This window comes from Episyrphus balteatus, chromosome 4 (assembly GCF_945859705.1).
Source record: "Episyrphus balteatus chromosome 4, idEpiBalt1.1, whole genome shotgun sequence".
NCBI classification, from domain to species: Eukaryota; Metazoa; Arthropoda; class Insecta; order Diptera; family Syrphidae; genus Episyrphus; species Episyrphus balteatus.
The window spans coordinates 68,780,224-68,852,312 of NC_079137.1; the positions used below are offsets into that span (position 1 = coordinate 68,780,224).

Sequence of the window (72,089 nt, forward strand, 5' to 3'; positions counted from 1 at the left end):
TATTTTACCGACACAAGGAAAATATAGTTCTGTTCATCTACTAGAAAATTCGAACGAATTTATACCACAAATATGACTGTGTCCCCTAGAGTCAACAACAAATGTATTCGACTTTTTCTTGTATTGAGATATTAAAAGCTGAAACACAATCACGCTTTGCCGTCGATTTTGACAACTGCGAAAAGTTCAACTATAGGAAATCTGTGTATCCTCACACAATGACGCTTTTCTTACGTACGCTTTTTTTGACAAACGTAAGGAAACGTATGAAAGCGAGCAAAAGTTCAACCAGACTGAACTTTTGCTCGCTTTCTGACATTTAACAGACATAGTTACAGTCACCCACATTATTATTGCGCCAAATGTGAATAAAAAAAATAAATTATTGCAATACTATGTGTGTTTTTTAATTTCTCTATATAGTTTTTGCACAAAAAAACCACATCGAGATATTTTAAATCAAAACAATTTACGTATTAAAAACAAAACAAAAAATTAATGATGTCTTAGACTGAGTTTTATTGTTAAAAACAATATATTTTGATTGGTTTTGTTTTTATAACTATAGGATTAAAGAATAAACAAATTTCTATGCATTTTTTAAACATATTAATACCCTTTTTCATTTTTCCACAATTAAATCAAGATAAAGACTTGGCCCAATAATTTTGTGAGTGACTGTGCGCCAGTTGTACAAACGTGGTTCAGCCTCGGATCAGGAATTTAACTCGCCGATTTCGGCGGATTAGCAGTGGATCAACTTTGGTTCAAGGATGGATTTAGCTACTTCAACCTATATGGACCTAGAACCAGTGCTAGAATACCACAGTATTTAGAAGATAAAAGTTGCTGAACCACGGATTAAATATTTGTACAACTGGCCCTGTGTTTTTTTTTTATTTGACAGCAGATTTTATGTTGCAATCAGCTGTTCAAAGTCAAAGTGACAGAAACGCGCTTTGAGGATTTCTCAACGTAACGCAACGAAGCGACGCCCTAAAGCGTGATTGTGTTTCAGCTTTAAAACAAAAACTTTCCTAAGCACTTTGTTCCGTTTTAATTAAAAAAAAAAATCTTCTGGTTTTTAAACTGTCTGTATTTTTCTTTGCTACCCAACGCCGTTCCGGAAATATTTAACAATTCATTTTGGAATAGAGTTCTTTTGAAAGTTATGTCATGAAACGTAACGTAAAGTTTTCCAAATTGCATGAATGTATAACTCTGAAACAAGTTGACTTTGAATTAATTCAACCGCACTCAACGAAAGAGGTTGACAAATTGAGATAAACTGCGTTTTTAAATTCTAAAGCCTGGTACGCTACTGATGCGAAACGAAATTTTCCATATAAAATTTCGTTAACGAAATCCTGAACGGAAAATTTCGTTTTGCTTTTCGTTTTTCAGTACGCCGCTCTAGCGAAAAATTGGAGAGTTTTCACTCATGTCACTTATTTTTTACTGTCCTGTGCATTTTTCTTGACTCCAAAGAGCAGTGTTGACGGTTTTTTCACTTTTAATTAATTTATTTTCTTGATTTTAAATTAATTTTGATTTTTTTTATTTTGACTTTGACAGAATACTCTATGATAATTTTTCGTTAGCATTTTCGTTGTCATTGCATCAGCAGCATACTAGGCTTAACGAAAAAATATCATCGAGTATTCTGTCAAAATTAACGCAGCTGAAGCGAAACGAAATTTTCCATACAAAAATAGCATAAGGAAATCTTGAACGAAAAATTTCGTTTTGCTTTCGTTTTTTAATACTCAGCTCTAAAAATTGGAGAATTTTCACTCATTTGTCACTAACTTTTTATTGCCTGTGCATTTTTCTTGACTCCAAAAGAGCAGTGTGACGGTTTTTTCACTTTTAATTCATTTATTTCTTGTTTTTAAAATTATTTTCTTTAGAACAGCAAAACGAAATTTTTCGTTCAAGATTTTGTTATGCTATTTTTGTATGGGCCTGGCTACACAGCGTTGTGCGTTTTTCGTCAGTAATTTAAAACAATTAAGAACTACGGTAGCTGACATTGGTCGCCAAATTGTCATGTTTTGACAATATTACCTTTTTATGTATACTGTGACCTTAGAGGATATAATTTAAGGAGTGCTTGTTCCTATACCTAATACATTGTAACGCCATATGCATGGATAGGGGTCGCTGCCTTCGTTTTTCAGTGCGAGTCCGGTTCCGCAGCTGTAAATAAACACGCTTGTTGATGACAGCCATCAAATAAAAATTAAATGGAGGCATGCACGCATCGAAAAACTTAAAGAAACTAGAGCCCTCTATAAAAGCTTCACGGAACTAACAGCACAAGCACTCCATATATTAGGGGTATTCACGATCCGGTGTAGCAAAAAGGTGTAAAAATGCAAAATTTTGTTTTCTACTACTACAACTACAATAGACAAATTTTGCACCATTGTATTTTATTTTTGCAATAGGGTTGGGGTATAGCAGAAGTGTAAAAGTGTAAAAAAATTTTAGTCTGTATATTTGGTTGTTTTATTTTAAGAAAATGTTACACTTTTGCACTTTTACAACGATACAAGACCATTTACATTGAATCGAATACCCCTTATATATCCTCTAAGACTGACGCCCAATCAAGTTTCATTTTACATTTTCTAAAGCCTTAACTACATTGGCTCAAAAAGTGAAAAAGTACAAAAGTGAAAATTTTCAAACGCATTTTTGTATGGTTTTTCGGGCTAGAAAATTAAAATAAATGATGCGAATGCTTATTTTTCTGTCCAAAAATCAATTTGTAAACTCTTTTTTACAAAAAAATCCCGCTAGCGAGAAAAAAAATTTTTTTCACTTTTGTACTTTTTCAAAAAGTGGTGAATGTAGTTAAGCCTTAAGAACAAACGTCAAAAAGAAGAAAATCCTCACCCCTCTTGCCTACAACCTGACTGGTAAGAGGCGATTGAAAAATCACCGTGTAGCCCGGCACTATGGGACTTTTCGTTCCACATCAGCAGCGTACTAACAAGGCTTTAAGTAAAAGAAATCCAGAAAAATGGGAGGCTTAAAATGATTTTTGAGGTAAATCTTGGAATTTTTCCGAAATCTGCGTTTTTTTTAGCGGAACTAGACAAAATGCAAAATTTTCCTGTCTCCCAAAAAAATCGCTAGCGAAAAATAAAATACTTTCAACTCTACTCACCTGAACTAAAACTACCCTACCGACAAAATTTCAATTCCATTACATTCCATTCGCTTGTCACGTTTGACACATCATTTCAAAGGCCGGGTTTGTTTGATTCGGATTTTTTGGTAGCGAAGAAAATTTTTTCCATACATTTTTCATTCGAAATTTTCTCAATAAAATAATCAATTAATTTATTAAAATAAATATGCTGCTCCTGCGGACGGTATTCATTTTCACTCTGGTCGTAATTGCTTGTTTAGTAATTACAGATGCTCAGAGTAAACAAAAGGTAAGTTGACCAATAATCGTAACTAGAGTGTGCTCTCCAGTCTGAGGGCCACGTCACTTGTAAAAATGTGTGTGTGTTGTCCAGGTTGGAAAAAAAATGATAATACTGATAAGATTTTTATTAAATTCTAATTATATTGTATGACAAAATGTAGTAACTTTTAAACTAAAGAAATAATGCTAATCCTATCTGTAAGACCTTTATTCAAGATAAACCTTTACCTAGACTATTTTAAAAACTTTTTCTTAATTATCGATTTCTTAAATAAAAAGTATCTACTCCCACATTCCCACATTGATATGGAGAGGGCTATTTCTTTGATTTTGCTAGATTTCTCCAAGGCTTTCTACTCTGAGAGTATCTTATAGAACGAACTGAAAATGTATAGGGGAACTCCCAATTATACAATTTTCTTCCCACTCTTTTTTTCCATTTTCATAAACGACCTCCCGTCTACACTTGAATATTTGCAAAATGGTAATGTACGGTGATGATGGTCAAATATATCCCAGCTATACTATCGGTATAGTCGATGATGCTGAGAGTTCATCGATGGGCTGAGACAAATAATCAAAGCTTAATCCAATAAAATATCAAGCAATAGTTATCAGCAGGGAGATGATTTTCCTGACTTTGCATCTTTGTATTGCGTTATCGTAAGAAAGTAGTAGAAAGTAGACTTTATAGACAGAATATCAACGAAAATGAATTATTGAATATTCACTACTGTTTTCAACTTCAATCAGGGACTTAAAATGGTTGGACAAAAAAATTCTATAATTAATGGGGAAAGCGGCTATGATACGCCAACAAATGTTACTAGCAACTATGATATGAGCAACTATGATACGAGTATAACGATGTTACGAATTCAAATGCCCCGAATTCAAATGCGACGAATTGTATGGAGGCTTTTTTTTCGTGTTGTATTCGATCTGGCAACAATAAGAGGAACGTTGTGAAATAATGATAATAATGGAACATAAGAGATGTTAGCTGATTGGTCAAACATTAGTATATAAGCCAAACAGAAGGTGGGGTTGGTTGAAATTTTTTTGTAAGGTCTCAAAGAATTATGAAGTCGTTGTCGGTGCAAAGGAAAAATGAAAAAATGATAGAGAAGCAAAAGAAATAAAATTGGAGGGGTGATTGCCATTGCATGTACATATGCTTGAAAGTAAGAAAGCTGGAACATTATAAACGTAAAGGCAAAAACAATGTAAGTAGGTTTGAGCATCTTGCAGACCTTTTAGAACAAGTTTTGGTCTTGTAAGGAGTTTTGTTTTTTAGATTTTAATGAAGGGAGGTCTTTACTAGAGCCTGTCGTAGAAGTGTCCGTGCATCTGTTCAGTTAAGAGTCCATTTGTTAGCTACTGTTTTGAAGTTTGATGATTTTTATGTGACTACATTTTTTATGTTTTAGGTTTAGGTTTTAGGTTTAGACTCAAATAATTTTGTTAATATATAAATACCTACATATCGTCGTCGGTGGAAAGCAAAATTGTTCTTAATCCACTTTTTACCGTTAATGAGATAATGATGCAGTTTTACTAATTTGAGGGTGCTCTTTCCGAATTTGAAAAGCGTTTTTGTCTAAAAAAATTTCTTTAGCAGATAATATAATTTAATTGGACATAGCACAATAAAAAATCAGGTACATATGTAAGTAGCTTTCTGAAAGTTAGACCCGAGTATTCTTAATTGTTCTAGGTTCCATCATATTTTGTTCTAAGTCCACTTTTTATTTAAGGAAAGTGCGTAGATAGGTACTTGTATAGGAATTTTTCTATGTTCAATTTTGGTTTTTAGTAAGAAAAATAGAAGTAGGTTTGTAGGGTTTCTTCAAAAGGAAAAAACAAACTTTATAAAAAATATAGGTAACTTGAAATACCGACGAGCAAAAAAATATCACTTTCAATCAAATTGAAACTTAAAAATCGCTTTTTAGTGGGGTGGCTTAGCATTAAAAAAGACCTCCATTATGCACTACTTTGTGATAAAAGCGTGAAACTTATATCTTTGGTAGTACTTAATAGAAGAGTTATTTTGAGATATTGGACCAATTTGTATTCCATCCGGTATGGTAGATCCAAAAGTTTTTGTCTGTTGCACCCGCATTGTTGCATTTTATAGTAAAGCTCAGGGCCGTCTTTAACTATCCTGGTGCCCTTGGGCACACAAGAATTTTGGGGCCCTTTTGGAAAGTAAAATATGTACAATGGTTGGCTTAAAGGGAAGGGTTATGGTTAAAAAGGGGTGCCAATATATCGTTTCATATAAAGTAAAGGGGGTGCCAATAATACGTGCATCGAGACATCAATCGTTGCCACTGCCAATAATTGTACCCTGTATCCGTTATAAGTTTCAGTTTGAAGAATTGGAAAAAAGAGCTCAAACGGATTGATAGATTTGCTAAAAACTCGGTACAGACGATTTCTACGTAATTTTCAAGAGCCGTTTTTTTTATTTTTTGCCTTTTTATTTTAATGTCTCTTTTTCAACGGATATCTCCAATATAAAGTTTTCGAGATATTGCAATTTTCTCAAAAACGGATAACGATTTTGCTTTAAAAAAAAAATATGTTTTGCCGCAAATAAGGCCGCACTTTTGAAAGAAGAAAAATATTTTTTGGACCGTTATTAACGGTACCTACTTGCCATAGAACCGATTTCTTAATGAAAACGACACAACCGATTTTAATGAAAATTTTTACATAGAAAGGTTTATACTGATATTAAAACTAAGAAAACTTAAAAAAAAATTATTTTGGATTAAACAAAAAAATTAATTTTTTTTTTTTTTTGAAAACAATTTTTTTTAAAGTTATTTAATGAATTTTATGTGTCAATCTTTAAATACGAGAGCAATTCGCAATTCAAATTAAAACCATTGTACCATGGCGTTTTCCATTGAACCAAAACATTGATGTACCGTCGACGAGCCGGCAATAGTTTTTTCTCAAACGTTTTCCAACGGAAAAAGTATTGATGTTTTTTGCCGACGAATTGATTCTTTTTCGTCTTTTAATACGAATCTACTCATATTTTTACACTGATTTTAACACGCACTACAAATTTGACAGTTTTGCAAACTTCAAACAAAATTATTATTTAAGGAAAAAGATAATGGAAAAGAATTCGTTGTTTTTATTAATAAATAATAAATAATCTTACCTACAGTGGAAAAAAAGGTATTTTTCTTAAATAAATTACAAAAATGAAACTGCCCCCACCAAATTGAAACGACTGAAAGTGAAATGCAAATTTGTGTTTTTTTTTTAGTGGGTCTCTGACCTCCTAAGCAGAGGGTGGTGTAGTTTGTATTACTCTTCTTCTATATTTTTAGCAGATATATATAATATAGATGAAAGATATCTTCATTTATGTGGTCGTATTAGTCTAGGTGGTAAGGTGATTGCCTCCCACTCTCACTGTTTTGGGTTCGCATCCCAAAAGTTACATATGTTTTTTTTTTAATTTTTAATTTTTTTTTTTATTTTAAATTTCAAAAAATATTGCAATATAGCATATATGCCATATGAATTTAAAATGATTTTTTTTTTTTAAGAAAACCTTGAAAAATTTAAACGCGCAGTCCAATTTTTAAATGCTCAGAATGATCTTCAAAAATTTTTCAGCTTCCAACGTCTAGGTATTCAAAAGAATTTTTGGGTACACTCAGGTGTATGCGTACTTATTTTTATTACTTCAAAAGAAATGATAATATTTGAAAGCTTTTAGCATTTTTATTTTTGAACTCATTTTTATGTGGAATTAGAAGATTTACACTTTTAGTCCACGGGCTCTTTGGTTATGCGAAAGGCATGAATGTGGTACTTATTGGAAGACCTCTTTTTGTTTTTTTGTTTGGACTTGGGGCACATGTGGGGTTCAGGTTGCTCATGGGGTTTAGGTTTTTCGCGTATGTTTTTTTTCTTTTTTTTTTGTTCGTTTGTTATATAAGTTGTAGGATAGTTTAATATCTTTTTTTCAGGGGCTTAAGAACACAACTGCACACACATTTACTGACGCTTATGGTCTTCGCATTGCGTTTTAACACTTTTTGCATGTGTTTAATGTCGTTTTTTTGCGAGATTTTATGTAGTATAATGCGAATAAACACGTTTTAAATCTTTAAGATTTTTACGAAGCGATTAGCATGTATAGTTTTACGTTTTACTTAGTTTTAAGCCGCATGCATAGTTTTACGTTTTACTTAGTTTTAAGCCGCATGTGTTTTAAGCTTAATTTTTAGTATTTAAGTTTTAACTATTTATTTCTTTTTGTTTTACTTATTTTATTGTTATTTGAAACTAGTTAACAATTTTACTTAAAAAAAATCAAATTTCACAAATTTGAAAAAAACGCGAAATATATATGTATTTATATATATATATTTTTTTAAAAGCAAACCGAATGAAGCCGTCCAATATTACCCGCACAAGATAGAAAACCAAAAGAGAACGATTCGCGGCAACCACGGCCTTTTATAGCCACACGGCAACCCTTTCCAATTTCGAAATGGTGCGGCCATTTTCGAATTCAGCAGAAATGGATTCCGGAAGGTTCCTTCCTAGCCTTAATTTTGACTAGAAATTTACAATTTTTATCTTAAAAATCTTTAAAAATTATTTCAAAAATAGGTGTGCAAAAACTATAATTTTCTAGTCAAAAACGGCTCAGAGAAACAACCCGGAAACACTTCCATGACACCGAATTGCATTGGTATGCGTGAGCTTGGATTTCATATTTTCGAAAATCAAAAATCAGCTGCGTATTTTTAGTACTTTGCCGCTTACAAGTTTCTCTTTAGTCAGCAAATCTTTTTGTACTAAAAAATAAGCCTACCACAGCGTCTACGATATCCACCATCATCCACATCCACACATTATTCTCTTATCTTGACACCATTTGAATCAAATTGAAACAAAGCTAGGTTCCAGTTTAAGCTAAGGCAAAAACCAAAGATAATAGAAGACTCTATTATTATCATTACCTAAACTACCTTATCGACTGTTGCTAAATTTGAATTTGAATTTGATTTGAAATTAACAAAAATAAAATGAGTTTGCCTATACAAGATGGGCGTTTCCTACAAGATCTCTATGAGCGCATTTGTTCTTTGTATGGACAAAAGTCTATACTTCGTGCAGAAAAAGTGCATTGGTGCATTTTATGTTCAAAGATAAATGTAACACATTGAAAATTACATACATCAAATGAAAGTTACTGATATTTCTTTGAATAGACAATAAACTCTATCTCGTGGAAGGTGCAGTGGTGCATTTTATGTTCAAAAATGTATTCAAGGTTATTTTAAATGTTTGTGTTTTTAGAACAAAAAAAGGTGGAGAAACGACTAAATCCATGTCGTATGGTTTGTGGTTTAAATTCATAATACCTACCAACATTTTTTGAGTAATATATGTAACTTGTAGTTTGAGTTGCATTTTTGAAAAATTAGTCACAACCTTCGTATATTTAAATTATTTTAAAACCAACAAGGTAGTTTCGCACACGACTTCAAAGTACAGAAGATCATATACTTACTCAAACATTTTTTGTTATTGCATTTCAATCTATAAAAAACTATAAATGCATTTTTTTTTTTAATTAAAGCAGTTGATGGATTAGTCCAACAGAACACCGTTATTATTATGTTTTTGAATCTAGTCAATAGAGCATCTAAACAAATGAGCCACGTCCCATACAAAAGTGTTCTAAAAAACGAAAAATGCATTGCGTCATGGGTGAAAACTGGTGATGGAATAGCCCAACTGAACTTCCAACACAGTTTTGTAATGTTTTTGAAACAATTTTATCGAACGTCTAGTCAAAATGTATACTTTTATGAATTTTATTACATACATTTTTGAAAATAAAATGCACCAATGCACTTTCCCTGCACGAGATACAGACTTGTGCCCATACAAAAAAATAATACACTCATCGAGACCTTTCATTTGATGTATGTCTCAATGTGTTACACCGATGGGCCAAAATGCCCACTCTCCTTTATATATGAGTGTAAAATTAAGTGACACTTAATTTTTTAAAAACTTTTTACCTTAAATCTTATGAAAAGTAGGTATGGACTTTGAAAATTTAACAATTATCAATTGATATTCAATTAAAAAATCCAGTTTACGGACGATGATTTTACGTGATAACGTCGTCAGAAAACAGATTGTGTTCTTTTTTTTTAAATGAGTCAATTGAAGTGTTTACTTATTTCAAACAATCATAATTTACAAGAAAAAGCTTAAAAAAAATACCTTTTTATTTTCTCAATCTATTAATTTTTTTATTTTAAAAGCTTAAAAAAAAATTATGCAACTTAAAACCCTTTTTCTTAAGAATAAAACCATTTTTAACTTTTTACAATGCGCAAAAAGTATAAAATATATCATTGAAAACAATCATTTACATCAAAAAAAAAACAAAAAAACACCTATTAAATGCAATTTTTTCTGAAACAGTGTATAAACAAACTTATACTATCTGAAAGCCTATTGTTTGAGCTTAAAATATTCGTATCGATCATCCTTATATGACATCTACAAAAAGAGCTAGAATTTTTTGAACTCAATCAAATTTCATCAAAAAAAGCAAAAAAAAAACATTTATTTTTATGTCCTCACGCTATTCTATCAATTTTTTTCGATGACAACCTATAACTAAACTAATTAATTATAATTTTTATGTAATTTCGTGGACTAAAAGTGTAAATCTTCTAATTCCACATAAAAATGAGTTCAAAAATAAAAATGCTAAAAGCTTTCAAATATTATCATTTCTTTTGAAGTAATAAAAATAAGTACGCATACACCTGAGTGTACCCAAAAATTCTTTTGAATACCTAGACGTTGGAAGCTGAAAAATTTTTGAAGATCATTCTGAGCATTTGAAAATTAGACTGCGCGTTTAAATTTTTCAAGGTTTTCTTAAAAAAAAAAAAATCATTTTAAATTCATATGGCATATATGCTATATTGCAATATTTTTTGAAATTTAAAATAAAAAAAAAAATTAAAAATTAAAAAAAAAACATATGTAACTTTTGGGATGCGAACCCAAAACAGTGAGAGTGGGAGGCAATCACCTTACCACCTAGACTAATACGACCACATAAATGAAGATATCTTTCATCTATATTATATATATCTGCTAAAAATATAGAAGAAGAGTAATACAAACTACACCACCCTCTGCTTAGGAGGTCAGAGACCCACTAAAAAAAAACACAAATTTGCATTTCACTTTCAGTCGTTTCAATTTGGTGGGGGCAGTTTCATTTTTGTAATTTATTTAAGAAAAATACCTTTTTTTCCACTGTAGGTAAGATTATTTATTATTTATTAATAAAAACAACGAATTCTTTTCCATTATCTTTTTCCTTAAATAATAATTTTGTTTGAAGTTTGCAAAACTGTCAAATTTGTAGTGCGTGTTAAAATCAGTGTAAAAATATGAGTAGATTCGTATTAAAAGACGAAAAAGAATCAATTCGTCGGCAAAAAACATCAATACTTTTTCCGTTGGAAAACGTTTGAGAAAAAACTATTGCCGGCTCGTCGACGGTACATCAATGTTTTGGTTCAATGGAAAACGCCATGGTACAATGGTTTTAATTTGAATTGCGAATTGCTCTCGTATTTAAAGATTGACACATAAAATTCATTAAATAACTTTAAAAAAAATTGTTTTCAAAAAAAAAAAAAAATTAATTTTTTTGTTTAATCCAAAATAATTTTTTTTTAAGTTTTCTTAGTTTTAATATCAGTATAAACCTTTTTATGTAAAAATTTTCATTAAAATCGGTTGTGTCGTTTTCATTAAGAAATCGGTTCTATGGCAAGTAGGTACCGTTAATAACGGTCCAAAAAATATTTTTCTTCTTTCAAAAGTGCGGCCTTATTTGCGGCAAAACATATTTTTTTTTTAAAGCAAAATCGTTATCCGTTTTTGAGAAAATTGCAATATCTCGAAAACTTTATATTGGAGATATCCGTTGAAAAAGAGACATTAAAATAAAAAGGCAAAAAATAAAAAAAACGGCTCTTGAAAATTACGTAGAAATCGTCTGTACCGAGTTTTTAGCAAATCTATCAATCCGTTTGAGCTCTTTTTTCCAATTCTTCAAACTGAAACTTATAACGGATACAGGGTACAATTATTGGCAGTGGCAACGATTGATGTCTCGATGCACGTATTATTGGCACCCCCTTTACTTTATATGAAACGATATATTGGCACCCCTTTTTAACCATAACCCTTCCCTTTAAGCCAACCATTGTACATATTTTACTTTCCAAAAGGGCCCCAAAATTCTTGTGTGCCCAAGGGCACCAGGATAGTTAAAGACGGCCCTGAGCTTTACTATAAAATGCAACAATGCGGGTGCAACAGACAAAAACTTTTGGATCTACCATACCGGATGGAATACAAATTGGTCCAATATCTCAAAATAACTCTTCTATTAAGTACTACCAAAGATATAAGTTTCACGCTTTTATCACAAAGTAGTGCATAATGGAGGTCTTTTTTAATGCTAAGCCACCCCACTAAAAAGCGATTTTTAAGTTTCAATTTGATTGAAAGTGATATTTTTTTGCTCGTCGGTATTTCAAGTTACCTATATTTTTTATAAAGTTTGTTTTTTCCTTTTGAAGAAACCCTACAAACCTACTTCTATTTTTCTTACTAAAAACCAAAATTGAACATAGAAAAATTCCTATACAAGTACCTATCTACGCACTTTCCTTAAATAAAAAGTGGACTTAGAACAAAATATGATGGAACCTAGAACAATTAAGAATACTCGGGTCTAACTTTCAGAAAGCTACTTACATATGTACCTGATTTTTTATTGTGCTATGTCCAATTAAATTATATTATCTGCTAAAGAAATTTTTTTAGACAAAAACGCTTTTCAAATTCGGAAAGAGCACCCTCAAATTAGTAAAACTGCATCATTATCTCATTAACGGTAAAAAGTGGATTAAGAACAATTTTGCTTTCCACCGACGACGATATGTAGGTATTTATATATTAACAAAATTATTTGAGTCTAAACCTAAAACCTAAACCTAAAACATAAAAAATGTAGTCACATAAAAATCATCAAACTTCAAAACAGTAGCTAACAAATGGACTCTTAACTAAACAGATGCACGGACACTTCTACGACAGGCTCTAGTAAAGACCTCCCTTCATTAAAATCTAAAAAACAAAACTCCTTACAAGACCAAAACTTGTTCTAAAAGGTCTGCAAGATGCTCAAACCTACTTACATTGTTTTTGCCTTTACGTTTATAATGTTCCAGCTTTCTTACTTTCAAGCATATGTACATGCAATGGCAATCACCCCTCCAATTTTATTTCTTTTGCTTCTCTATCATTTTTTCATTTTTCCTTTGCACCGACAACGACTTCATAATTCTTTGAGACCTTACAAAAAAATTTCAACCAACCCCACCTTCTGTTTGGCTTATATACTAATGTTTGACCAATCAGCTAACATCTCTTATGTTCCATTATTATCATTATTTCACAACGTTCCTCTTATTGTTGCCAGATCGAATACAACACGAAAAAAAAGCCTCCATACAATTCGTCGCATTTGAATTCGGGGCATTTGAATTCGTAACATCGTTATACTCGTATCATAGTTGCTCATATCATAGTTGCTAGTAACATTTGTTTGCGTTTCATCATTACTAATTCAATTAATGGAGTTCATACTCCAGACTTCCCGAAAACATTGAAGTGAATAACTTCAATAACTTCGACAGTTTTAAATCCGACTACTCGTTTCTGCTCAAGTATAGGTCGTTTCAAATCAAAAGTCCCATGGAAAACTGAGCAAAAATAAAAAAAACTCATTCGCTTACTGGAAGGAAGCATGTATGAGGGAGCTGAATTTTTCTAAAATAACGATAAAATATTGAAGAAAAGTTCTTGATATCCCTATTTTAATTAATTTATCCGTCTGTGAGATTCAATGGGGTTAGCCTCAGAAAGCGGAGGCAAGTCTCCCGGGCTTGCATCAATCCATATCAGCGGGCAATACACAAAAACATACAATATTATTTAATTATTTATCATTTGAAGGCAGTTGCGATAATTTGCCGAAGATATTGTTTATATGATAGCAATTCATAACTTAAAATTCTATTCACATCTTTTCATTTGTATAATTGGGCAGTAAATATCTTATTTTTATTTTTCAATTATTTTGGAGTCGTCACCATAGAAATCATTAATAAACAAATTCAGATTTTTTGTTTGTTTATTTTTTTCTCTAGCATTTCTTTCATTCAAACAAGCATGATTTGTTGTTATTTTTGAGTTGATTTGTAGCAATGAGCCAATAAAATTGAGTTTTTTGTTTATTTGTTCTCAATTTTATTGGAAGAGAGAAAATAAACTCAGAGTCAGGACTTTTTATTTGAAACGACCTATAGATAGGTCTTTCAGCTTATTTTTAAGACGCTTCTTAGAGACAATCGCAGGAGGATGTTTCCTGAAAACTTTAAAAAGTTTTTGGTAGTTCAATACTTTCATAATTAAATATCAAGCTTTATTTTCTTTTTATCTAATAAATGTTTTTTTTTTTTTCCTTTAATTTGATTTTATTTTGCCTTTTTTTAATTTTTTAGGTCATAAAAATCCTTTCCCTGGTTATTAGCAAAGTTAATAAATCTCAATTTCCCAACTCGGTTTATAAATTAAATTATTAAATTATTTCAAGCTTAAAAGACCGTTCATTGAGAATAAAAATAATTTCAAGATGTTCAAGGGAAGTAGATGTTGGAGCTGGAGTTCCATAAGGTTCGATCCTTAGCCCTTGCCCTTTCCTTTCCAATTTATATTTGCTTGATTTTTCCAGGGTTGGGGTCAAAATTCTGCCGGGGTCAAAATTCTGCTTTCAAAATTCTGCTTTCAAAATTCTGCTTTCAAAATTCTGTTTTTCAAAATTCTGTTTTTCAAAATTCTGCTTTTCATAACTCTGCTGTTCAAAATTCTGTAAAAAATTAAAAAAGGGTTTGGAAAATGTTAAAAAGCGCGCGCTTTTGATTTGAAACGACCTATAGATAGGTCTTTCAGCTTATTTTTAAGACGCTTCTTAGAGACAATCGCAGGAGGATGTTTCCTGAAAACTTTAAAAAGTTTTTGGTAGTTCAATACTTTCATAATTAAATATCAAGCTTTATTTTCTTTTTATCTAATAAATGTTTTTTTTTTTTCCTTTAATTTGATTTTATTTTGCCTTTTTTTAATTTTTTAGGTCATAAAAATCCTTTCCCTGGTTATTAGCAAAGTTAATAAATCTCAATTTCCCAACTCGGTTTATAAATTAAATTAAATTATTAAATTATTTCAAGCTTCTTAAAAGACCGTTCATTGAGAATAAAAATAAATTCAAGATATTCAAGGGAAGTAGATGTTGGAGTTGGAGTTCCATAAGGTTCGATCCTTGGCCCTTGCCCCTTCATTTTTAATTTATATTTGCTTGATTTTTCCACATTAACGAACAACTCCAAATCCGATGCCGACAATTCTATCCAATCATAAAAGACAATTAGAAGCTTTACCTTTTCTTGGAACTATGGCATACTTAACTCATAAAATTCAAAATTTGCACTTACGTCGTTGTTCCACCGGCGGGGGTGCGATATATGGTTTCCTAGCTTGGTTTCATATAACTCCTTCGGTGGCAAAAGAGCTTCAATGTTTTGAAAGGGTAATAATCAGAAAATGTATCTCTAAATCTACGTCCGAGAGAGAATCAAGAATAGTACCCTTATTATAATATCTTTTAAACCTTGACAAAAAAAAATTATCTGGGCTTGAATTCCATGACAACCCACTTTTAAAAAAAGTACCTGACTATTAGGGTGGTCCTTATTTGTATGGGAGAAAAAATTTATTTTTTTTTACTGATTTTATTGTTCCTATGCAATTAAAATGTGTACAAAAAAAAATTCAAGAAAATCGGACCATATTAATACAGTTGTGTTCAAAATAATAGTAGTGGCTGCATCAAAAAAACATTTTTTATAATTACGGTGCTTCTACGGTTAAAAATTTAGTTTCTTTGATGTCAAAGTTTGTAACGGTCAATTACTGATAAATGTATCATAGTTTCAAAATGAAAAAGAAGGTTCCAAATAATTTTTCATTGACTTTTGGTTGTTCTTTCTAATTTGACCTGTTCAAAATAATAGTAGTTAAAGTTATTTTTGAAGAATTTAAAAGCGGTTTATAATATAGAATATTTATTTTTGGTTTAAAAGTAAGTACTCATATAATATGAACAATTTTTCAACAAAAAACGATTTGTTTCGGTTTTAATCTATTTAAAGTTCGAAGAGCAAAACACTGCAGTTCGGATAACGGAAACTTTTACGAAAGCTGCTTGAAGAAGGGAAAACCTACTTGGAAATTCAAGGTTATATAAGGATGCTCCCCTACAATGGTAGCCAATGCAATAAACTCAACGAAAAACCCGAAACGTGCGGTAGAAAAAGAAAAAAGACCGTCGTAGATGACAGGCGTATTGTCCAGATGAGCAAAGTTGAGCCTTCTGCATCGTCGTTTCAAATCCAGAAGGCTTTAAGCCTGGATTGCAGTGCAGTGAACATTCGGAGGCGACTGTTAGAGACTAATTTGTACGCTTGAAGTTCACATAAAGTACCGCTGTTAACAAAGAAATATGTTAAAATACTAAAATTTTCGACCCTCCATGTTTAACTTTTTCCGTCGTATACTTTGGAACATATTCCGTATTGGGTGGACGTCGGACGTATTCTGGAGATCCAGTACCACCAAAGAGGACAAATTTGCTCGCATCAGTAAACAATATGTTACGCTATTACTTCGCTGGCCAGTTTATGTAATCTTTTACAAACTGGATACGCTTTTTAACATGTTTCACAGAACTTTTCGTGGACTTCAAGCGTACAAATTAGTCTCTAACAGTCGCCTCCGAATGTTCACTGCACTGCAATCCAGGCTTAAAGCCTTCTGGATTCGAAACGACGATGCTGAAGGCTCAGCTTTGCTCATCTGGACAGTACGCCTGTCATCTACGACGGTCTTTTTTCTTTTTCTACCGCGCGTTTGGGGTTTTTCGTTGAGTTTATTGCATTGGCTACCATTGCAGGGGAGCATTCTCATAAAACCTTGAATTTCCAAGTAGGTTTTCCCTTCTTCAAGCAGCTTTCGTAAAAGTTTCCGCTATCCGAACTGCAGTGTTTTGCACTTCGAACTTTAAATAGATTAAAACCGAAACAAATCGTTTTTTGTTGAAAAATTGTTCCTATTATATGAGTACTTACTTTTAAACCAAAAATAAATATTCTATGTTATAAACCGCTTTTAAATTCTTCAAAAATAACTTTAACTACTATTATTTTGAGCAGGTCAAATTAGAAAGAACAACCAAAAGTCAATGAAAAATTATTTGGAACCTTCTTTTTCATTTTAAAACTATGATACATTTATTAGTAATTGACCGTTACAAACTTTGACATCAAAGAAACTAAATTTTTAACCGTAGAAGCACCGTAATTATAAAAAATGTTATTTTGATGCAGGCACTACTATTATTTTGAACACAGCTGTACATGCCACTTTGAGTTTGAAGTTTTAAGAATTCTCTTCTATAAGGGTTAGTAAAAAAGAATTCAAGCAATGTCAAATTTTTCATTATTGAAGTCATATTTTTATAAATAGTGTTAGAAAAACAAATATTATTTTAAATAAATAAATTTTTGGATTATATTTTCATAAATTAATGACATTAAATTAACCTTCGTAACGAGTTTCGAGACTTTCAAGACTACATCCTGGGTATTTTTGGCGATAATTTCTCACAGTCCGAAAATGTTGAATACAAATTACACTGTGCAGGTTTTTTTTCAAAAAAATATTTAAGACATCTGCACCATTGACTGTTTCCCCCTATTTCGGACCTGAGAAACCGATAGGAATCATCAGTTTTTCGATTTATCGGAACGACTTCAAACACATTTTTTTTCCGAAGTTCTTTCAATAATTTTAAGCATTTTGCCCTGTTTAAATTCATATTTCTTCCAAAAATAATGTTTATATTATTGCTTTTAATTCTGCTCAAACGTTATTTACTACCAGAATAATGACAATATAAAAATTATTTGAAGAACAAAATTATTTGAAGAGCAAAGGACAAGATTTTTGAAAAAAAAAAAAATAATAATAAAAAAAATTTAATTTGTGTTTTTTCAATTATTTGTGTAGTAAAATATAAGTTTTAAGTAATTGTTGGCCACATTTATTGTAAGAAAATCAATCTTATCAATTGTTTTTCACTGTGTTTTAAATCTTTTAAACAAAGCAATGTCAGGTCGAGAAAATGGGTCAAATTTGGATGCGTTGAATACCACTTGAAGAACAATTTCGAAAACTTGATGTCTAAAAGCTCCGTTTAAACGCCAAGTGTTAGATGAAGTTGTGTCGAAAACATAAACTTGAACTTTGTCAATCAAGGACCAATTTTCTAATACATACATCGTTAACTGTAGACAATACTTCAATCCCAGTTCAAGCTGAAAGTTCTGAAATTCCAAGTGGAAGTCTGTCTACTTTAGCTTGGCCAGTTATATCGGGAAGAAGTTTTGAGCCCCAGTGTATAACGGCAAAACTTAAATTAAATTAAAAAAATTTAGTTCTACTTACTAAAGCTGATTGCCCACGAATATAATATTGACGACAGATTCTAGAGTCGTATAGAGGAGCGGTTAGTTACAAATTTTGAAGGATCAATACAGGCTGTCAAAAGGTGAACGGCATTCCTGTCACTTACTTTACATTTACTAAGCACTGCCGATAGCCTAGGGTTAAAAATATCTACTCCTGCTCTTTTCGAGCCAAAAGGTTCTGGCACTGGAGATTCAGAGCTTTGATTTTCAACTTCAACCTCTTCTTCTACTACGAAAACAAATTTTTTCATTTAAATATCGTTCAATTACTTGAACACTTTCATAACTCAAAAAAACTGGTTTTTCAGAAAACGAGTATCAATCTATTTCTCTATGTAAAAAGTAAGTTTCTTAAATAAAACTAGTGATCCTTCACCGTCAATTTTCAAAGAAATGACTTCTGCATTAATAACTCAAAACTCGTGATTTTTGAGTTATGACAGTATTCAAATAAAAGAAGGATATGTATTTATTTTTACTTTGATCTTCAATTCCTTGCTAAAAAAAAAGCTTAATGCATCTCGTTTTGACGACAATTTCGAGACAAGAATTTTTTTTCATTAAAACCGACTAAAAATAAATTTTCACGAGGCATCTTCATTTAACTTAATTATATTATTACAACTAAACAAAAGCTATTGCAATATTTTATAGCAAGAAACAATGAACTGCACTTTAAATGACACCTACACTTGCTTAGGGACAACAAAAAAACATTTTCATTAAATTCATAAAAAATTTCATACTGTGAAAGTACTCTCCCAAGAGCGCTAACTTTAAGGTCAGAGCGGCACGTGTTAACATGGTCGTAAAAAAAAAAAAAAAAATAGGATAGTGTTTTAAGATGTAAAGGAACAAAAAAATAGGGTGCTCAGTAAAATTGCTCAACTTTTAAAAATAACGACCACCCTACTGACTATAATATAAATGTTTCTATTCAAGACAGATATTACATATCGCCGCCGCTGGTAAGCATTTTAAATCAAAGATCTAAAGAAATTCTTGAAACAGAAAATGATAACCCCTCTCACCTCCCTCAGTTCTATTTTTAAGAGCAAGCTCTGAAAATCATAGAGGTTATAACTATCATAACTTCTATTCTTGACAATTTTATTTAACTGCATTTTATAATTTTTTTATTTTTATTGTTCAACGTATAAACAAATCTTTAACTAAAACTGCATACTTATTATTATATTATACTACAATATTAGGTCAGTTGGGGTAAATGTAAAAAATGGGGTAAATGTAATCCAGACAAAAAGAAAATCAAAATATAAAATGCATGCATGAAATATCTTTCAGTTATTATTTAGATTTCGTTGAGAATTTTAGTAGTGAACAATTGAAATGAAATTCAGGTCTGTTTACTTAAACATCCTAGGTGATCGCCTAGAAATTAAGGAGCAGAAGTTAGGTGTCCACATTTACCCCAGATTTTTCAGAATTATAGGGGGGGGGGGGGGGTAATTTTATTAACTTTAAGAATTTTTGTAAAAAAAAAAAAAACAAAACACTTTGTTTTTTGTTATTTAAACTCAATAAAATTTATTCATTCATTAAAATAAAAAGTATCTACTCCCACATTTCATTAGGGCGGACTTACCATCTCGGAGAAGGTACAAAATCTCCTTGACATGAACATGAAAAAGTCCCTGCTTCGATTCAATGGACAAAAATTCCGTGACTATGTTAAGCAATCGCCCCGCAACTATTCTGTGATAGTGATGCTCACAGCATTGGCACCCTCCCGACAGTGTCAGATCTGTCGACATGCTCACGATGAATTCAACATTGTAGCCAATTCCTATCGCTACTCACCAATCTACTCGAACAAACTCTTCTTCGCGATGGTGGACTTTGACGATGGTTCCGATGTATTCCAAATGCTTCGTCTCAACACTGCCCCAGTGTTTATGCATTTCCCGGCAAAGGGTAAGGTTAAGGGTGCCGATACCATGGACATCCATCGAGTTGGATTCGCAGCTGAATCAATTGCCAAATTTGTACATGAACGGACAGACATTCAGATTCGTGTATTCCGACCACCAAATTATTCTGGAACTGTTGCTGTGATTACTTTGGCTGCTTTGTTGGGTGCTTTCTTATATTTGCGTCGTAATAATTTGGAATTCTTGTATAATAAGCAGCTGTGGGGATCGATTGCTGTATTGTTTTGCTTTGCTATGATCTCGGGACAAATGTGGAATCATATTCGTAGTCCACCTTTGGTTCATAAGAGTCAAAATGGTGGAGTTGCATATATTCATGGATCGTCACAAGGGCAGTTGGTCATTGAGACTTATATTGTAATGTTCCTTAGTAAGTTTGAAATTCTTTTTGGTGGGTTTTTTGGTTATTATTTATTTTTTCTTCTTTGTTTTGTTTAGATGCTATGATTGTCCTTGGAATGATTCTTCTTACTGAATCTGGTTGGCAGAGTGACATGCGTAAAGGACGTATTATGGCAATTGCTGGGTTAATTCTTGTAGCAGTATTCTTTTCATTTTTGCTCTCAGTTTTCAGATCAAAAGCACAAGGTTATCCTTATAGGTAAGATTTTAAGACTTTTTGGAATTATCGTAGAAATTTATATGGAATTGTTTGTTTTGTTTCTTTTAAGCTTCCTTTTCAAATAAAGTGAGATCTCTGATGTGTATATGATTTCCTATAATTCTAACATATAAGGAAATTTTGTGTTGTTTATAGTTTTTTTTTTATTTTTTTTTTCTTCTTTCGGATCACAAATTCACAAGTTTTTTCTTCTTTTATAAAGATGAGTTTTTTTTTTCAATTAATAAAAAAAAATGGAATGAACTTACAAAGAGTTTAACACCGTAATATAATGAAATCATAAATGTTTTTTTATAGAAAAAAAAAAAAATAAATAACAAAAAACGGTAATGCGTTGATTGAATCAGTCAATTTACGTTTCTCAATCTTCAATTTATTTGTACAAGAAGATAAGATAAGATTTCATACTTGCCCATTTTTCCCGTTACCGCATAGTATATTCTATTTCTGGTATTTTTGTTGGACGTAGAACAAAACTTACATTAAAAATGGCGTTTAGTTAACGCCATCAAAAACTCTTTACAAATTTATTTTCGTTGGTCTGGTACAAGTATTATATTATTATCATAAGTTTTTTTTAACAATATAACAAGTAACATAGAACAAGTAAATATAGAATTTTTCAACATACTTTTACTTATGTCACAACTTGTTCCTGTTCATTTAACGGCTTTCCTGGGTTTAAATCATTTTATAGCGTTTTCGTTTGGTCGTCCGGGACTGTCCGGAATTCTTCCGAACGATTCTGAAACTGATCGTTTGGCACTCAATGACAGTTCTAATTCTGAAAAGAAGAGAAAATCGATTCCAAATTTTGAGGCAGAATCAAAACCAGAATCACGCCCACATGTTCACACTTAAGACGTCAAAGTCATGAAATGTCATTTTTTGTTGTTCATTTTTCAATTTTAAGATTTTTAACTATGCACAAACTTTAAATTATATTAAAATAAAGTGAAGAAAACAAAAAAAAAATAGATAATTTAATAATAATAATAAAAAAAATAACAAAACGAAACTTTCATCAGACGTTCGCATTTGACATTTCACAAATACAAAGAAACCCAAAGTTCAGAATCAAAAAAAAAGTATCCAACTCTGATCGTTTGGCATTCTGGGTCGGACAATCCCGGACAGTTCTAAGAATTCCCAAACGAAAACGCTATTAGTGTTTTTTCTTATATCGAACCCTTCCCGCCAAATAATCGTAAGCGCCAAATTTTGAATTATTAACAACATTTAATTGTACTTTTCCAACACTGAGAACGAATATGATATAACTTTTTTTGTCTTAATATAATCAACAATTGTTCAAGAAATAATTCACATCAAAATTGTCTTGAATAAGTCTAAAAACAAAAGAAAATAAAGATTTTTCTGTAAACAAAAACATCGTAAGACTAAAAACAAAAGAAAATAAAGATTTTTCTGTAAAACATAATTTAGCGTGAAGGTCTCGATATTATTTAATTCAGAAAAATGCGTTATTGAATAACATTATTATGAGAGACTCTCTTAAAATTGTTTAACTTTTTTTTTACAAAATAGGAAAAACTACTGTAACCAATTTCAAATATAATTAAAACTACAATTATTATCCAAAAAGCTTTAAATTAATTTATTATTAATAAATAAAGAACTCACGAGTTGACCAAAACATGCACCGACACCTTTGACATTTCGAATAAACTTAAATTTGGGAATAAAAAGGGGAAGGGATAAAAATAGTACGAAATGGAACAAGGAATGAAAAGAAATTTAGTATGTTCCGAGAATGAAATTTGGGATATTGGGGGAATGGAATAAGGTATGTTTAGGAAGTATAAGATGTTGCAGATTTGTATCCAAGATTTTTGTTGCTAATTATTCTTAGCAACTTTTGTTGAATCTTTATGTGGGAGGGATATGCAACTTGGGAATGATGATACCTTATAAGGTATTTTGCCACATAAATACCGATAATAGAGTTGAACAAAAGAAGGTTGTTCAACAAAGAAAGTAGATCTTAAGTTATGTATTTAAATAACGAACAAAGAAGGTTCTATGCTTTACAGGAAATTTAGGATAGATAAAGATTCACTTGATATACCAAGTTCAAAGTGTCGAGACGACTAAACTCCACTCGAAAATAACGATCATTTTACATTTTTTAATTTACATAAGTTAATTTTATAAGTGTTAACTTTTATAATACTTTACTTATAAATTTCATAAGTGCTAACGAAAGCAAAGCAGAGTTAGATTAAGAATAAAAGAAATAGTTAATTGATATAAACTGAATATCAATTTATTTGAGGTAAGCTCGAATATAGTGTAGTGAAAATACTAGAAAAATTATTAACAAGGGTATTTTTTCTAGGCGGTTTTGTTTAATTATATAGACCGCCTCAATTCCATATCTAGAAAAATTGGCTTGATAAAGAAACCTACAAGAAGAAAACTATACGAAGTTACAAGGAAAATTAAGTTAACCCAGAAGGAACCCACTATAGTTCAGGTGGCTAATACGCCCTACTAGCAGTCTATAGTACCAGAGAACTCAAGTTCAATTCCAGTGTGGAACCAACCAATAATTTTTTTTATTGCCTTTTTTATTTAAAGTAATTTTTTTAATCAAAGTAATTAAGCTTTTGTTGATACTTAAATTTTAAAGTTTAAATAATTAAAATACCTAATTCGAATTGGCCATACGCTAACAGTGACGGTAACAAAAGAAGTTGTTTTAAACAATTATAACACGAACCGGGTCTAAAGATATATATACATTTGAATAGTGTTTTAAAGAACAATTTTAAGTATATACATATTAATATATTGTGGAAATAAGAACTAAAAATACCAAAAGTCCTCACGTCAACTTCTGCTGCAGTGATCACTTCATCAGGATATAAAAGGGTGAGTTTGATAAAAAAAATACATATATTAAAAATAAAACTTATATTAAATTATATACTTATATCTATCTTAAAATAATAACGCTATTCAAAAGGGTTTTGGGGTAGGGGATTAATGATTAATTAATTGAATTAACATAAAACTAAAATAAGAATAAAAATCTAAAATTTATAATAAATACGAAGACGTTATAATCGCTAATAACTATTTCTTTGAACCAAATCTAAAAACGTATTTACTGAATTCGATTTAGTATCATAAAATTATTTGTCTTTAATTTCGATAACATTGCATACAAATAAAATATAACTAAAATTATTGAAATTTGCATTAATATTAAATAATTTTGATAATGATAAACTTAGAATAAAATGATGATCTTAATGAAATGCAAAACTATTTATTTTTCTTTAAATGAAATCTGAAAAGTTAAAAGAATGAAGATGGAGTAAGTTTTAACATAAAGAGATGGGGGGGACAAAGTAAGTAGGAGGAAGTACTGAAGATAAGAAGATGCCAATTTTAAGGGTCGTCTAGGCGAGTACGGCGACTATGGAAGGGAGGGTGAGAAAATTGTCTCGCGTATCTTCAACATCTAAAGATACATTAGACTGGTATGATATTTATTTTTTTGTAATAAGGTTGAAGATCAAAGAACCACACCCACCGACGAGCTACAGTAGCGACCAGCATACCAGCAAAGATCTTCGGTACCCAAACAAACCTGTTACAAAATGGCGCCCAACGTGATTGTTGCCCACTATTGCGAAATAGTGAGGCCAAGATTTTTTTGAGCCACTTCAAGATTTGATTGCAGTTTAGTTTAAATTTAAATTTTTTTATTTTTTGATTTTTTTAGTTTTTTTAACTTTGCTTAATTTTTATAATATTTGGTGATGTCTGCCTGTGAGTCCCGATGACTGATGGTATGGTTTCGGTATCGCGTTGCCACATGGTAATTCACACCAAAAGCATTTAAAATACAAGAAAGGCTTAACAGTTTGAGTCTGTGAAAAATCTATTAAGGTATTCACAAAGCCGAACAATTTAGCCCTTGCTTGGAGAGGTAGGTTGGAAGAAGACTCGTAATGCGGGAGCGTTCTCGAAAGTCCTTTCAGCTGATTCTCAGTAGATCCTTTTATTTTAATTTTCTTAGAGTCTTCTCAGATGAAAAGTTGTCTGTTGTTGTCCTAAGGAAAAGAAAATTTAATTTAATAAAAGTAATTTCAAAATTAGTTTCAGATTCAGAGTTACCACTAGTTTATTTAATTTTTTTATCTTGGCTCAGAGGACTACGGCGTCTTCTCATTCTTCAGTCTTCAGTCCTTTTATAGTTTAGTCACCCTCATCTCTTTAACAATTTATGAAAAGTTTCTGAAATTGAAATATAGTTTTTATTAAACAGAGTTTATTATTTAATTAAATTTTATTTTTTTTGAAAAGTCTAATATAATTTTAAAAGTGAAATTTATATTTTCCTGATTAAAATTCGTTTTTTTAACCCAAGTTAAACTATTTTAAAAATCGAATTGTTTTTTTTTTTTTTATTTTTTTGGTTTGAGTCGACTGGATAGAATTTTGAAGTTCTGGTAACCAGATAAGCTGTTGGAGTTCAAAATAGAAATAGTTTTTATACTTTGTTTTCAAACATTTAATAGATTAGAGCTTGAAATTATTCAAGAGAAAGCTTTTGTGAGTCGGTTTAGAGCTCAAGAGTATGAGCCAAAACAACCCGAAAAAAAGTTTGTTAGGCAGTAGTTGGGGAAATCTTCGAGCTATATCAGAAGCTAGGTTCGAAAGTTTTGTACGGCGTTTTAACAACACCATAGATAGGTTTAATTTAGATCAATCGGTAGATTTTTCCAGAGAATTAAACTCAATTATTTCGGATTATAGTGCCGACATGTCTAATGTTAATGGTTCAGTAGAACCTTCGGAGGCGAACGAAAGTGTACAGTCAGAAGTAGACTTAGCGAATAAAACTTTTGAAAATGGAATAGATCCTGCCCGGACAGAACAGGTTGTCCCTCCTGGAGCAGGAACTTCTAACACAGTCCAGGGTCCTGGTAGGTTTGAACGTGATGATTTCGCTGATAGGGTGGAAAGGAGTCTACTCGATAACCAAATGCGTGTTTTTGAGCAAATGAAACAATTTATGGATAATGTAAATCAGCGGTTAGACAATTTTGCGAAAAGCAATCCGCAAACGTCTGTAGGTGAACATTTCGCACAGCAATTTACTTCTCCGCTGCAAAGGGAATTTAATGCTTTATCATTAAATAACTCAAATGCTTCAGTTAGGTGCCGTATAGATACATGGCATATTAAATACGATGGCACTAGCAATATCTCCGATTTTTTATTTCAAGTGGATTATTTGCAGGTTTCGTCAGGGTATACAGATGAACAAATAAAACCTTATTTTCAGTCATTACTCAATGGTAAAGCTAATGAGTGGTATTGGAGGTATTTACGTAAGAAACCAGATGCGAAACTTGCAGAAGTGAAATCTGAGATGCGTAAAGAGTTTGAACGCCCGGAAAGTGATGTAGAAATTTATATGCGGTTGCTCACTCGCAAGCAGGGATATAAAGAGTCGTTCGATGAGTTTTATAATGCCATTGTTAAGATCAATGATCGCATGAAAGAACCATTCGATAGCAGAAAATTAGTAGACGTTATTCGAAATAATGCGAAGGATAAGTTAGGAGAAATGTTGTTGGCTGCAGATGTCAAAACAATGGAACAATTGAGAATAAAGGCTAGGGAAGCCGAAAGATTTTTGGCAAAACGATTTTCTTCTCCCAAAGTTGTTCATGAACTAGCTTTGGAAGAAGAAACAAAGCAGCATGACGTAGAAGATGAAGAGATCGCAGCTTTTTCGCATCAAGGTAGGGTAGGAACAGCTTCAAATTATTCTTGTCATAATTGCGATGGAAAAGGACATTCATACTTATACTGTCCTTCACACACCCGTAATTTGTTTTGTTATTTTTGCGGAGCAAAAGGTGTAACCACACTGGAATGTCCAAAACATGCGGGAAACTCTCGACGGGACGACAAGAAGGGTTGGGAAAGTCGTCCCCCGAAAACCAATCCAGACCCTTCCAAGCAATAAAGAAACAAACTAAGAAACAACTTACCTCTGATAACTCCTGCTCTCAACAAGACCAAGGAGAAAATTCCCAATTGTTAGAAGAAAAAGACAGTAAGGTAGAGTCCAATCCAACCAAGATTCTCAAGCGTGAAGTACCTCCGGAAATTTCTAGTCACCCAGTCCACACTTATGATCTGAAGTCTCTTCACGATAGAAAAATGACTTATGAAAAAGCGCGTGCTAGAATAATGGGAACAAAACAAAGTTTAGTTGATAAAAAAGTTCAAAAATGTAGGAATAGGTATAGGAACAGAAGGAAAGTTAGAAAACTAATTCTTGATTCAATTATTTCTTCTGAATCAGATGGTAGAATGTACGCCAACGTTTTATTAGAAAATGAATCTATTTTCGGATTATTGGATAGCGGTGCATCAATTTCAGTACTAGGCAAAGAGTGCTTGGATTTAGTAAAGCGAATAGGAGTAAAGGTAACATCTTACGAAAATAAAGTTAGCACCGCAGACGGAAAAGCTCATAATATAATTGGATTTTGTAAAATATCCACAAAATATAATGGTGTTTCTAAAAATCTTACTTTCTACCTGGTCCCAAACCTCACCCAGACACTTTATTTAGGCATGAACTTCTGGAGGGAGTTTAATTTATTACCTCAAATCGGTGAAATACAAGCTAATGTCGATGACGATGAAAAAGAGGTTAATATTAAAGATGAAGCAAAATTAATTGAACTTTCCCCAGAACAGAAAATGCAGTTAGAGGCAACAAAAAAGTTGTTCCCGAATTTTGTCGAACTGGGTCTAGGAAAAACTCACGTTGGCATTCACGTCATTGATACTGGTGAAGCGGCACCAATCAAATCAAGACACTACCCATTGTCTCCCGTCCGACAAGAGGAAGTTTATAAAGAATTAGACCGCATGTTAGAGCTTGGGGTTATTGAGGAGTGTAATTCTCCATGGTGTTGCCCATTGGTTTTGGTAAGAAAGCCTGGCAAAGTTAGATTGTGTTTAGACTTTCGTAAGGTAAATGCAGTCACAGTAAAAGATGCGTACCCCATGCCGCACATTGATGGTCTATTGAGCCGAATAAAGGATACACACTACATCTCAGGCATTGATCTCAAGGACGCATATTGGCAAATACCATTAGAAGAAAAGTCGCGGCCAAAAACAGCCTTTGCAGTCCCAGGTAAGCCACTTTACCAATTCAAAGTGATGCCATTTGGACTGAGCAATGCAGCGCAGACGTTGTGTCGTACCCTTGATAAGGTTATACCATCACGTCTAAGAGATCAAGTTTTTTTATATCTAGATGATTTGTTAGTTTGCACTGAAGATTTTGAAAGTCATTTGAGTATATTGAAAGAAGTAGCATCGTGTCTTCGCAGGGCTAATCTTACCATAAATCTCGATAAGAGTAAGTTTTGCATGCGGGAGATAAAGTATCTTGGATATATAGTAGGACATGGGACTTTAAAAACTGATCCAGATAAGATTGAAGCGATGGTAAATTTTCCCATTCCCAAGTCTCAAAGACAAGTTCGACGATTCTTAGGACTGACTGGATGGTATCGTCGCTTTATCAAAAACTATTCTGATTTAGCAGCACCGTTGTCGGATTGTTTTAAGAAAAAGAAGTTTGAACTCAGTCCTAAAGCTTTAGAAGCTTTTAACAAGTTAAGAGAAGCTCTTTGGTCAGCACCGGTATTAAACCAACCAGATTTTAAAAAGCCTTTTACGATTCAATGTGACGCTTCTTCGGAAGGCATTGGGGGTGTTCTCTTTCAACTGGATGAGGATGGAAATGAGAAACCCATAGCATATATGTCTAAAAAGCTCAACAAAGCCCAAAGGAACTATACGGTAACAGAGTTGGAATGTCTTGCTGCGGTCTTAAGCATAAGAAAGTTTCGAGCATATGTTGAGGGATTACCTTTTCGTGTGATAACTGATCACGCAAGCCTGAAGTGGCTAATGTCACTGAAAGACTTGAGTGGACGGTTAGCTAGATGGAGCTTAGAGCTACAAGGTTTTCGTTTCGATATAGAACACCGAAAAGGATCTCTCAACGTAGTACCCGATACTTTATCTAGAGTAGACATGGATGGTATTTCAATTCTGTTACCTGTACTAGGAGAAAGTTGCGATGAGATTTCTATTACTTCAGTTGCAGAAGAAGTAGATTTAGAGTCAGAAGATTTTGATTCCGAACAATATTCCAAGTTGAGAGAGAACATCCTCGCGGAGCAAGAGTTACTTCCGGACTTGATAGTATCTGGAAAATATGTGTACAGGAGAGTGCGTTTTAGAACTGGAGAGGTGGGTGAAGAAGATTCACTTTGGCGACTTTGGTTGCCAGAAACATTAACTCGACAGGTGATAGAATCTGCTCACGATAGTAAGCTGTGTTTGCATAGTGGTTTCAGCAAAACATACGAAAGAATTCGCGAAAAGTACTATTGGCCAAAAATGGCTATAGATATAAAACAGTATGTGAGTTTATGTGAGACTTGTAAAACAGTCAAAGCTCCAAACATAACATTGCGCACTCCTATCGTAAATCAAATAGTAACCGAAAGACCTATGCAAAGACTTTTCATAGATTTATTAGGCCCATATCCTCGAACCAAACGGGGAAACGTTTATGTCTTAATTGTATTAGATCATTTCAGCAAATTTGTTTTCTTGAAAGCACTTTCAAAGGCCACGTCTTCAAAAATAATTCAGTTTTTAGAAGGAGACATTTTTCATCAATTCGGAACTCCGGAAATGATACATTCTGACAACGGTCAACAATTTGTGTCTAAAGAATTTCAATCGTTTTTAAATATCTATGGAGTTAAACAACAGAAAACGGCTTTATATTCTCCGCAGGCCAATAACTCAGAAAGAGTAAACCGAAATGTTTTAAGCAAATTAAGAATTTGTATTTCCGAAGACCAAAACGATTGGGATATTCATTTGTCAAGCATTGCTTGTTCGTTGCGTTCAGATGTCCATGATTCTATAGGATGTCAACCATATTTTGCACTGTTTGGCCAAAACATGGTAGTACACGGATCAACTTATAAAATAATACGAAATCTAAAAGCACTCGCGGATCCCGAATTACTAACTACCCCAAAGGAGGCTAAAATAGTGCTATCAAGACAGAAAGTAGCTGAAAATTTAAAGAAAGCACATTTAAAATCGAAAAAAACTTACAATTTACGTTCCAATCCAGTAAGTTATGTAGTGGGTCAAGAGGTGTTTCACCGTAATTTTGCCCAAAGCAATTTTGCTAAAGGCATCAACGCAAAATTATTGCCAAAATTCCTTAAGTCCAGAATCCGTAAAGTTGTAGGGACTTGTTTATACGAACTTGAAACGCGTGAAGGTAAATACATAGGAGTATATCACTCGAAAGATATACGTCAATAACCTGAAAGAAAAAGTAAACAAAAACAAACCACAAAGTATCAAGCGTAAAATCAGAATGAATTTATAGAACTTATCTGATAGAAAGTTAGAACTTTGCCCGGCACGAGACAACAGGGCGTAAGGTACGGCTCCCACGTTAGTTGAAAGATGCGACTTTTTCTTTAAGCAAATTTAGCCGTACTCGCAAATAGTTAATCCAAATAAAAATCATATTGTTTACAGAAAATGTAAACAAGACTGAACTGTCATTTCATTTTCAGTCATTTCACTTTTCAGTTATAATCCGTTTCGAAGTAAGGTTAATTTTGTATAAACAAAATAGTAACCGTACATTTTAATTCTTTTCTTACACATTGAGTCATACTTTCTCCTTTTAGCACAAGAGGGTATATGATAATACTACGCACCAATTTTTTTTACAGCCATTTTTTAATTTTTTTATTTATTATTTTTATATTTTATTGAATTTTGTTTTTGAATTTGTTTTAGCAAAAGTTGAAGTATCACTTCTTTAGCACTATGCAAGAGTATTTAAAAATCACTGTTAAAGTAAACATTTGATAACTTTTCCGATGTTCAAAATCTCGTACGTACGTGGGTTCATATGCATTGTTTCCAACAAGTATTTGTCGGAAACCAGCATAGCCCTGTAACCAATTTCAAATATAATTAAAACTACAATTATTATCCAAAAAGCTTTAAATTAATTTATTATTAATAAATAAAGAACTCACGAGTTGACCAAAACATGCACCGACACCTTTGACATTTCGAATAAACTTAAATTTGGGAATAAAAAGGGGAAGGGATAAAAATAGTACGAAATGGAACAAGGAATGAAAAGAAATTTAGTATGTTCCGAGAATGAAATTTGGGATATTGGGGGAATGGAATAAGGTATGTTTAGGAAGTATAAGATGTTGCAGATTTGTATCCAAGATTTTTGTTGCTAATTATTCTTAGCAACTTTTGTTGAATCTTTATGTGGGAGGGATATGCAACTTGGGAATGATGATACCTTATAAGGTATTTTGCCACATAAATACCGATAATAGAGTTGAACAAAAGAAGGTTGTTCAACAAAGAAAGTAGATCTTAAGTTATGTATTTAAATAACGAACAAAGAAGGTTCTATGCTTTACAGGAAATTTAGGATAGATAAAGATTCACTTGATATACCAAGTTCAAAGTGTCGAGACGACTAAACTCCACTCGAAAATAACGATCATTTTACATTTTTTAATTTACATAAGTTAATTTTATAAGTGTTAACTTTTATAATACTTTACTTATAAATTTCATAAGTGCTAACGAAAGCAAAGCAGAGTTAGATTAAGAATAAAAGAAATAGTTAATTGATATAAACTGAATATCAATTTATTTGAGGTAAGCTCGAATATAGTGTAGTGAAAATACTAGAAAAATTATTAACAAGGGTATTTTTTCTAGGCGGTTTTGTTTAATTATATAGACCGCCTCAATTCCATATCTAGAAAAATTGGCTTGATAAAGAAACCTACAAGAAGAAAACTATACGAAGTTACAAGGAAAATTAAGTTAACCCAGAAGGAACCCACTATAGTTCAGGTGGCTAATACGCCCTACTAGCAGTCTATAGTACCAGAGAACTCAAGTTCAATTCCAGTGTGGAACCAACCAATAATTTTTTTTATTGCCTTTTTTATTTAAAGTAATTTTTTTAATCAAAGTAATTAAGCTTTTGTTGATACTTAAATTTTAAAGTTTAAATAATTAAAATACCTAATTCGAATTGGCCATACGCTAACAGTGACGGTAACAAAAGAAGTTGTTTTAAACAATTATAACACGAACCGGGTCTAAAGATATATATACATTTGAATAGTGTTTTAAAGAACAATTTTAAGTATATACATATTAATATATTGTGGAAATAAGAACTAAAAATACCAAAAGTCCTCACGTCAACTTCTGCTGCAGTGATCACTTCATCAGGATATAAAAGGGTGAGTTTGATAAAAAAAATACATATATTAAAAATAAAACTTATATTAAATTATATACTTATATCTATCTTAAAATAATAACGCTATTCAAAAGGGTTTTGGGGTAGGGGATTAATGATTAATTAATTGAATTAACATAAAACTAAAATAAGAATAAAAATCTAAAATTTATAATAAATACGAAGACGTTATAATCGCTAATAACTATTTCTTTGAACCAAATCTAAAAACGTATTTACTGAATTCGATTTAGTATCATAAAATTATTTGTCTTTAATTTCGATAACATTGCATACAAATAAAATATAACTAAAATTATTGAAATTTGCATTAATATTAAATAATTTTGATAATGATAAACTTAGAATAAAATGATGATCTTAATGAAATGCAAAACTATTTATTTTTCTTTAAATGAAATCTGAAAAGTTAAAAGAATGAAGATGGAGTAAGTTTTAACATAAAGAGATGGGGGGGACAAAGTAAGTAGGAGGAAGTACTGAAGATAAGAAGATGCCAATTTTAAGGGTCGTCTAGGCGAGTACGGCGACTATGGAAGGGAGGGTGAGAAAATTGTCTCGCGTATCTTCAACATCTAAAGATACATTAGACTGGTATGATATTTATTTTTTTGTAATAAGGTTGAAGATCAAAGAACCACACCCACCGACGAGCTACAGTAGCGACCAGCATACCAGCAAAGATCTTCGGTACCCAAACAAACCTGTTACACTACTCATGCAATCTCAAAAATAATGGTGCGTATAGCTGCAAACCAAAACGTGATAGAATAAATTTGTAAACAGTTTTGAATTAATAACTCTAAAGTCACTTAAAACCATTTAACACAGTTTGTTCTGTTTTTGTTTAAAAATTTGAATTATTTAAAATTGTTACTCAATAACGCATTTTCCTGAATAAAACGATGTCAAAATACAAAAAATGTAAAAAACACTCAAAAATGATTAAAATCGTCTTTGATAAAAAAAAAGTTAAAATGTTAAGAATCAATTACTTTGGCTATTTAAAGAAAAGACACCAAAAACATTAAAACCGTTAAAAATCGAGAACGAAGCGAAAACGAGAAAATTTCCGCATATATTTTTCGACTTTGAATTACATGAGTAATTCCCATGGTTTTCGTCTGTGGCAGTGATTGTGGAAGACAGCAATAAGATAGCAGATGCGCAATCGGTGGTGATGATATAGAAAGAACACTTCTAAACTTCTAACAGCTTCTTGGTGACTGAAGAACAGTGAAGCATTTAATCTTGAGAAAGTTTTACAATTTTATTTAATAGAGCACTTAAACAATTGTACGCAAAACCCAGTCGCATAGTTTTCCGATAATTTTACCTGAGGAATAGTTGTCATGTCAAGTTCTTTTTACTTGCTCTAAAAGGCAGGGATATTAAAAAATCGAGGTTTTATTCAAAGCCAGAATTTCGCAATATCTCGCTTAGAACGAATGAACATCTTCCATACATTACGTAATGATCAAAGTAATTGCAATAAACTGCATTTTTTATTTTTGACAAAACGAAACAAAAAAAAACAAAAGAACAAAAATGGCGTTTTTCTTTCTATCGGCTCTTTCGATTCATCAACCGAATTTATATAGAGACAGTTCTTATAATCTACAAGTATAAATGCTTTAAACTGCTAGAGCAAGACGTGCATTTTATTTGAGGTACATTCAAATTATTTATATTAAATATAGTTGTCATTCATCATTTTCGATGTGGTTAAGATAAAAGGTCGCTAAGTTCTGCAAGTAGCGCGTTTAGAAACACTGCGCAAGCATAGTATTTTGAAATATTCATGAAAAAATCAATAAGAAAATTTCTTCTCGTAAAATGTAGTTTCAATTTTTTTTTATTTAGAACACAATTTGTTTAATTTATTAAATCAACAAAAAGAAACATTATTTTCTTTAAACAAAACGCAACCAAAGCGTGCGAAACCAAAAAAAAGTCTTAATTTCTTTCTCTTAAGTAATTAGCACCTGACACAAGGAATCAAAAATATTGTAAAAACAAGGAAAATGTCTAAAATTCTTAAAAACTATTGCACTTATAATAATAATATCAGTCCGTCCTAACAGACTACTGGAATGGAATGTATCCATCTTAAAAGAATAAAGTCTATTTATTACATCTAAAGAATGTATGGATATATGGCATAACGTCGTTTGGGATAGTTCTTAAAGTTTTCTTTGTACCATTTGTGCGTAAGCCAAGCGTTTTCAGTCTGCGAAAAGAAAAACAAACAAAAAGAGAAATTAAAGTCATGTTGTGTTATGGTAATTATTAAAAACTTAACCTGATTGGCAATCACCCAAATCACAATATAAGCCCAAGTACTGCTGGCTGGAATGACGCCAGAAATAGCCACATACATGGCAACCTCGAAAAACATGTGTGGCGATGAAACAAACTCGAAGAAACCACCTTGAGGCATCAGGTGCTTCTCGGTGACTGTGTTGCCGGCGGGGTCTTTACGCAAATTGACTAGAATCATATTCGATTTGTATTGTTGTGACCAGCTAAAGTGAAAGATGAAACAGCAAATGTACTGCATAAATGTGATCTTCTGGAATGAGAATGATGATGGTGTTGTTCCTGAAACAAAGTTTAATTTCTTTAATATATTGAGCTAATAACTCTAACAAATGGGACATGGATATGGAGCGGAAGTATGGAGATGGGAAAGTGTGCATAACACGTATCTAAAAAGGAAGCGAAATAGCGAGGGAATGTTTAGAGGAGATAAAAGAAAGACAGAGTGATGGAAATTCGAAACATTAAATTTAATAGCTGATAACTTTTGTAGAGCAATTAATAGCTCGATAGATTCGCTTAAGGCAAAAAAAAAAAAAACTGTGAATGCGCGTACACACAACGAATGGTTTAAAAGTGATCTCAAAAGAATGAAAGATTTTAATGTTTTGAAATATAACCAAGTTGTTTTGTCAAATGAAGATGCTGTTTGGCAAAGTTATCGAATTGTGCGTAATAAGTTTAATGAGTCATTTAAAAACTGTATATTTCCGGACTGCTTGAAGGAATATATGGAAGAAAATCAGCAACTAAAATGCCAATTGGCATTCAGAGAGGGGCACAGTTGTGAATAGCTGATAAATCTTGTTATTGCGTTTATTGACCTGAGCTTTTGAAACGATCGATAGAGAGATTCTCTTTAAAAAGCTATACAAATATGGAGTCAAGGATAAAGAGTTGAGATAGTTTCAGTCATATCTGCAGAACCGCAGGCAGAGAATTAAAGTTGAAGAAGCAGTATTAGAATCCATAAATATAGCCTTAGGTGTGCCGCAAGGCTCAGTATTAGGAACGCTGTTATTTATAATTTATGTTAATGAAATGCCTACAGCGATTAAATATTCTTGTCTAAAATTGTTTGCTGATGATGGTTTGTTGTACTTTATTGAAAAAGGTATTGATGAATGTGTAAAAAAAAGTTAATTTTGATTTAAAACATGTTAGAATTACTCTACTAAGACGTTGTTCTAAATCCACTGTACTAAAATAGTACTGTGTTATATTCATAAATGTTTTATGTATATTTGATTTGTTAATCAAATAAATATTTTATTATTACTTCTTAATTAATTATCGAGAAAACATTACGTGTTTTAATTCGTCTCTGCTAATAGGTTATGGGCCTATCGCAAAACATTTTTAAAATATATAAATAAGATTTTGGTCTTTAATTTAATAAAATAAAAAATGTATAAGTCCGATAATAGTACTTCGATTGATCGACTTCTTGGTCGTGAAAATTATCCAACATGGAAAATTGCTGCCCTGGCATTTTTAGATTTGGATAATCTTTGGAAAACAACAATTGATTATGAACTCGATGCATCTGGAAACCCCAAAACTGCTGTAGATCCAGATAAGGATCGAAGAGCAAGAAGTAAGTTAACCTTAATGATTGATCCTATGTGCTATGTCCATATACAGGGTGCAAAAACAGCTAAGGACTAATAAAACACTACTAACGAATTGGTTTCATATGAATAAATTAAGTATAAAAATAGGAAAAAGTAAGTGAATGTAAATAATATAAATGGAGAAACTGAGGCTGAAGTTAAAATTGATAACCAAAAGATAGAAATTGTAGAAAAAATAAAGTATTTAGAAATTAGAATTCAACAACAACATTGACTATACATACACTGCCGGTCAATAGAATAGGTTCACCTTGTAAACGGGAAGGAAGAGCTTTTTTCGCTTAAGAAAAGCTTTTCAAAAACCTTTTCGAGAATGCAGTTTCAAAGCATGTTTTTTGTAGCAGAAAGAAGTAGTTGAAAAACTATTGTAACGGTAAATGTATGTATATCCTGTTTTGGAATGTTTCTAAAAAAAAGTCTTATTTTAATCGGTCAATAGAATAAGTTCACCCACTTCAAAGTAACTTTGGGTTCAAAGAAACTTAGATTACGAGGGGAAAAAAACCTAAAAATGAAAAGAAAAGTACACTATCCTTTGGTTGGTATTCGATTCTTCCGTATTAAAATCTTAATTTAAATCTTCCCCTGCAAGTACTCTTTGAACTGTAGAAAGATTTGAATAAATAATAAATAACTTTTTTGGAAACTATATAAGTTTTTTAATTAAATAAAAGATAAAGAATATTTTCTTATACTCATATTCTTTATCTTTTATTTAATGTAGAAAGATTGATGAGAAGTGTCCAAACCTAGATCGAATTTAAAACCAATAGGAAACTCCGTTAAAACCTCAAAGAATTGAAAATATGTTGAATTTCAAAAAGTGTCACATGAGTTAAAAAAGAGATTTGCAGCGTGTGTGTTCTTTCCGAGGAATTAAATAACATTTGTGTGTCGTGGAAGGTTTAAATCATTTCTTATTTTTGATTTAGGAGGGGGCGAACTGCTTTTGCAGCGAGATTATAGCTATTAGGTCGAAGTAATGGTTATAGTCGATTTTCCATATTTTGATAAGAATGGCCTTGATTTTCCGTCGTTTTTTTTTACTAAAAATTCATGCAAGCTCATTCTCCAAATGACTTTTTCAGACTTTATTGATTTATTCGGGGACTTTTCCGAATAATAAAGAGGTATTCACACCGTCAGAACAGTTTTACTGTAGAAAAACGAGTAAAATCTACCACTTTTGTAATAGTCTTTCTACTCTTCGGACCTTTAACTTGTTGGAAAAGGTCGAAAATGTCTTGTTTGTGAATTCTATTAGTGAAGATAATAATTTTTGAATAAAATATAATCAAATATAATTCGTTTTTGGAAGCATTAATTAATTGTATTAATTTTGTTTTAATAGTTTTCAGTCAGATTTTTTTATAAATATGTAAGTAAGAAAAAGGGATATCTTTGAATATAAATCATTGAAAAGGGTTTTCCTTCGGTTTTTGTAGGCGCAAAATTTAATTATCTAGCTGTGTTCCCTTGGCCTTAAGTATCTACTGCTAAGTACTTCTGGTTGTATTTAACTCCATTTCTTCTATAGAAAAAATGTCTTTGAAGGGATTCATAAGTACTAAAAAGTACTTTGCTGGGCCCAAAGGAACACAGCCTTTATTGTTTATGTGGTGAACTTATTCTATCGACCGGCAGTGTATAACAAAATAAAAAGGAAAAAAATGGTTTTTTTTTCAAGAATCAGAAAAAGGATATCTACTATAACTATGTGCAATAAAAGTATATAAAACAATAATAAAGCCTCATTTTAAGTATTTAAGTATTTTCTGGATAGTATAAAAATATTTGATATATTGCAAAAATTGCAAAATAAAGCAAAATATAAAGGTCTTAAAATGTTTAATGAATTGCCAAATGATTTAAAGTTAGAAAATAATTTCAAAATATTTACGAAAAAAAAAATTAGTAAGTTTTGAAAAACGAAATACATAAATGAATAGATTTATTTTTTTATTTATGATTTATTTATATTTAAAGTAGGTAGTTTTATAAATAAGAAAATGAAAAATGGAGGGGAGAAAGGAGATGATCACGATGGGAACAAGGAAGATAAAAATTGAAAGGAAGCAATGGAAGAGAATACAATATATAAACGCATACGAGGGGGATTGGAAAGAGAAGTATGAAGTGAACAGTTGAAGCAATAAATCTAATACAATACCTCTAACAAATCCCTCAGTATTGGCCAACACAGCAGCAACACATCCAAAATAATGAAAGAATCCCACAATATAATGTGACAAATTGATTTTACTCTTGGACGAAAAGATTTGAATGAAATTTGTCTCATAGAATCGTCGAACACATTGCATTGTTATCAAAACGGTAGCTACAAACCCGGAAGTTGAATTAACCAAAACATTTCGATCTTTACCACCCGCTACAAAGTCCAAAAAATCAACCACGCAATCGGGTGCCGTAGTTCCGTGAATCAAAACTTTCAAATTCAAACTGAGTGCCAATAAGGACCACCCGAATGCAAATATATAAAAATGACTAAACCATGATTTGGGTACTTCTAACTTCCCAATTAAAGGATTCTGTTCTCCTTTGTGACTATGTTTACCATAGCGGAAGGATTGTGTTATGAAGGCCGGCAAATGTGGTTCGATGGCATTGATTAGCAATCCCAAGAGAATAATGGTTAAGGTAAAATTTATAAATATCGAATTGAGTAGATTTATTTGATATTTATCGAGTAGTTCTTGGAGGAATTTTATTTGTTGGAGTATCATTTTTGTGTGGTTTTTGTTGAACTTTGTATAACTTTGAAGGGCTTGAACTCGTTTTCGATTTTGATGAGAAGACGCTTTCACTATTTTTTTATATTTGTTTTATTATAATTTTTTGTTGCTATTGCGGCTAGAAACCGACCTACATCATTTTTTTTTGGTGTGGTAGGTATTTGTTGGTTTGGTTGAAGTGGTGAGTTTTGTTGGAGAAAAGTGACATTTTAATTGGACGTGTTTGTGTTCATGCATCATGATGAAAACGATTTGTTGAACTAGTGGTACAGTATTAGTCGAAATCATGTTTTTCGTTTTTCATTCGTTTTCATTTCTTGGCAAGTTATATAATAGGTGTATTTTTTATTACAACCGAGCTAATCTCGACAAAAAGAACGCCTCGGGGCTTAACCGGTAATCTTGGCAGCACGGCATATTGAATGTTCCGAAATCAGCAGACACAAAAAAATTTACAGTTGTCATAGTTTTCGCTTTCAGGTTTTTTTTTCTTGTATGTTTTACAAAGAGATACAAAAATATATGCTAGCAATACTAGTTAAATACATTCAGCCAGATTTATTAGATTTGCTTAAATTAGTTCTCAAAGGGTGTTTAGTTAAGCTTGCTTAAATATTTAATTCGCCTTTAAGCAACGTTGCTTAAATTTGTATTTATAATTGAATTTCCACAGATGATTAACTAATCGATAGTTATGTTAAAAAATGAAGGGGTATTGAATTGACTAATCTAATACAAAATACATTTAAGAAACATCACGTGGTTTTTGACAGCTTGAGGGTTTGTATTTTTGTAAACAAAAATTCTTAACCTTGACTGCACATTAGCAGCGGTATTTATTAGATTTGCTTAAATTGGTTCTCAAAGGTTGTTTAATTAAGCTTGCTTAAATATTTAATTCGCCTTTAAGCAACGTTGCTAAAATTTGTATTTATAATCGAATTTCCACAGATGATTAACTAAACGATAGTTGTGTCAAAAAATGAAGGGGAATTGACTAATCTAGTACAAAATACTATTACATTTTAGAAACATCACGTGGTTTTTGACAACTTGAGGGTATGTATTTTTGTAAACAAAAATTCTTAACCTTGACTGCGCAAAAAAAAACAGATTAGGTCGTTGACAATGAGTTTGCTTTCGTTGCCAGACGGCATTAATTTTTTTTATTTGTATTAGCCATTTTAATTTTTTTTTAACATTCTTTAATTCTTTGATTTGAATTTAAAATTCAAGCTCCTTTTAGGGAATAATTTCATTTCAAACCAAAATGACGCCTTCCCGTGCTTCTTTTGCTTCTGTATAGCTTTATAGAAGCAAAATTGTTAGTTGGGTTGATATATTCAAACATTTCCCAGGGAAATGGTCTCGGGAGAAGGGCCCCAATCGGAAAAATGGTGAAATTTAAATTTTTTTTGCTTTCCCCATATTCTTCACCATTGAAAAACGAAATTAAAGCTAAAAAATAATTAAATTTCAGGAACTTTTCAGTTAAGAGTTTTTTTCAGAACAGGTCTGATTATGACGATTACAACTCAAAACATCAACTTTTTGAATCGTTAAGCCTGGTACGCTGCTCGCGCTAAATTGTAGCCAATATAAAATTCCCAGAAAGAAATAAAAATTTTTTACTAGAAGGAAATACAAAATTTTTACTTTTCTAAATTTCCCACTTTTTCACTTTTTAGGTCATTGTAGTTAAAGCCTGGTACGCTGATCGCGCTAAATTTTAACCGAGATAAAATTCCCATACAAGTTATCGATAATTTGTATGGGATCCATTTTAGCTCGGCTAAGGGCCAGTTGTACAAATATTTAAGGGGGGAAATCCCGCTGGACGACGGGTTTTTCAAGAATTTTTATTGGAAAACTGAAAGCATTAATTAAAATTTGGAAAAGTACAGGATATTATTGACATCATGAAGTGCTAACGCAATTTTTTTGAAGTAATAAAAAAACAAAATGGCGGCTCTACAGCCGTTTAAAGTTGATGCCTCGCGTTTGCGCCGTGCAATGCCCAAGTCCAGTTAATTATTTATAATCAAAAGAGACATTTTTTTCCATTAAAATATATTTATACGTATTGCATGAACCTAGATTTAGCAAAAAAAAGTGTAAAATAAAAATTAGAGACCAAAAAAACAAAAAAAAAAAAAAAATTTTTTTTTATAAAGTAATTGTTAAAAAAATATTTATTGTGAAAATATTAAACTTTTAGGTTCATGCAATGACCAATGAGTTAACGAGTAATTGACACTTTATTTCAAGTCGATAGCTTCATTAGTTTTTGAGTTACGTTGCACGGCGCGGAAAAAAACGTGTTTCGAGGAAAATTCGTTTAAAGTTTTCATTTTTGTACTGTGGTAGGCTCCGAACGCATGGGTTTCAGGACTATCTTGGGACTTTTTGGGCTTCATTTAAGGCTAAGATCACTAAAATAGTTTATTCGGTTGATAAATAATTTTTTTAGGCAAACAATTAATAATGCAAAAATAAAAAAAATTCCAGAGGGTTTTCCCCCCTTAATTCGTGGATCAGCAACTTTTATCTCCTGAAATTGAAAGCATAGCTGAGTTTTAGCACTGGTTCAAGGTCCATATTATGTAAAAATAGCCACATTCATGCTTGAACCGAAGTTGACCTGCAGCTAATCCGCCGAAATCGGCGGGTTAAATTCCTGAACCAAAGGTGACCCACGTTTGTACAATTTGCACTAAAAATTTTCGATAATTTGTATGGGAGCTAAAATTTAACGTGAGCTGCGTACCAGGCTTAAAGCCTAGTACGCAGATCGCGCTAAAATTTATCTTTCATACATATTTCCTCCAAAGATAAATTTTAGCGAGGATTTTTAGCCAGGTAGTACGCAGTTCACGCGCTAAATTCGAATTCTCATCTACTACTTTTGCAAAAAGTCTCCACTCAATTAAGCTCGCGAAATAATGCTCAGCGCATTTTTTCACAGATAAATTTTGACATTTTTGTGGTTGTTGTTGTTGCTGCGAGGAGTAAGAGGCAAAAAAACCTTGGAATATATAAAAGAAGAGGAATAAAACAAAATGAGAGCGTAAAAAGGTATTCTGCCGGTAAAAAAAATATGTAATGTAATATTGAATGTAAGCTGGTATAAGGAAATGAAACTGTGATTCAGCCGTTATTTTTAAATTTTAATTTATCTTGGCTTTTAGCGAACGCGTGTAGAGATAAAAATTGTAGAGATAAAATTTAGTTTAGCGCGATCTGCGTACTGGGCTTAAGCCTTTAAAATGACCTAAAAAGTGAAAAAGTAAAAGTAAAAAATTTTTAATTTCTTTTTAGCGCTATTTGTTTTAGGAAAAAACTAACAAAATTATTTTTTTGACCAAAAAATAAACTTTCTGCATCATTATTTTTAATTTTGTGGTCGGAAAAACTGTCACAAAATGAGTTTGAAAATTTTCACTTTTTGACTTTTGACAAAAAGTGGCCGTCTTATGGCCTAACTACAACGGCCACTTTTTGCAAAAAGTCAAAAAGTGAAAATTTTCAAACTAATTTCGTGACAGTTTTTTTTACCATAGAATTAAAAATAATGACGCAGAAAGCTTATTTTTTGGTTAAAAAAAAAACAATTTTTGTAGTTTTTTTCCAGAAACAAATAGCGCTAGAAAGAAATAAAAAATGTTTACTTTTGTAAATTTCCCACTTTTTAGGTCATTGTAGTTAAGGCTTTATATACCTAAAAGAGGGTGGGTCTTAGGTAAAAAAATTTCATGAAACTTTTAATAGTAACAATCTGGTCTACAATTTTTTCATTGAAAATTTTTTGATAAGACTTACAGTTTTGCTGAAAATCGTGAAAAACTAGTTTTTGGGACTTTTGATCCCAAGTAAATTTTTTTCCAGGTCTCGGATCGATGAGGATCGATGGTGTTTCCAACAATCCTACCAATTTTCAGCTTGTTGGGAATTTATGTAACCTCGGATGTCTAAATTGACCGGACTATTTGGGCTTAAGTAATATCAGGCTATTAAAACAAAAACTCCAAAATATCTTTTAGAATTTCTAGTAATTCGATCTCTTTTTATCGCAGGTGTGCATTCAGCCTTAAATCACAACCAAAAAGTATCCAAATAAAATCACCCCCTTAACCCAATTCAGCACCAAACACGCACTTTTTCGGCAGCCATTTTTAACAAATTCCCCAATTCAGCTATATAATCATGTATAAAATTACAAAATTCACCACAATAAAAATCGCATTTTTTTTTATCTTGTTCTTCTTGCTTGAGCATTTTTCTCTCGACCTCTCCGCATTTTGTGAAAATTTCATTCAAACTTCAATCATAAATTAATTTAGCATCGGCCTGTAAGTGTGTTTTTTTCTGTTCGATCTATAAAATAAATTTAAAATATATAAAAAAAAGTTTTTCATTTGTTCTCTGAAAAAATCACAATTTACACATACATCTTTCTCATTATCAAGTAATTGTAATTATATTTTTGTTTTATAAAAAATTGGATATAAACAAATTACATTTATTTTTAATTAATTTTTAACAATATTAACTCAAGAAGAAAAAGAAAACCGCAAGTATTTTTTCCTCCTAAAAAAAAAAATTTCTTTTTTGTTCACTTTTTTTTTTGTAGTCTTCCTTCAATTTTAAGTTTTTTTTTTCGTGTAAAAAAGTGAACCTAAAATCGAACAAAGAAAGTTTTTTATTTTAAGTTTTTAGTTGATTTAAAAAGTTCAATGTATTCTGTGGGAATTTAATAATTTATACATATATAAATTTTATTTGAAAAAAAAAAAACGGATCGAAAGTTCGTAAGTAGAGAAATTATAAGAAATAGAAATTTTTCTCAATTCTTTGTGGGGAATTTAATTTTTTTTCTTTTCCTTCCTTCCAATTTCATCTTCGTGTGAATTTTTTCTGCTCGTTTCGTTTCGTTCCTTCAAGTTTTTTCTGTTTCATGTGTGTGAGAGTGAAAGAGATAGATGATGTTCTCTATTTGGGAGAAGTGGAAAAGGATATTCTCTTTCTCTATTATGTATGGGAGAGGGTTGATGTGATGGTGTGAGGGGGAAAGAAGTACACTGTCTGCGAAGCAAGTGGATGATGTGATGTGTGATGATATAAAAAAAGGGGAGCGGCAGGGTGGGATTGGAATTGCGCTCAGTGTGTTTTTTTCATACAAATTCTGCTTTTTCAAGTCACCACTAGAGTTCCTAAGATCGTTTTACTTCATGATAGTACTATGGAAATATATATACAATGATGTGGATGTGGTATATTTTAATGCAAGAAGGAAACAACAACCAAACCGACTCAACTCAGACGCAGCCAGGACAAGAGGACGACTTCATTTTGTTTTTTTCCTTCTAACACAAACTCGCTCGACAAAAAAAAATGGATTTCGCAAATCCCATTCCCAATCGAAGAGGGAGGGTGAGCGAGCGAGAAAAAGAGCATTTACTGCTAAGTTAACTCTAGCAGGAGGTTTTGCTTGCTTGCCGTGTTTGTCGTTTGTCCTCCTTCCTCGTCTCGCAGGCACATTCAGCCGCCAGTTGTGGAACAAAAGATCGTCATCATATTGCTCTTTGTGCTAGCGAACACGTCGTTGTCGATTCGTCACCTCTTTGCTCTTTCCACTTGACGACGACGACATAGCGGCTGAGTGCTGGTGCTGGCTGAGCTAAGGTGCGGTGACGAAACAAGTCCAACCAACTACCCGTGCCTTGGTTGTTTCGTTTTGTCGCACCTACTCATTCATGTACACTCTGTGTCATCGAGCTGTTTTGTGCTGTGAGGCTGACATCCGGAGATGAATAACCAGTTGTCTCTTTTTGTTTCTTATCAAAAACTCGAAACAACACTCACTCATCCATATGTCATGCTTGTTTCTTAATTATTTGCAATTGTATGTATATCTGTATCTCTAAAAAATACACCTTGGCCTTGTTCGTTTTTTTTTTCTTTAGGATTTGTTTTTAATTTTGTTCTCTTTTTTTTGTTTTTTTTGTTTTTTTATTAAATTATTTAAAAATTGATTGATAGTTCCATTGCACTTGTCTCTTGTGAAAGAGTTGAGAGCTTTTTTTTTGTTTGTGATTTCTATGATTCTTATAAGAAAGTGCAAGAGGGATGTCGCTATATTCATTTTTAATTTTACTAACACAAATGAATAAATCCACTATATTCTCGGAGAGAATACAACAACAAAAAATAAAAGAATTAAGGGGGAAATTGAAAAATTCCTTTTTTTCTGCACGTTGCCAAATTTCTGTCTTGTCTTTATTTTTTTGTTTTATTGTTTTGGGAAAATTTAGCATTTCTTTTTTTTTTTTTTGAGTCTTGGTGGATTTTCTTGAGAATTTTTATTTAAATGGGTTAGATAGCTACATGCATGAAAATTTAAAAATTGATAACATTTGGAAGGTGTAGCAAGGAGGTCCATTTATATAGTCAACAATAAAAAAAAACTATTTTTTTTTTGTGGAATTAGGTCAACGAAAAGATTCAGGAAGTGTAGATATTATTTGGGTTTTTTCTTTGGTCCTTGGAAGCTTTTTTTTTTTAATATTTTAATAACGCTAGGGTTTTATTGTAGAGAATAGGAATACCTTTTCCTACCCAGCATTTTTTGGGTGTGGGTGATACCTACCTACCAACAAAAAAAGGGGTTGGTTATTTTTGTATTCTGCCCCCCTGGACAAAAAATTTCTCTCGAATTGAAAAAAGAAACATCTTGACCGTTGTGGAAGAGAGTTTGACTGATAGAATTTCGGCTATCTATTTGAGTGCATTGTGAGATAGTTTTTCACTTTGGAAAACAACTTGTCGTGTTGTTCTTAATTGAACTTCTAAATCACTTGCACCTTTAGACAAATAAAAATTGCAAGATTCTATGCAATAAAAATGAGAAGTAGAATTCATAATTATGTATTCCATTTTGGAATTTGTCTTGGATTCTAGAAATTCAAGAAGTATGGTCTCTTGGCGAGAACTCTTGCTAATTTCGTTGATTTCACTCAAGGATTTACTCAATTCTGAAATTTTGTTTCAAATATAAATACTTACATACTTTGCTTTTGCACCTGGGGGCTTATTTTTATTTCTCGTCGAACATCACGGATAAAATTTTAGAATTTCTGAATTATTCCGACCACAAACAATATTTTTAAAGATTCAATAGTGTACCAATTCATATTCTCCTTAGACCTAGTTAGACCAAGGTCCAGCGTTTATCCGGCTATAGAATTTCTTCCCCGAAGTGAGATTTTGGAATGCTTTCATGATATTTAATTACGGCCTTTTCCATCTCTTCATTGGCCACGTACTTATCTCTTCCTAGAAACAGTTTTTTTTTATGTTCGGGAACAGACAAAAGTCTAATGGCTTCAAAGTTCAAATCAGTAAAATAGAGTGGATGGGCGAAAGACCTTGTAAACTGGTGAAACTGGTGGTAATACCTACACTCTTGTAATTGTTTTATTATTCTCATATTATTGACCAGCAGAATGCCTTTCGCATCCCAAAAATCTCTGGCTCAAATTAATGGGGTTGTCATTGAACCGGTCTAAGCATTGATCAGAATTAAGCAACTTGCGCTAGTTTTTTTCATGGCTAATTCTTTGTGCAAGGGTGTTCGAACCCCTTTCGTCCGGTATCCTCACAGCTTCAATAGTTATTTCACTAACCTTCAAACGCATATTATCCAATATAATCTAATGGACATTTTGGATAGTTTGTGATTTGGCTGTTGTTTCCGATTTTGCTTGAAGTGCCTCATCTTTCAGCGACTAGGACCATATTTAAATTCGACTGCCAAAAATCGGCGTAAGTTTTTATCATTTTCGAATGAATTTCGCATTTTTTTAAAAATTATCCAATGCCTGGAAAAAGAATACGCTTATTCTAAGTCCAATGGATTGTGATCTTAGGCTTAACAACATCCAGCCTTTATTTTCTATTTTATTTGTTTCGTTTAGCTTTGGACATCTTTTTCGCGGAAATTGACCTCACCAAACCATTACAGAAGCTACTTTGAATTTTTGGCACGAGTTCAGTTGCATGAAGTGCCATAGCATATTTTATATTGATGCTTGATGAGTGTAGGAAAAATTACGAATGATAGAAAAAGATTTTTTTTATTTTTAACCTCTCTTATTTCCATAATAGTAAGTAGCCTCTTGTAATCACATCTTAAGATGCCTGACATACTAGTCGTACTTACACTTATTTCTCGAGGCTTGATTTTCTTCTATTGCAGAAGTTGTCCTCAAACAACTTCACGCTTAGATACCTACACACAAAATTCGAATTATTTAACTGTAATATTCGAAATAATATCCAAGTTATACTAAATTCGACAGTCTCAACCATGATTAAAACTATTGACAATTTGTAAGTCCCCTAATTACGTTGGTAAAATTTAACAACCTTAAATAGTATCGATTATTGATTTAACGGTTTTGTTTTTTCTTATATTGACTTTTTCTTAAATTGACTTATGGTATGAATTTATGGATAAAAGTAATACACTTTTTAGTGTGTATTGTTTTTGCAATTTTATTTTGAGAGTTCTTTAAGCTATAACATAAGGTACATCATTGTATCTTATTAGTTCTATTACAAATTATGTCTATTCTCAGACCAATAATATGTATATCATATTCTCCAATTAAAGAAGTCGAAACAACTTTTGTGTTTTAAATGTGGAATTGAAAGGTTTTTTATATCAAACAATCAATATAGTATTGATGTGTATTGTATATAGAACACGTTTTAAACCAAAGTCTAATGTTTTTGCAACGTGACGGCACAATTTTGCGATCACATTTTTATATCAATATACAATACACTCTATGTCACTTGATTTAGGTCATATTGCCTACAACCGTTTAAGTGGGACTTATCTGTTTTCATAAACCTTTTTTTCAGAAAAATGAAAATATACCTACTTTGGATTTGATTGTTTTATAACTTTAAAAAAGTAACAAAGTTTCAAATCTACAATCAAATGATGTAGAGTGTATTTTAATCCATTGTGGTTTACGAATTATGATATAGGTTGGGTTATGCCTTAGACGAGAACAAAGCTCCTCTCGATTTCCTTTTTTTTTTTTTCTCCAATTTTGTTTGCATTTTTTTGCTTACCTCAGATGTTTATTACATACACTGATTTCAACAGGAATAACGTGAGCAAACTCACCTTTGTGACGATTCATTGATTTTTTTTTGTTCAACATGTGTAAAATTTTCTCTCAATAAAATATAAAAAAAAAAACAGCAATGTCAGGTCGGGTAGAGTAGAGAACTTGATTTGCAATGCATTGCAGCAGTAGCATAAGAGGAAATCAACAATAAAACAAGTACACTAACGTTGTGTGCATATGCACACACTCTTGCAGTACTTGCAGAATGTTCATATTATACAAACTTACATAAATGTAGGTAAATGCATTAGTATCTATTGAATGGTTTTTTGTTTGAGAAAGGAACACTTTTATGCCTCCTCTGCGTCTTGATGATGCACCATTTGAATATTAGCTAGATAGTGCAAGGCAAAGACGACGAAGAAGAAAAAGCAGGGTAAAATATAAATGTTTTCCGCTTTTGATATTCTCAATTGGTGTTGTTGACGACTACGACTAAAGACGACGACGACAATGATGATGACAACAAAAACGACAACCAACAACGACGTCTTTTTAGCTGGCTTGTGTGGCTTTTTACGGTAGATTCCCTGCCAATTTCGGTTTTTCGTCTTCTTTTCTGTTTTTATCCAATCGATTTTCGCAAAAAGATGCACTCTATAGAAGGTTGAAGGTTAGCAAGACCCACCACCACACAAAAACAGCACACGTTTTCTGTTGGTTATTTAGATGCATCTGCAGCGTTCAGCTTTGGTTTGAAACTAAAGACATAACAACAACAAACACATGAACTAAAATAAACGAAAGAAAAGAGAGAAAAAAAAAAAACATTCCAGATAAATTAAAATTAATTATTTTGCGGAGCAATTTCTGCTTGTTTATGCATCTTTTTTGTGCCCACAAGCTGTTTTTCTCTATTGGCTGTTGTGTGTATATAGTAGAAGTAGCATTAAAAGTAGATAGATGAGAGAGAAGAGCATCAGCAGAAATAATGTCTGTTTTATCTCGAAATTAAATTTTTGTTTATAAAACCATGGGAGAGCCATACAAAGAGTGATCAGGTCGGGAAAGAGGAAAAAGAATCATCTCTCAAGTACATTGATGTGTCGTTTTGGTATATTTCCGATTTGCAAATGACGATAATAAAGTGCTTCCAATGTGCGCGCAACGCTGTTTGCCATGGAAATTCATATTTTTATATTAATTTTTATCTCTATTTTTTTTTCTCTTATTTTTTTATTGCAATTTCATTGAGATTTAATTCATTTTTTTTGTTATTGTTTTGCAAAAGTGGGTATATATCTATGCAACTTTGTAGTGGGCTTTTTAAAAGTTGTTGTTGATGATGATGTCAAAAGGCCAACGTCAAAAGGTCGATTGGCACGAGTCAGGTAGAGGAAAAAATAAAGTGAAACATAATAACAATATAAATATGTAATTATTTCTGTGCAATGACGTGTTGCAACGGAAAAAGCCTCATTAATATTGTTTCTTTTGGACGTATACATAATATTCTTTTACGTCAAGTTTTCAGAAAAAAATCTATCAAATGAAAAACTTGATTTTTTTCTTTAAATTTCTGATATTTTAGTTTTATTTTTTTTTTATTCTCTAAAGAGATTTTAAATGAAAAGAAGAACTTTTTAATAGGTACCTACTTGCATAAATAAAAATGAATATTTAAAAGTGCAATAAAGGGGGAAACTTATTTCCAACACGTGTGCGTTGTTACTATTCTTTTTATGCAAATTAACATTCCTCGATCTACTTGCAGGTTGGATTTTTTGCTTGTCATTTTATTCATTATTTTATAACTTTCATTTGGAATTTAAATGAATAGTTTTTTGTTTTTTTTTTTTAATCTTAAATGTGCATTGAAGTCATTTGTGTTTAATGATAAAGAGTAACTAATCATTTGTTCACTTTATATGTGCATAATTTCTTATAGATAAACTTTGAGCGAAAAAGTTTTACATTTTATTGAAATAATGTGCATGCATTTTACTTCCTTGTTGTCAGTTTTTATTAGTAGATGCACTTGAGAGATACATATTTGACTAGAAATTGAATAAGCAAATATGTGTTTCAAGCAAAGGCTTTTATAGGTAGCTCACAGCCTGTGTAATTATGTATGTAATTTTTTGTTTGTACATAGTTACTAAAAGCAATCGTTTGTTGTTAGTAACAGTATAAAATGTTTATTGTGCTAGGCTCATAATTTTCACATATTTTCTTATCCTTAAAATTAATTGGTCTGATTTAACTGTTTCAAGATATAAGCAGTTTCGTTGATTGTCTTAGAGCGGAATTCAGAGTCGTCACTCAAGTAAAAATTTTAAGCAAGTGAATATTTGCTTTTTGCGTTTGGCCCACTTCAGCTACTAAGAGTTTCTTAGTTTCTTTGATTTTAGCTTTAAATACCAACTGAGGAAATTTTGAAGTAAATGCATGAGCAAACACTCAGAAAACTCATCTCAGACTTGTGCTTGAGAAAAAATTTTACTTGAGTGACGACTCTGAATTTCGCATTTAGTTAGGCACAAATTTCGGCCTCTAGAGCATCTGCTCAGAAAAGCCCAGCTCATTTGCTCCGTTTTGATACCATAACTCTTATAATCTTAATTGTTTGTAGTACGGCTAAGTGTGGTTCTGGATACCTGCTTGAGCCGGTAGTGTAATGTTGTGTTTAGTGACAGAAGCTGAATGCTTGCTCCGCTGACATCCGCTATACTTGGTTCCTAGTTCCATTTAGCAACGCAGAAGCCAAAGCCGAGTTCGTCCTTCAGTGAACAAGCCTTTTGCTTGAAAGGGTACTTGTGATTGTCTTTCACTTTTTGCCTTGCTTGCTTGCTTAAAGTTATTGGACCAATTGCTAGAATAGCTTTGTGGGTAAGCTAGATTTTTAAGGTATTATCCATGATTCGAAGTTGGCTTAGTCTAAACCAGTTCTTGAGTAGGAGATACAATCACTAGAAATCAAAGTAGCTGTTTTTATTGTTATTTTTAAGTGGGGTTTGAATTTGAACAACACGTTGAAGAAAATTCAAAGTCTGAAGTAGTACGATCCTTGAGCGATTCGGGGTTTTTTTTTTTATTTAACTGAAGACTAGAAGTTTTTGTGTTGAACGAAGAAGGGAATGCAAGTAGTTGTATTTTATGGAAAAATTTTGTTCGATAGCCTGGACGTTTTGCTTTTTCGATTGTACGGAAGACGATAATTGTTGGGGAAAATGGTTTTTGAAGTTTTCAAAGAATTACTTCATCCGCTTACTCAGCACGACTTTAACAATTAAAACAATTTGATCATATTACGGAAATGTTAAAAATCCATTAAACGAATAAATCAAATTGTTCAAGAACTTTAAAATGAGATATGACCGCTAAAAAAAAAAAAAAAACAAATATGTACATCTAAGCTTTAATTAAAAAAAAGTCCTTAGATATAATAAAACCTGCGTTTTCAAACATTATTAAGTGAACAGAATGCAAAGTTGCTATAGCTGAATCTAATTCGCTCAACTTATGCATTCCTATATAAATATGCAGAGTACATTTTTAGAGTTTTATATTATTTGTTGTACTTTAGCTACAATTACAGCATTATGTTTTACCAGCACGGTTTTAATATAACAAGCAACAGAACGACACAATTTGAATTTGTAGGTCATTTATGTATATTTCCTTCAATTAAATATTAGCAACATTTTTCTTCTATTCATCCTTCTCATCGTCATACCTACCGTTAGTAGTTCAAGGATATTTCAAAAAAGAAACCCTACAGTCTCGGTCAGTAAGATTTTACAAATTACCTGTAAAAACACCAGAAATTAAAAAAAAAGAAGCATAATGAAAATAAAATTCTTTCATTATGTAGGTCAGTTGTTCATGGTTTAAAAACATTGCCATTGGTTTCTTTTTTTGTCTTTTAATTTGTTGTTATTTTTTTATTTTCTTCTTAAATGAATATGATGAACCAATTTGGGTTAATTGAAATTTACCAAAAGCTATTTAAAAAAGCATTGAAAGTGGTGCCTTATTGGAATATACTATCAAGATGATGAATCAAAATGTCAAGAAAAATATTCATCTTCTTATTATGTGCAAAATTTGTTTTCATCAAATTTTGTCATGAGGCCAAAGAGAAGAGGCAGCTCTTTACATTATTATTTAGCGGTTTTATTTTTCAATAAAAATTCATACCATACAAAAATGCCTCATCTCTTCAAACACAAACAAACTAGCAACTATACACACTACTGTGTGTGATTCTAAGTATGTCACAACGAAAACTTGACCTTAATTTAATGCACAGTTATGTTATGTAGATAGGTACCTATTCTATATAGTTGGTAGAATAATTTTGTGAATACACTTTTCTACATTTTTTTACACAACAGCCTACATTTTAAGCTCTTACCACTCATAGAGGTTCCACGTTCCACCTCAACACGTTTTCGTTTCGTTTTTATTATTTTTTTGTTCTTCTATTTGCTTAAAGCATATTCTTAGTGGGATGAGAGAGCAAAGTGGACAACAGAAAAAAAAGATACAAAATTGTATTTATTTCTCTCTGAGAATTTTGAAAAAAAACCTCCGATTAAGATAGACAGCGCTAAAGTGTTGATAGAGAAGAAATTGTAATGTGAATTCTACGGAAAATTCCGAATCTACATCGCCACGGCGAACACAAAGCATAGAGAATAATAAAATTGTAAACTAAATGTTGTTCCGCCTAAAACAAAAAAAATAGGAAGACAAGTTCTTGTTTTTTTTTTCAAATTAAAATTCAATTCATTGTTAAATAAATACCTACAAATTGAATGGAAAAAAAAGCTTCAACGTGAACTTAATTAAATAATAAATATACAAACACACTCTCGTGTTTTTTTTTTTTTTTGTTACTCCTCATTCCTTCAATTGTGAAATTACATGGGCAATTACAAATAACGGCATTTTCGAATTAATATTGAAACAATAATAAAAGAAAATTTGATTCGTACCTAAAAAAAAAAATTGGATGGGAGAGAATGGCAAATTGAATAATTTAAATCCTTTGTTTAATTTATGTAGGTTGGTATACAGAAAGAGAGTCAGTTTAACGAAAATTAAGAACCTTGAGTTGTCATGGGTTAGTAGAAAAAAAAATTAAAACAAAATCAGAAACGACAGACGTTTGTTGTCTGGTGACGTATACCCATTTTAATGAAAATTTAATTCAATTCGTTAATCTGTACTTCTTTTTAACTTTGTATGAATACAAAATGAATTTTTTTTGTGTAAAGATTTAATGGGACAAAGGTTAAAGTCAAATGGGATGGTAAAATGGGCTTGTAAAATAACAGCCTTGGACTTGACCTCAATGCAAAAAGTCAAATTGTCGAGGTTAAAAAACTCATTTTTCGATTAAGATGTCATTGAGATCATTATTTTTGTCTATCAATGTTTTCAAACTTCACATAGAATTAAAAAATTTTTAGTCTGTTGCTGTTTCTAATACAAAAATGTGTAAATAGAGCAAAGGTTCGCCAATTTCGGCGGATTAGGTGCGGGTCAACTTCTGTTCAAGCATGGATGTGGCTATTTTAACATACGGACATTGAACCAGTGCTAAAATATCAATTTTGTCACCGAATTCAGAAAATAAAAGTTGCTGAACCACGGATTAAATATTTGAACAACTGGCCCTAAGTGTGTATATTAGTTAAATCAAATTCAGGTTTTGGCTCACATTTTGCAAACAATTTTCTGGAATACATACATAGTATGTATAAGAGATGGATTCGCCAAATCATCCGGATCGTTAAAAATTTGTTTACCCTTCAGAGAATTTTTTGCGGTACCCCGTGGCGCAATGGTTAGAGCAAAGACTATGACGCCAGAGATCTGGGTTCAAATCCTGACCTCCACCATCTCAAAACATTTTTTTTTTTGGGGCACTACCTCTTGCCAGGAATTGACACAGCTTCCAAAACTATCATTGTGAATCTCTGCTTAGACATTTCCACTAAGCGGTAAATTGATGGTCCCTTCCATTCTTCCAAATTTATTTCACAAACACAAGAATGATTGAGAGTTTTAAGTCACTAGATTTTCCACCTTTAAAGGGTCATTAGGTGTCGTGCCACAATGTTTGTATTTATTTTATTTTTTTTCTGTACTGCAGCAAATGCGCTACAGATTCCACTCTGTTGAAAGAGTTTGATCTGAATCTGAAAGAGTTTGATCTGAATCTGAAAGCTTGTGAGGTACGAAAAATGAAATGAAGCTTTACCTTTTCTTAAACGTTTCTAACTTCAAAGAAGTTTTTTTTCTGCTGCAAAAGTTAAAGGGGCTCTTTCTATATTCCGTTATCAATCATAAGAGGGCGATCAGTTCGTTGGAGAAAGGTTGCAGACGTCAGATAAAATAACTGAAAGGTCCCGATCAAACCTTTAATTTTCTGTTGAATGGGTCTTACTTTCATTTTCAAGTTACCCCTCCTGGCTTTAAAGATGTCTACTAAAAACAGCTGAAATATGTATGTTATTGTCCTTGGGTAAATCATATCAATCAGAAGATAGAACTTTCGAAGTACTTGCTGAACTCTATCTTCTTCCTTTGTTGAGTCCATGTTAATGTTTTGTTTTTTAATTTCTCTTCTTAGTAGCTGACCTCCTAGTTTGTAGCATTTGTATATGTAAGCTTGCTTTTGAATGCTTGCACCGGTTTTTCACAGGTTTTGTTCTGGTCGTACTGTAAAACACCGCGCTTAAGTTAACACCTTCGTAGTGTTTTTACCGGTTTCCACACTTTTTGCTGTTTGTAGATCCTCCGATAAATAAAGGGAGGCGCGGTCATTAAAACCTCTGACGATTTCTTGCGATACAAGTTTGTGAAGGCGAGTTTACTTACAATATGCGATCTTGGAACTTGTATTTATTCTCGGAATGTTCAGAATATCTTGGTTCTGCATTTGCAGACATTTAAGTCTCCCTATGTATATGAAGGGTGTCATTTAAATGTCACTATTCTTTGAATTTTTGTGCTAAGAATATAGATGGACAGAAGAGCGCTGTTTTACATAAGTGTGAAGCCTATCCGGAACCAAAGCACTCCAAAGTTTCATCGAACTACTTCGTAAATTTGGTTGTCATGTTACAGTCAATGGAGATCGAAAAATTTCGATTAGCTCTTAGGTCTCGTGAGTGTAATTTTACTTTGTTAGAAAATTTATACCAACAAGGTAAGGTTGTAAAAGGAGCTCAGAGCCAATATCGAATGATAGGGGCGTTTCCGTCGAAATGCACGACTGAATCATTGAAAATTGAGTTTAACGAATCGCCCGTTCCAAACGTGACCGTATTAAAAAAGAAGACGTACTTTGAGGATGGTTTAATGATTTCTTTGTATTCGTGAGTTTTGTCCTGTGCCGAATACAAAATCTTTTGGCATAAGAGCATTTTATTTAACTTAATGAATCATATTTTCTTAAGAACAAATATTTATGTACATTCTTAAAGACAAAAGACAGTGTTAAAGATAAACGAACTTGACTTGCAATATTTCATAACGAACAAAAACATTCTTTTGGTCAGAAATTCACTCATGTCCGAATGTATGTTTGTACGAGTATATTATTTACTGTCACAAAAGGGGGAGTATGAAATAATGCCTCTGCTCGTGAAATGAAGTCTTACAGGGTTTAATATGGCAAGCTTGCCATTCAATATTCTTAAGAAATTAATATTTCAATTTTCTTAAAAAAATTTAGTATGGGTTTTTAAAAAATTAAATATTCTGTATGTATCTACCATCATAGTAGTGCAACACAAAAATTCGGGTCAGAGGATGAAAAGATGTCGTGTTGTACATTATCTCTCCTTTATTTTTCTCCATTTTAACGAAAAATACAAAAAAAAAAATAAACGAAGCAAAGTAAATGAGAAAATCAACCCCATTGCTGAGCTGATGTTGTCTGTCGTCTTTTATTTTGTGCCATTCTTATGTCCGAACCCATACCATTCCACACAAGCAAGCAAGCAACCCCCCATATAACAGTCAGTAACCCGAGATTAGATTGTTTAAACCAAGCAGGAGTCTCTCTAACTCTATACACGAGAATTGTACAACATAAATTATTCTGCTGCATACTCTGTGTCCTATGTGTCCTCCTAAAAAAAACAACAAAACTTCTACTTCTCTGCTTTTGCCTTAGCTTTGGAGAGAAGAGTTTAGTCACCCTTTTTGCCATGTCCTTCTTTTTCTTTTGCTTGGTTGATGGTTAAAACGCACCATTAAAAGAAAATATAGAATATAGCTTCCAGCTTTTCTCGAACAAAAAAAACTGAAAAACTTGGGAGAGTAAAGGGGCAGAAACAGCACCAGGTTTTATATGCTAGAGATGGATTCCATTACATGGCTAACACAATCGATTACAAAGAGTTTTCTGTGCAGAAGCTACCTTTTCACAAAAAACTTCTTTGTGTTTTTATACCCATGAAGAGGAGAAACGAATGTTATAGAATATTGTTGGTGGTATTATTTTATATATATTTTTTGTTTTTTTTTTTTTTTACGTATTTTGGTTTTGCTATTTTCAAAAGGGCCATATAAAACCGGTCGATAGCGTTGGACAGAGTTTTATATTTTGTTTGTGTCGTTTTGTGTGTATATGGAACCGAATATGCGTATTCCTTCTACTCTGCTCTGCTCCTTTCTCGAAACGAAACCCATTGAATACACAAACTCTCGGTCCACTGTTGTGTCTCGAGTAGACGACGGCATCTTTTGAGTAAGAGAGGTGGTTCGTTTTTTTTTCCATCAGTGCGTGTTTTGTTGATGCTAACGCATCATAGCTACTTTTCCTAGTAGAAACAGAAAAAGTTTGTTGATTGTGTTATTGTGTGTTTGAATTGAAAGTTCAGTTAATTGGTTGCTTTTTTGATATCAACAACAACTCTGGACTTTACTAGTGGTATGTTAAAAATCCAAATCACCTGAGTCCAATTAAATTGCTCCCTTTCTCAAGTTTTGTTTTCAGAATTTTGCTTGTGTAATTTAAAAATTTTATATAAAGTGGTTTGTAGTCTTTGTTCTTAATAAAAAAAATATTATTATTGATAAAAGCCAACTTGGCTAAGGTGGCAATGGAGCTACGGATGTAGTACTTGACTGTTAACTGGGGGTCCGTTTTTTCAGTACAGAGCTCCCTAACTCTAGATTGGTTAATCCTGCGAATTGTTAAATTAGCAGCGTTAATTTTCCGTAGCAGTTTTTCAGTGCAAGTTTAATAAATCTTCTAGTTGGCAATAATATGTTCACATCAATATGCGAAACTACATGAAGATTGCCTTTTCTTGTCGAATAAGAACTTTGTGATTTTCGTTGACTTTAGTGTGCTGAATTAAAAACTTTTAACAGATTTATTCTATCACGTTTTCGCTATAAACTCCAAAAAACTAATTCTCAATTAAGTTCAAAATATATATTTTTTTAGTAATATGTTGCTTTTTTTTAAGTTCAAATCAGAATACCCAAACTAGAAAAAACCATTCATTACTTTGAAAAAAAAAACAAGCAAGATTTTGAGGTATTTATCATAAATTTATTTGTTCTACCATTTAGAGAAAAAAAATTATGAAAGAAATAAATACCTTAAAGACGTTTTAATAAGGCGTTTTTAGATTGTATAAGTATAAATAAAAACGGTGATGTAATTCGACGTCAAATGTACCCAAAAACCTGACCTGACCTGTTAGTATTCAAGTATTTCGAAAACGTGACGTGCTAGTGAAATTTTTACTTCGTATTCGAACTCAGCACGCAATAATCCTTTAGAAAAGTAGGGTTTGGTTGCTCTTTTTTCGTTGCAGAACAGTGTAATTTGTGGCCAGAAAAACAAATTGGATTTCGATGGTTGATTTTTGGGTGAACCTTTGATTTCAATGTAGTCATCCTTAAACCAAGGATCTAGCATTGACAAATTGGGCCCTATCGAGAATTTCCTTTGGAATTTTGTTTCCCTCGGAATATTTCTTTCCCTGGAAATCTATTTTGTGAGTGTGAATCTCCAGGGAAGGAAAAATATTATGAAATGACTGTTAAATTCTATTTGCAAATTTATTGCCGACACCAATAAATTTCGAGGAAAACTTTTCATGATCATTTTCGTTCCCATGTTTTATTGGCGATAGACCTCATTGGGTCTTAGAGATGAGGGTTTGAGCTCCAGTTTGAGCTTCCTTATCCCTCAGATTAAATTATCATAAAATACAAATCATGCTCTGTGTTAACTCTAACTCATTTTTGTCTTTCTTGTGTTTGTATCTAGTGCCATGCAAATTGCATAAAAAGATTAAATTAATTACACGGTGTTACAAAAATGAGGTTTTAAAATATACGCGGGCGGAGACCTATCAGGTTTTGTAGAGCTAGTCGAGCTGAATACGAAACGGTATTTGAAAATCCCCTAACACCCCCAAAATCTGGAGTTACGGGCAAAAAACGGTTTTTTGGACCTTCACCCATTGAAAAAATTCTAGCTTCGAAAATTTTTTACCCATTTTCGATTTTTTTACAGTTTCTGATAGAAGATAAATATACCTTTTTAACAATGTATAAAACATGTAACTCGGTTAAACCACTTAGAATTTATAAGATGTCAAAGTTCAAAAATTCAATTTTTTTTGTCATTTGCCCAACTTCGGCATCAATTTAAAGTATATATTTTCAAAACAACATGCTATTTAAAAAATATATTCAAAAACTATATCTATTTCCCAATTGATCAAGATATTTTTTATGAAAATCACTTCAAAATTGGCTTAGAAAAAAAAATTTTTCGATTTCAACCCAGATACAGAAATTCGAACATTTAGGTATAGAACAAAAATGTTGTTTCAGCACGTAGTAGGATAAGTTGGGCGCCAAGATTTGATGAAGGGTTTTTGTAGAGGAGCTCAATACAAACATTTTTTTCTTTGGGAGGGGGGTCTATCTCCCCCCGTTTAGGTGGGAGGGGCATTTTTCAAAAAAAAAATTATCAAAATAAGAAAAATTATTAAAAAACAACGGCAACACTTACAGTAATAAATGATACCATTTCCAAAAGGCAAAATTGTGCATTTGATTCTAATTTTTAAATCAATATAATATTAAAAATAGTTTTTGAAATAATCGATTTCAAAGTTAAAAATAGGGGAAAAAAATTTTTTTAAAACTCATTTTATACTATTTTTGTCCAGACTGTGAATTTTAGTAAATAAATTACTTAAACAGAAAACTGCCTCAATTAATTCCTTATCGAACAGTGAAAACTTTATATTTCTATGTCTTTTAGTTTTTGAGAAAATTGAAAAATAAAAACAAAAAATATTTTGAAAAAAGAAAAATCTCATAAAATAATTTTTCAATTTTTCCAAAAACTAGAAGACATAGAAACATATAGTTTTCACTGTTCGATAAGGAATTAATTGAGGCAGTTTTCTGTTTAAGTAATTTATTTACTAAAATTCACAGTCTGGACAAAAATAGTATAAAATGAGTTTTAAAAAAATTTTTTTCCCCTATTTTTAACTTTGAAATCGATTATTTCAAAAACTATTTTTAATATTATATTGATTTAAAAATTAGAATCAAATGCACAATTTTGCCTTTTGGAAATGGTATCATTTATTACTGTAAGTGTTGCCGTTGTTTTTTAATAATTTTTCTTATTTTGATAATTTTTTTTTTGAAAAATGCCCCTCCCACCTAAACGGGGGGAGATAGACCCCCCTCCCAAAGAAAAAAATGTTTGTATTGAGCTCCTCTACAAAAACCCTTCATCAAATCTTGGCGCCCAACTTATCCTACTACGTGCTGAAACAACATTTTTGTTCTATACCTAAATGTTCGAATTTCTGTATCTGGGTTGAAATCGAAAAATTTTTTTTTCTAAGCCAATTTTGAAGTGATTTTCATAAAAAATATCTTGATCAATTGGGAAATAGATATAGTTTTTGAATATATTTTTTAAATAGCATGTTGTTTTGAAAATATATACTTTAAATTGATGCCGAAGTTGGGCAAATGACAAAAAAAATTGAATTTTTGAACTTTGACATCTTATAAATTCTAAGTGGTTTAACCGAGTTACATGTTTTATACATTGTTAAAAAGGTATATTTATCTTCTATCAGAAACTGTAAAAAAATCGAAAATGGGTAAAAAATTTTCGAAGCTAGAATTTTTTCAATGGGTGAAGGTCCAAAAAACCGTTTTTTGCCCGTAACTCCAGATTTTAGGGGTGTTAGGGGATTTTCAAATACCGTTTCGTATTCAGTGCGACTAGCTCTACAAAACCTGATAGGTCTCCGCTCGCGTATATTTTGAGTGTTACACCGTGTTATATAAACACGCAATGTCTTTTCAGTACAACTTGAACCTAAGAAATAAAAACCTTCATTTAATTTTTGAAATCGTGCAGAATTCAAGAGTCGAAGGGATCAATTTATACATAATTTCTATATAATCTATAAAGTTTATAGCCGAATACAATGCTTTTTATAGTCAAAAAAACGACGAAAATAGATTCACTTCTCTCTCTCCATTGCTTGCTTTTTCTTCATGTGTTTTCTTATATTCTCTGCCTTGTATAAAATCAAATTAAATTGCATCATCTTTTTTTTTTTTCTTTGTTGTACTTGTTTTATTTTTATTTACTCCATCAAATATAAAACATAAAAGGTCATTGCCTTCAGTCAGCAACCAAAGATCATCAACATCATCGTCTTGTATAGTTCTTTCATTCTATTCCACTTAGTTATATTCTGTTGTAGAAAACCTAAAAAAAAAGTAGGTACTTTTTTTGTGTTTGTTCCTTTTACCTATGCTGCTGCTGTCTATCTATACTTGAATGTTTAAGAGGAAAATTTTTGATGATGAGCTCGAGCTCCTCTCATCACATCACCTATAAGACCTAAGTCGTTGCAATTCGATATAGTAGCGAATGGCAGAGGAACAGCAGGACTATGTTCTCTCAGAAATTATAGTTTTTTTTTGTTTTGTTTTACTTTTTTAAATTCAAGTTTTTCTAAAGATTAGTAGGTTTTTTTTGTCTTCCTTTGGAGTAAGCAATTATTTATTGCGAACGAACAACTTTTTTTTAAAGGACATTTTTTCTATTTGCCTTGTATTCACTTTTTTTTGCTGTTGTTGTAGATATATACGTAAATACATATATTTCAGTTGATATTTACTTTTTTAGTGGCTGTTATCGAAAGATTTTTGTGTGTTGTCTGTTTTCTTAAAATATCTACCAAGGCAACGCTATGATAAAACTGTCAGGAAAGAAAAGTAAAAAAAAGGTCGTTGAAACGTTCGTCATTGTTATCGTTGTATTTCGTTTTATATATACGCTCTTCCAATTGATGCGATTTTTGAGTTCACTTAATAAGATTTAGTGTGACCGTATTGGAAGTTTTTGATTTAGACGCATTATTGAAATACTCTATTGTCTTATAAGTTCATCACACAAGGCCTTTCTACTTCTTTAAACTCAAGAGGCATTTCTCAAAACTTAACGGTGCATTTCATGAGAAGGCATTTAATCCCTAATATTTTCCATCCATTGGTTTGGTTGTTAAACTGTAAACATACTTTTGATAAAAGATCGCCAACTAGTAAAAACGTATGTAGTTATAATTTGATTTAAAGTCTTAATAATTCAGGTGTGGGAGGTGTTATGCTAGCAATCTTTTTTCTTGAAACTTGGTAGATCTTAAGGGCTCATGACAAAGTGAATGTTCTAGAAGTTTCACGAAAAACTAATTAAACGTAGCCAAATTATTCACAGATAAAGCGGTAACGGAAAGACACGTACAAGTCTTTTCCGTTACCGTTTTTGTCTGTTAATAATTTAGCTATTTTGAATTAGTTTTTCTTGAAACTTATGAGCCCTTAAGACCCATTAAGTTTCAAGAAAAATGATTGCTTTTTCAACGATAATAAGAGTGAAAATGTCCTAAAAATGCAAATGGAATGGCCGTACTACATACTATGGCTCAAAACAACTCCCTTTTTCTGTCCCACCCGTGACGAAAAAAAAAGATTTAATTGAGTTGACATTTGTTTCTTTGCATAATTTAATTACATAATTAACAAATTCTACTCTTGTTCTGTAAATTTTGTTTAGTTTTGCGTAGAATTTGAAAGGGAGACAGTAAATTATTCGTGTAAGTGTTCCACCTGTGAATCAAAGTTCAAAAACTTGCATGAAACAAATTTTATCAAAATAGATTCATCAAGAAAAACTCATTTTTTTGTTTACTTCTCTGTTACCATTTAAGTTAAGACAAAAACACATCTTCAGTTGTGGTTTTTAGTTTTTTTTTATTTACATGTCTAGTGTCTGGTCACACTTATGTGAGAGTAATTGCCTCCCTTGATTCATCATCCACCTCCTTCCTCTCAATTCCTTTTTTTGCTTAATTCTTACAAATTCATTCTACTTCTCTCAATTTTGTGTTCTTTGTCTCTTAATCCTAAAGACGAAGTATTCTCTCATACGTTGTTTATTTTTTTTTCTTTGTTGTTTTTTTTTTTTTTTTATTGCACTTTAAATTATCAACTAAATTGGGAGACAGTATGTAAATACTGTTTTTTTTTGTATTTATTTACTCATCAGTCATACAGCTGCTTTAATTTATATACATATAAATAATATTTCGTTGTTTTTTTATTTTTGTGAATGAGCTTTTTGGTCTTAGAGTTCAAAATTCACATAGACAATGTGAACAGCCTTGATCTTTGACGAATGGTTTTCGTCTTTTAGTTAGTACTCATATGTTCATAAATACAATTGATGAATTTATCTATTTATATACTCGAATTTATATATTTATTTAAATGATTTGCGTGAGAATAAAAAAAAAGAAAATTATAATCCATTTATCCATTGTGGGTGGTTGAAAACGTTGATTGGAAGGAAGGGTTAAATATTAAATTGATGTGATGTTGTAAGAACCACAGTGACTGTGGTCATATATAACTTAAATATTGTGATATCAGAGAATGAACTATATAATAAAACGTAATGCAAAAAAAAAAAATGCATATTGAATAAGTTAGTCCGCACGTGGAGAATCGTCTAAACAAAACGAAATTGTTTACCTGATACGATATTATTTTAATGGGAATTGTTTGTTTTCAGAAGGCTTACACAGTAAATTGCTTTTTTTTTCGTATCATACCAAGAATGGTTTGTGATTGTGTTGATGTTTATTTATCATCATTGTCTTTTTTATTTTACTGAAATCATTTTTATTTTATAAGAAAATAATGATTCATTCTGTAGAATTAGGGTTCTACGAATTTTGGATGCTGTGTTTTTCTTCTGAGTTTTATTAAATGCGTCTTTGGTTAGAAAAAATATGATTTTAATGAATAACAATAAAAAAAAGAAATAATTGCTAAACATCGTTTCATACTTGTTGGAATTCTATTCCTGATTGAGCGTTGAACAAATGATATCTCAACTGGGCGAATGTTTTTTTTGTAGAAAAAATAAAACGAGGTTTAGGGTCGATATCAAAATCGTCACATCGATTCCAAATTTTCCTTAAGTTCACGTCCTAGGAGAATTTTGCAGTGGAATGTTCAGTTATTTACCTCATTTATTTAATAACATATTTATTTATCAACGGTTTAACAAATTGTTCTATTTCTGTGCCAGTATTTGGAAATAAAATAAAAAGGTGACAAGACGACTTACACTTTTGTTCGCATAAGTAGCTTAAAAAAATTATCTCAAAAATTCGTGATAACACAAATTTTAATCGCGTCATTTAAGTGTGCGATAAATATCGTTTTGTCAAAAAATCTGTCTAATTCTTTTTGGAATTACCAATAAATTCAATTCGATATTTTATCTTTCATAAATACTTTTTCTTTGTTATTGTTTTATAAAAAAAAAGTAAAATTATCAAATGAGCAATTCTCATATTATTTTGGAGTACGAACGTGCACCCCCAGTCCGCTTGACCTTGTAAAAAAATTTACTACAGTTGGGATTCAAAAAAATCAAAAATGAGCTGGACACTAAAAGAGAATTTAAATCAAACAAAAATTTCATTTAACAGTGAGTGAAACCGTCAACCGTCTGTTTTAGGAATTCTCAAAAAAAAACTATTTGTTTAAATAGAATACCCTAAAAGGCTCTTTATTATTAGTATTCATACCATGTAAGCTGAAGTTTTAGTTTTGACTCTTATCTAAAAAAAAAGCTAAAATCGATCAATCTTGCAAAGTAAAATTTAACTCTGAAGGATAAGCTTTATGGTTTGAGCTGTAATAATAATGTAAGGAATAAATTTAGGATTAAAACGAGGCACATAGGAGTATTTCGATGAAAAACCGGGACAACATTATTTTTTGAAGTAAAACAGTTTATTTTTGCTAGAAATCATTATTTATCCAATGAAAGGCGGTTTTATGTAAATGAGTTGAAAAACATAAAAACGCTTGTGATAAGAAAAACTAAAAAAAAAAAATAGTATGAAATTTCATACACTAAAAATGTAAAAAATTAAAATATCTAAAATATTAGAGCTTCTAGAAAGGAACCATTGTGATTTTTAGGCTTAGTGAATCCAAATGCATCAAGTTCAATAAAAATTTCTTGAAAATGTTAACAACCAGTAAAAAAAACGTAGGGCGTATGAGTGTTTTTTACTCAAAGTGAAACTTTCATTGGCAAATTATTTTGTTAATCGGAAAAATTCGCACCCAAATTTTTGATATTAAATTAAAAGAATAGTCAAAGTGGCTTTCAACTCCAAATAATCACTGCCCGGTTAATTATGGGATAAGTCATCATGGACAGTCCATCAAACGACAATTCAACAGATGAACATTTCATCAAAAGAGATTTTTTTTCAAACATTCAAATTAAATGGACTCACATGTTCCAATAGAACCTTGTGATGTCTTTTTTCATGATGAGCTGTCCATGATGAGGGTCATATGATAATATGCACATTGATAAGTTGGTTTGATCCTATCAGGATGATCTCACCCTAAAATTTAAATTTTTGTTTAAGTTATCAATAATTTTCAATTAATTAAACTAAGAAGACAAAATTTTCAATTATTGTCACTTTTCTCCAGAAAACCGAGGAAATCTTTTCCTTGACATTGAGAATCAGTTAAAGCTACGATCGACAGAAGATATTCCTTTATTTGTCTCGATCACAAAAAAAAGAAGAAAAAAAAAAACAACAAAAAACAGAAATAATCAATTTAAGATTATTGTTGTTGATGTGAATATACCATACAATGTGCATGTGAATATCCAGCAACGTAATTTTTTGTTTTTGCTGTTGTTTACCACAAAACGATGACATTTGAGGTTTATAACTTCCACGTTTTGATGAAAACAATGAATCAACTCTTGATGAAGGTTTTTTCCCCCTGCTTATTTCAATTTTACTTGGAACAACAAATCATAATCGAGAGATAGACAGGAAGATATCACACACAAAATGCAATAACAAAAAAAAAAAAAAAAAAAAACAGATAAATTCAATAAGCCTTATCTATCTTTCTTTGTTTAGATTTATATTTAATCAAAGTACAGAGACAAACAGAGAGACAGAGAGAAAAAAAGATACTTTTATTGGAAAATAAAGAAATAGCTACAAAGCTAAAAATCGAAAATTTATTAACAATATTTATAAAATGCAAATAAGGTTACAAATTTTTGTTATTATATTTCTCTTTTGCTTTTTGTGTATGCCTTTAAATGACTAAAAAAACTTGCAAAAAAAAGCTGTCTTAGCTCCTACCATCACGTTTATAATAAAGTTTTTTTTTTATTTTTCTTCGTCTCATTCTCTCCCTCTTTTTTTTTTATTTTTATATGAACAATATTGCAATTTTCAAGAAAACATATAAAAAGTATGTCAGTCAGTTAGTCTGCAAGTGAGCTCCATGCAAAGTGGGTCAAAAATTGGAGCAAAGTTGTTGTTGTTTTCTATCTTAATATACATCAAATGTTTGTATAGTATACAGGGTGTCCCACAGTCACCGCCCCAAACGAAAACCATGGATTCCTGAGGTCATTTTAAGTCGAAAAACTTAAGAGGTAATTTTCTCGTTTTCGTCCCGTTTTCGAGTTACCACGGTTTTTATGTTTTTTGTTCTCTTTTCCCTTATCTAGCTTTATCTTTGCCAAACTACGTTTGATTTGAAAAATTTTTTTTACAACCAATCAAGAATTTATTACAGTTTTAGTTTGTCTCAAAACTTTTTTTTCTGCGGACAACCGTTTCTCCACAATTTGGCATCAAACACAATTTTCTTCGTTTTTTAAGTTGTTTTTTACACTTTCATATCATTTAAGTCAAAAAAACACGTTGATGAGTATTAATTTTTTGTGCTTTTTATTAAAGCCCAGTTTATTTTCATAAAAAAAATAAGTTTTATTTCATAAAAAAGGCTACTGAAAGTAATTAAAAAAAAAATAAACAAACTGAGTGAATTAAAAAAAAAATAATTTTTAAATAAAAAATTTATTAAAATGAATTAAAACTTTTTCTGAGCTTTATTTATTTGTTCTTTTCTTAACCACAATAGCTCAGAAAAAGTTTTTAATTCATTTAAATTAATTTTTTATTTAAAAATTATTTTTTTTTTAATTCACTCAGTTTGTTTATTTTTTTTTAATTACTTTCAGTAGCCTTTTTTATGAAATAAAACTTATTTTTTTTATGAAAATAAACTGGGCTTTAATAAAAAGCACAAAAAATTAATACTCATCAACGTGTTTTTTTGACTTAAATGATATGAAAGTGTAAAAAACAACTTAAAAAACGAAGAAAATTGTGTTTGATGCCAAATTGTGGAGAAACGGTTGTCCGCAGAAAAAAAAGTTTTGAGACAAACTAAAACTGTAATAAATTCTTGATTGATTGTAAAAAAAATTTTTCAAATCAAACGTAGTTTGGCAAAGATAAAGCTAGATAAGGGAAAAGAGAACAAAAATCATAAAAACCGTGGTAACTCGAAAACGGGACGAAAACGAGAAAATTACCTCTTAAGTTTTTCGACTTAAAATGACCTCAGAAATCCATGGTTTTCGTTTGGGGCGGTGACTGTGGGACACCCTGTATATAAATAATTTGTGCTTCATACATACAAAATGCACTAGATTTTAATTGTTTTTTTATTATTACTTTTTTAAAATACAAAAAAAAATCTACTCATTCTCACTATCTATTGTTTTGTATTTGGATTCACTATAATATTTGTATGCGTGTTAATAAGAGATTTTTTTTTTGAATTCGTTGTTCAACCGTATTAATTGATTAAATATTAATTTTTTAGTTAGTAGTTAACCGAGCTTATCTTATTAAGCTTTGACATGAAATGAGTATCAGTTTTTAAATAAAACAGTTCTGTGTTTTGGAACTTAATTGCTCCCTATACCAACAAAGTACCTAACTTGGTTGACAGAGTCATTACATTTTTAAACCTGAAATTAAATCAACCTTTGAAATTTGAATGTAACAAACAGTGTCCGATGAACTTATTGTTTGTTTAAATTCAATATCTTTGATTTGCTTCGGAACAAGTTTACAAGTCATTTGTATTATTTCCTTATAATGAAAATGACTGTTCAATCTTTGTTTGTAAAATATTTAAATGCATACAAAATCCAGTTGTGCTTATAACTGGCTTTGCAGCGAACGGGTAAAGTCTTGGTTGGGTTGATACAACAATAGTAGCTTTGACCAGTTGGTATAAATCAACAATGAGTCACATTTATTTTTGTAAAACTCTTTGTAAGCTTAACTTTCGTATGATTGTGTGTGTTACCGGAAGATATCTGACCCAAATTTGTACAAATTACAAATCATTGTATTCATAATAATATTAAATGATCTATTCTTTATGGCCAAAGTGATTGATGCTATCATATGCAGTCTGAAATTTGATTTTGTTTTAATTGATGATTTGGCCGGAAACACCCCCAACAAATTTGTTACTGAGTTTCTTTCATATATTATATATATTACAAAGTCGCAGTGTCTCTTTCTGAGTTAATGAAGAAGAACATTTATTCAGGAATTTCTAAAAAAAAAAAGTGAATTTTGTTTGACTTTCTATGTTGATGATATGTTCTTCTGATTCGTTTACAATCTTTTTTTTCCGAAGAATGTCATGATCTCATAAAAAATAAATATTGTGGCACCACATGTCATGCAACCCATGAAGGAGCAAGGCCTAGAGACTAACAATTCTTAACCATTCTTGTGTGCGTTTACAAAATTTGCAGTAATAGAAGGAACCTACAATTTACCGCTGAGTCCGAAAGTGGTATAAGCTATGAATCGAACCCAAACATCTGGGGTCATAGTCCATCTTAATAACAATGCATAGCGCCACGGGATACTACGGTGATATCAACTGGGACAAGACTCTCTCACAAGCAAGCCTCCCAAATTCGAAATATTTATTGACTATCGGTGCGTTTATTTTGTTCAGGAGCTCTTAGGATAGCCTTTTTAATAGGTTGGAACGTCCGTATTGCTTTTGAACTGAGCTATCAAGGCATCTTCTTTTTACTTTCAAGAAAGTATTTTTAACTTGAAAATTTCCTCTGATTTTCTGGCTCCTGCTCTCATCGAGATATCAATGTGCTCTCATAAATTAATTAAGTTAAGAAGGTGTTGTAAAATATTCTCCGTTTCTTCATTCACTGTAGTTTTCAGCTGACCAAGATTGCTTGTAGGTAGATTTCAATCACGAACGTGTCTTTTCAGCATTTTCCAAGTATGTTTTATTGAATTTATGTAAATCTAAATTTCTGGGGGGTATTTTGAAACCATTCTAGGACTATTAATGTGCATCACAATAAACAGTGTACCAATTTTAGTGCTGATTGGCAACGTATCCTGTTCGGATTACTAATCACGTATCTATAGACACTCAACGCAGATCTAGGAAAGTTCACTAAATTCATACGTGTTCTAAAGCAGATTATATCTTAAGAGAATGTATGACCCACCTCTTCAAGGTTCGCTGTTTGACAGACTGACTTCAGCAAATCTCTCCCCAAACCTTCTCAACACTTATATTTCATTCAGTTCATCTGAGAAAAGAACCATAATACTGACATATAAGTTAATAATAAATTTTTTCTTTCGAATAAATAGGATGTGCGTTAAATTTGACCCTGAGTGTATATTCAAAACTAATTAATTTGACATGCTTTGTGAAACTTAACTTGTTGTTTTATGTAGGCTATAGGTTCCTACCTCATTTTATGTAGGGCATGTAAAGGCCAGTCATGTTCTCTTGAGTGCCCGCTGATTATACAAAAAAATTATGGTTCTAAATCTAACTTTTTAATTACATCATAATATATTTGTTATTCATTGAAGTTAAATTTTTAATCATGCCACAAATATAAGTAACGGATTTTTATATAGATCCCCAGAGTATTGTTATATATATTTCAATTACTCATCATACTATCTAAAAAAAAAGAAACACCTGTTTAAGACAAAACAAAAAAAAATGCAAACTTATAATTAAACAATGACTATCTATTTTTAATTTGTTTTTACCCACTTGGGAAATCTTTATTTAAAAAATAGATGAATAAGTTTTTTTTTGTTGGTTGGTTTAGTATAAATAAAATGGAAAAATACTTGCAAATAATCATCTCACGTCACGTCATTTCTAATTTAATAATTTTAACATTTTTTTTTTAACTTTCAATATTTTAAGCAAAAAATCTAAAATATTTCTTTTCTTTTTTATAATTGCAGTTTTCAACCAGGCCGAACTTTATATTTATAATAGTTGTAACACAGGGCTCCCAAATATACATACTATATACAACTTACAACAATCAGTGAAGAAAACCCCAAGAACTGCTTGGACAAAAACATTAATCCAAAAAATCCAAACGATAAAAAAAAGCAAAGGAAAATCTCACTTAAACGGGACAAGTAAAAAGAAAAAAACAAACAAAACAAACAAAGAAAAAAACTGTTTTGTAGGAACCTCTTTTTCAAGTTTATTAGTTAATTGGCAAAAAGAGGAATCCTCGACATCGACAAAAAACAAAAATTTAATTTTCTTTATATTTTTTCAATACAAAAAAATTAAAAATTCTACAAAAATAATAATTAAGCGTAACGAAAAAAATATTTAAAAAACAAAGAACTCTCAAACCTAGGTAAATTGATAAAAATAGTAAAATATAATAATTATAATTTTTTTTTATATTTAATAATAATTAAAAAAAAGTGAAAAAAAACGCATCGCGTTTTTGTGCGCTTAATTTTAAAAAATTATATAAAAAAGCAAATAAACAACAGCAAAAAAAATCCAAAGGCGCGCATTAAAATTAAATATAAAGACAGTTTAATTTTTTTCATTTCCCACACGTTTTAAATAAATCATCATCATTCCACACTCAACGGTAACGATTCCTTTCGCGCAGTCAAAGGACACTCGTTGGAATATACACGAAAAAAATAATAATTCTAGAAAAAAGAATACAACAACAACAAATCCCTCTAACCAAAATCAGAACAATAACATTACACAAATACAATCCACATCCATCATCACCACCACGTCACCAAAAAAAATTATACCATCATCGCCAAATACTTCAACTTCAACCATTTATCGACAGGACTCTACTACATCGCCTGGCAGCAGCAGCAGCAGCCACCGATCGATCATTGATTATCGTCGTAATCCATCAAAGACTGCAATTACGGCTAATTACAGAAGTAGTGACGATACCTCCTTTTTGACATCAAAAACTAAAACTTTTAAAACCTCACCCTCCTCTTCCTCTGATCGTATTTTTGGTACACAATTTCCAAAAACCATAAATATTGATCCATTAATAAGTCCCGTTTCGCCGTCGTCGTCTGCCACGCTAACGACGGCAATCGAAAATAATTTCAAGCAAGCAACATTGCTAAACAGTGGTAGCCAATTGTTAACGGCCAGTGAGACTTTTCAAAATTTAAAAAATTTAGTTAAAATCGATACAAAGCCTACAAATACCAATAATAACAACGGCAATAACACTCATAACAACAACAAACAGTATTTGAATTTTAATCGTCAATTACAACAATCATCTTCGGTAAATTCAATTGGTGGTAACACTAAACAGAATAACGGTAATAGTAGCATCGTCGGCAGTGGCAGCAGCAACTCTGCGAACTTTTCAACCAACTATAATAAAAATTTCGCCAAAATTCGTCAACACGATTCAGACGCTTTAAGCCCTCGACCACGACGGCCGTATCAGAACGATTCGTCGTCGCGTTACTATAATAAAAATAGTGACGTCAATGGTCAAGGCCGTTCAATAATTGGCGAGCAAACAACCCGTAGCGTTACCTCTGCTGGTGGTGGTAACGGAGGCGAGGGAGGCGGCGGTGGTGGCACTGCTACTAGACGTTCATACCAATCGAATAACTATCAGCAGCAATCTGAATCTTCTTCTTATTCGTCATCGTCCTACAATAACAACAGAAATTCAAACGATTACAACAATAGAAGCGGTGGGGACAACAATAGCAACTCCTACAATGGAGGACTAGGTGGTGGTAGATCATCTCAAAGATCGAATTCCCCATACGGTGGTAACAGCAGCAGCGGCGGATATCGTCAATCGAATCGTTATGATAATAATAGCTCGTCCGGTGGTCGACATTATGGTGGTGGCGGAGGCAGCAGCAGCAACAATGCCTCAACAAATGGAAATGATTCTTCAACAAAAGATGGTGGTTACCAATCTAATTCGTACAACAGCAACTATTCCAATTCCAACTCGTATTCTTCATCTTCTGGCGGCGGTGGCAATGTAAGTGGCAGTAGTGGCAACCGTAATAACAACTATCGCAACGATCGCAATTCAGACTATAGTGGTCGCAGCAGTAATAACGATTTTGACGATTCACGTTCATTAAATTCACGTTATAACAACAATAGTAATTATAATAGAAATTATAATAATTACAATAATAGTGGTTACAACAATAAT

The 72,089-nt window shown here is 31.6% G+C and overlaps 3 protein-coding genes and 1 long non-coding RNA gene across 4 annotated transcripts in view; 2 read left to right on the forward strand and 2 right to left on the reverse strand.

Moving 5' to 3' along the window:
* The first annotated feature begins 3,235 nt into the window (after positions 1 to 3,235).
* Positions 3,236 to 20,884, forward strand: LOC129918151 (tumor suppressor candidate 3). Its single transcript, XM_055998522.1, has 4 exons — positions 3,236 to 3,449; positions 19,788 to 20,514; positions 20,583 to 20,745; positions 20,816 to 20,884. Exons 1-4 carry the CDS (start codon positions 3,366 to 3,368, stop codon positions 20,829 to 20,831), a joined length of 990 nt encoding a protein of 329 aa, XP_055854497.1. The 5' UTR covers positions 3,236 to 3,365; the 3' UTR covers positions 20,832 to 20,884.
* A 2,629-nt stretch (positions 20,885 to 23,513) lies between these two features.
* On the reverse strand, positions 23,514 to 27,160 carry LOC129918762 (uncharacterized). The gene is made up of 3 exons (XR_008773002.1): positions 26,805 to 27,160; positions 24,916 to 25,035; positions 23,514 to 24,851 (listed from the first exon to the last, which is right to left on the reverse strand). It is a non-coding gene; the product is annotated as an uncharacterized LOC129918762 (long non-coding RNA).
* Positions 27,161 to 33,903: 6,743 nt separating this feature from the next.
* Positions 33,904 to 39,072, reverse strand: LOC129919033 (polyprenol reductase). Its single transcript, XM_055999837.1, has 3 exons — positions 38,327 to 39,072; positions 34,506 to 34,804; positions 33,904 to 34,433 (listed from the first exon to the last, which is right to left on the reverse strand). Exons 1-3 carry the CDS (start codon positions 38,898 to 38,900, stop codon positions 34,341 to 34,343), a joined length of 966 nt encoding a protein of 321 aa, XP_055855812.1. The 5' UTR covers positions 38,901 to 39,072; the 3' UTR covers positions 33,904 to 34,340.
* Positions 39,073 to 70,478: 31,406 nt separating this feature from the next.
* Positions 70,479 to 72,089, forward strand: part of LOC129919337 (eukaryotic translation initiation factor 4 gamma 2) — a gene marked incomplete at its 5' end in the record, with an annotated part of 10,973 nt that continues 9,362 nt past the window's right edge. Inside the window, one exon of the mRNA XM_056000196.1 lies at positions 70,479 to 72,089. This exon is cut by the window's right edge and continues 483 nt beyond it. Coding sequence (XP_055856171.1) covers positions 70,479 to 72,089 — 1,611 coding nt within the window.

Coding starts and splice junctions, on each gene's coding strand:
- LOC129918151 (XM_055998522.1), top strand. CDS start 3,366: ATGCTGCTCCTGCGGACGGTATTCATTTTCACTCTGGTCGTAATTGCT. Junction 3,450..19,787: donor ATGCTCAGAGTAAACAAAAG/GTAAGTTGACCA, acceptor ACATTTCATTAG/GGCGGACTTACCATCTCGGA. Junction 20,515..20,582: donor TTATATTGTAATGTTCCTTA/GTAAGTTTGAAA, acceptor TGTTTTGTTTAG/ATGCTATGATTGTCCTTGGA.
- LOC129919033 (XM_055999837.1), bottom strand. CDS start 38,900: ATGATACTCCAACAAATAAAATTCCTCCAAGAACTACTCGATAAATAT. Junction 34,805..38,326: donor TACTGAGGGATTTGTTAGAG/GTATTGTATTAG, acceptor ACTTTGTTTCAG/GAACAACACCATCATCATTC. Junction 34,434..34,505: donor TTTGGGTGATTGCCAATCAG/GTTAAGTTTTTA, acceptor TTCTTTTCGCAG/ACTGAAAACGCTTGGCTTAC.